This window comes from Prunus persica, chromosome G6 (assembly GCF_000346465.2).
Source record: "Prunus persica cultivar Lovell chromosome G6, Prunus_persica_NCBIv2, whole genome shotgun sequence".
NCBI lineage: Eukaryota > Viridiplantae > Streptophyta > Magnoliopsida > Rosales > Rosaceae > Prunus > Prunus persica.
In genome coordinates this window covers 16,682,217-16,753,794 of record NC_034014.1, presented here as the reverse complement: position 1 = coordinate 16,753,794, position 71,578 = coordinate 16,682,217, and the positions used below count along the sequence as shown (strand labels likewise).

General features: G+C 39.6%; 6 protein-coding genes and 1 long non-coding RNA gene across 8 annotated transcripts; 3 read left to right on the top strand and 4 right to left on the bottom strand.

The window, feature by feature from the left end:
* On the bottom strand, positions 25,233-26,243 carry LOC109949686. The gene is made up of 2 exons (XM_020565779.1): positions 25,934-26,243; positions 25,233-25,687 (listed from the first exon to the last, which is right to left on the bottom strand). Exons 1-2 carry the CDS (start codon positions 26,241-26,243, stop codon positions 25,233-25,235), a joined length of 765 nt encoding a protein of 254 aa, XP_020421368.1.
* LOC109949848 lies at positions 32,674-33,546 on the top strand. The gene is made up of 2 exons (XR_002272156.1): positions 32,674-32,952; positions 33,073-33,546. It is a non-coding gene; the product is annotated as an uncharacterized LOC109949848 (long non-coding RNA).
* Positions 34,620-41,196, bottom strand: LOC18775414 (ubiquitin carboxyl-terminal hydrolase 27). Of its 2 annotated transcripts, XM_007207632.2 has the most exons (11): positions 41,078-41,196; positions 40,624-40,944; positions 39,964-40,090; positions 39,680-39,780; positions 39,374-39,604; positions 38,908-38,976; positions 38,633-38,761; positions 37,770-37,907; positions 36,522-36,584; positions 35,944-36,264; positions 34,620-35,742 (listed from the first exon to the last, which is right to left on the bottom strand). In XM_007207632.2, the coding sequence occupies exons 2-11, from the start codon at positions 40,906-40,908 to the stop codon at positions 35,485-35,487; spliced, it is 1,722 nt and encodes a 573-aa protein (XP_007207694.1). In that variant the 5' UTR covers positions 40,909-40,944; positions 41,078-41,196; the 3' UTR covers positions 34,620-35,484. The 2 variants fall into 2 exon arrangements, with proteins under 2 accessions (XP_007207694.1, XP_020422384.1); XM_020566795.1 differs by lacking the exon at positions 39,374-39,604.
* LOC109949685 (protein FAR1-RELATED SEQUENCE 5-like) lies at positions 42,407-44,167 on the top strand. Its single transcript, XM_020565778.1, has 2 exons — positions 42,407-43,820; positions 43,914-44,167. The coding sequence occupies exons 1-2, from the start codon at positions 42,407-42,409 to the stop codon at positions 44,165-44,167; spliced, it is 1,668 nt and encodes a 555-aa protein (XP_020421367.1).
* On the top strand, positions 44,028-44,727 carry LOC109949954. The gene is made up of 2 exons (XM_020567050.1): positions 44,028-44,550; positions 44,634-44,727. The coding sequence occupies exons 1-2, from the start codon at positions 44,240-44,242 to the stop codon at positions 44,725-44,727; spliced, it is 405 nt and encodes a 134-aa protein (XP_020422639.1). The 5' UTR covers positions 44,028-44,239.
* Positions 49,855-50,577, bottom strand: LOC109949684. Its single transcript, XM_020565777.1, has one exon. It carries the CDS (start codon positions 50,575-50,577, stop codon positions 49,855-49,857), a length of 723 nt encoding a protein of 240 aa, XP_020421366.1.
* On the bottom strand, positions 53,421-55,988 carry LOC109949683. Its single transcript, XM_020565776.1, has 5 exons — positions 55,700-55,988; positions 55,204-55,613; positions 54,967-55,119; positions 53,783-54,873; positions 53,421-53,697 (listed from the first exon to the last, which is right to left on the bottom strand). The coding sequence occupies exons 1-5, from the start codon at positions 55,986-55,988 to the stop codon at positions 53,421-53,423; spliced, it is 2,220 nt and encodes a 739-aa protein (XP_020421365.1).

Below are 71,578 nucleotides of genomic sequence, written 5' to 3'. Positions count from 1 at the left end.
GAATCTCTGCCATCTTGCTTGAACCTTTAGATTCATAACTTTTAGATTCAGTGCTTGAAGAACTATAATTCCTCCTCAAACCAGCATGTATAGCAGCGGTTCTTGGTGAAAGTGGCTGAGCTAATTTTGCCAACAGATTTCTTGGTGTTGTAAATGGAAGAAGCACCAATTCATGACAATCAGTTACCACTCATTCTAGGTCGGCCATTCATGGCAACTGCCGGTGCTATTATTGATGTGACGAAGGGTACATTTACCATGAATGTGTTTGATGAGACAATAGCATTCAAAGTATTTGAAGCCTCCAAGTTTCCAAGTGATGAGCATGAAGTTTTCCATCTTGATGCAATTGATACTATGGTGAAAGAAGCACTGTGAATGAGTTATTTGGAGCCCATTGAAGCATGCATCACAAAGCATAAGGAAAAAAGAAGTGGACAGCTTAGAGGCTGTGATCTCTCCTTTACTTCTTGAGCTTGTTTGCAGCATGGATAGCTACATAGAAATTGGATAGAGGTTATGCAAACCAATTTGAATCATTACCCCCACCTACTAATAAGGTTTTACCTTCTATTGTGCAGGCACCATAGTTGGAATTAAAGCAATTGTCAAAACACCTTAAATATGCTTATTTAGGTGAAAATGAGACTCTACCTGTTATCATTGCCTCACATCTCGGACCAAATGATGAAAAGAAGCTTTTGAGAGTTCTAAAAGAGCACAAAACTACAATTGGGTGGAGCATTACAGATACCAAAGGCATAAGCCCAACACTGTGCATGCATAAGATATTATTGGAAGACAATGCAATGCCTAAGAGGGATGCCCAAAGACGTCTCAATCCGAACATGAAGGAGGTGGTAAGTAAAGCGGTAATGAAGCTTTTAAATGTTGGTATTATTCACCCTATTTCTGACAGTAAATGGGTGAGCCCAGTGCAAGTTGTCCCCAAGAAGTCAGGTATCATAGTGGTGAAGAATGAAGCAAACAAGCTTGTACCTGCACAGATGACCACAGGCTGGAGAGTTTGTATTGATTATAGGAAGCTCAACACAGCGACAAGCAAAGATCACTTTCCTCTTCCTTTCATTGATCAAATGCTTGAGAGATTAGCTGGCCATAGCCACTATTGCTTCCTTGATGGATATTCAGGCTACAACCAAATCACCATAGCCCCAGAGGATCAAGAGAAGACGACCTTCACATGTCCCTTTTGCACTTTCGCTTATAGGAGGATGCCTTTTGGTCTCTGTAACGCCCCAGCCACTTTTCAAAGGTGCATGATCAGCATTTTCTCCGACATGGTAGAAAGGTTCATTGAGGTATTCATGGATGACTTCTCTGTCTTTGGTGATTCTTTTGATCAATGCTTGCATAAATTATCCAAGGTGTTGGCTAGATGTGAACAGACTAACCTTGTGCTTAATTCGGAAAAATGTCATTTTATGGTTAATCAAGGCATAGTTCTTGGTCATGTCATCTCTAGTAAAGGAAACGAGGTAGATAAAGCTAAGATTGATTTGATTGCCTCCATGCCCTCACCTACTTCAGTCAAAGAAGTATGTTCTTTCCTTGGCCATGCAGGTTTCTATAGGCGTTTCATTAAGGATTTTTCTAAGATTGCAAGGCCTATGTGCAATCTCCTTGCCAAGGACATGGATTTTGTGTTTGATCAAGACTGTGAGAATGCTTTCAATGCTTTGAAGAAGATGCTCACAACTGCCTCAATCATTATACCACCGGATTGGAGCTTGCCTTTTGAATTGATGTGTGACGCCTCAGATTATGTTGTTAGAGCTGTTTTGGGACAGCGAGTTGATAAGAAGCCACATGCCATCTATATGCTAGTAAAACCCTCAACGATGCCCAACTCAACTATTCCACCACAGAGAAGGAGTTGTTAGCTGTCATATTTGCTTTAGAGAAGTTCAGATCATATTTGATTACTAACAAGGTTATTGTTTACACTGATCATGCAGCATTGAAATACTTGTTAGCTAAGAAGGATGCCAAACCACGACTCATAGATGGATTCTCTTGTTGCAAGAGTTTGACTTGGAGATAAAAGATAAGAAAGGAAGTGAGAATGTCGTGGCTGATCACTTGAGTAGATTCGTGCATGTATCTAACGAAGAGGAGGATTCATTGTCATTGCGTGAAAGTTTCCTGGATGAGCAACTCTTCTCCATTTGTGCTTTGAATTCTCTCAATCCATTGCCTTGGTTTGCTGATATTGTTAACTATTTGTGCACTAATGAACTCCCTATAGGGTTATCTACATTCCAACGTGACAAGCTTAGGAAGCAAGCAAGATACTACTTTTGGGATGATCCATATCTATTCAAGCATTGTCCAGACCAAGTAATTTGAAGATGCGTGCCTGAAGGTGATTTTAAGAGCATTCTGGAGTTTTGTCACTCCCACGCATGCAGAGGCCATTTTGGAGCAAAGAAGACTACCAGCAAAGTGCTACAATCAGGTTTCTTTTGGCCTACCCTTTTTAAGGATGCTTATGTTTTTTATGCTTCAGATGCCAACAGATGGGTAATTTACATGCTAGAAATCAGATGCCTTTCACCAATATCTTAATCATTGATATATTTGATGTTTGGGGAATTGATTTCATGGAGCCTTTTCCTACCTCTTATGGATTTGAATATATTTTAGTTGTTGTCGATTATGTTTCTAAATGGGTGGAAGCCATTGCCACTAGAACTAATGATGCTAAGGTTGTGATCGGTTTTCTCAAAGGAAATATTTTTACAAGGTTTGGCACACCTAGAGCAATCATTAGTGATGGTGGCTCCCACTTTGTTAACCAAGCTTTTGCAGCACTCTTGAAGAAATATGGAATCATGCATAAGGTGGCAACACCCTATCATTCTCAAACTAGTGGGCAGGTTGAGATAAGCAATAGGGAGATTAAGCACATACTTGAAAAGATAGTGAACACCACAAGGAAGGATTGGTCCATGCGTTTGGATGATGCATTGTGGGCTTATAGGATTGCTTATAAGACCCCTATAGGTATGTCTCTATATAGACTTTTTTTCGGTAAACCTTGTCACTTACCAGTCGAGCTTGAGCACAGGGTTTATTGGGCAATCAAGGCCTTCAATTTTGATATGAAAGCCGCTGGTGAGAAGAGGAGGCTTCAACTCAATGAGCTGGAGGAGTTGCGACAAGAAAATTCTTAAGAAGACATTTGAGAAAGGGCAGAAGGTTCTCTTATTCAATTCACACCTTAAGCTCTTCCCAGGTAAGCTTCGTTCTAGGTCGATTGACCCTTTTGTTATTACTAATGTGTTTGATCATGGCGCAGTGGAGATTCAAAACATTAAGGATGACGGTACCTTCAAGGTGAATAGACATTGGTTGAAACCTTACTTTGATGCCAATATTGAGTCTCAAGCACTCAAGGAGCCTTCACCATTCTCTTGAAGCTCACCAGAGTTTGGACGTCAGGCTGAAGACGTAAAACTTAGCGCTTCTTGGGAGGCAACCCAAGGTGATGAGGAGAAGATAGAATATGCGAGGAAGCTTGCTTGCGTCCTAATTGCTTCAAAGTGGATTTTTTCTGAACTCTAACCTTTGGTTATGTCTTTCCCTTTTCTTCTTTCCTTTCATTTATGAGGCATTTTCTTTTTCTTACACTCTAAACATTGAGGACAATGTTTCATTTAAGTTTGGGGGGGGGGGGGGAGGGAGGGATTTAGTTATGTTGTTTCAAATTGTCAAATTTTAAAATTTTGAGTGTCTAATGGCCAAAAATGTAGCATTTTGTGAGTTGCTTTGTCATCCTTTCAAACACCTGTGATAAGACTTGGATTTAATTCTAATTTGGTTTTGCAGAAATCAATCATCTTGTTTAAGGTCTTTGTGTGATTCTGAGTTAACTTTGTCTTGCATGCCATCCTTGCACTTATTGAGCACTTTGCCGAGTTAGTCCAATTTCTTGCTACTTGGAGATGTTATGCAATTCTACTTATCTCATGATCTTGGTTTCGTACTTTAGAACTTATTTGAATATCTCTTGAAACATTTTGTTGCCATACAATGCTTAGGAAGTGATTTAGGCCATGTTTGAACCGTTTGAGCCTTTCTAACCATCCCTCTACATGTATTCATCCCTAGTCAACCCATTTGAGCCTACGTTAAGCCTTTCTTTGTGTAAACCATTCCTACCATAATGAACCTCTGTTTTCTTATTCTTACTTATTCTATGAGCAATTAAAGCTATCTTCAAAATAGAGTTATAAAGAATGCAAGGTTTTTGGAGCAAAAGTGAATCAATAGTACCATAACCCAAGTGTTGAAAAAAAATAAGTTTGGGTGTATTGGTAACTAATCAAAAGAGGTAATGAAGTGTGACCAATGTAGTCACGGCCCTAGGGTGTTATAAAAGAGAAGATCATGCTGAAATTCTGTTGAAAATATGCTCATGTATGTGTTCCTTGCTTGTTACAAAGATCAATAATCTCTCATGCTCTTACTTATGCTTTAGTTGTGATCAAGATGTTGTTATATATCCATATCCCCACTTTCATTCAACCACTACCCTAAACTTCATTACAACCCTTGTAAAGCCCTTTTGATCATTGGTATTATATGGTATTACTGTGGAGAGCTGATTTGATAATGAGCTTATGGGGTTTGGAATTCTTGATTTTGCTCTAAGTGTGTGTGCATGTACTTATTTGAGTTGCAGGTGTTGTACTGATTCGACATTCACACACTACACTTAAGGATGTCATTGTGAGCTTTGGTTACCCTTGAATCATGTGTGGAACTTAGATTGTGATTGTTGTGTTTCTTTGGAACCATATACTTCGGTGATTCTTTGAGGATATTGTTTGGAAGGCTAGCCCCTTATTTCCTGTTTTTTAAATGGTATTTTTACTTTGTTTTGCTCGAGGACTAGCAAAATCTAAGTTTGGGGGTATTTGATAAGTTCGTAATTTCATACATTCGCATGCCTTCTTTACTTAGTGACTTTGCTTAGTTTCTCTTTATTTTGAGTCACTTACCTCTTTTTGTTTGTTTTGTAGGTTAAAACAGCAAGAGATCACATTTGATGCAATCAATGCTTGTTCAAGGCTGATTGGGATAAGAGGAATATGAGCTTAAAGACAAAACCAATTTGAGCCACACTCCTTGTCAGTCCAAGTTCGTAGGTCATCTTGCAGGCCTCATTTCAGCAATTTACACAAGTCAGATGAGGAGCCATCCTTGATAAGGTTGTTCCAATGGGTGTCTATTATAACATATCCAAATTTTAGCTCAACTGGATAAATCTGGAGCCCTCAGCACGTCAAAGACTGAACTAAGTAGTCATAGTTGGATGCCATCACATTTAATGTGGCTACATCCCTAGAGCCATGTGCTACACATTAGAGCAGCCACACATGGGAGACAAATCAGCTTGGGAACTCAAAAAGATGAACAAAAGTCAAGCTTTCCATAAAGAAACCAAGAATAGTCCACCAAAGTATGTATTGGGCAGCTGGAGCAGTTGGCATGTATGGGCAGCTGGAGTAGTTGGGCAGTTGGGTAGTTGAGGCAGTTGGGAGCAGCTAGGAGAGGTGTGCTTCACCAGCCAACAGGGAGGACGAAATTGCTCTCTATAAATAGAGAGCTACTCACTCATTCAAGGGAGATAGAGTCAGACACACACATTCACTTCATCCATTACTGTCATACACACATTCAAAGTCACCACAAAGAGAGAAGAGAGCTTGGAGCTGTCATGGGAACTACATTGCTGCCAGCTAGTTCTTCTCTTCTCTTTATTCTACCTATGTATTTCTTATTTTCTTTATTCATAGTTATGTCTAACTAATCCATTTAGTTAAGGCTTAGGATGAAGCCCTAGTCGTGAATATTCAATGTTATGAATGATTTTATAGTTAATTGATTTCCTTGTTTTTATTATCAAGTTGTTAATCTCCAGTTTATTATGTGCTTAATGTATATTTTCTTGGAGTAGCTAACTAGGATTTTATGCATCTAGCACAAGTTGGGAAGGGGTCTAGATTCACCAATTCTACTCTCCTTTCATAAGCAACACATGAATGGCCTAAGAATCATTCAAGGAGTTAATAACCATGGGTTGACTATGACAGATGCCATGTTCTAGGACTTGTGTGATTATCATATTCTCATGGGGCTTAATGACTCTTGTATGCTTTATTCTAAGTAGATACCATGCTTAGGTTGCATATTAGAGATCACGTGTTGTGTAGATACAATGCACAATTTCATGCCTTAGGAGAATCATGCATCCTGCACCTAGATACCATAGGTTTGTATGTGATAATCTTTTGTTGATGAAGCTTGAGTCAATTTCTATGCATTCATAACTTGGATAGGAAAACTAGTGGTGGATTCCAAGGCTCTAACACCTCTCAATCATTGTTTCACAACTTGTTGATTGCTACCAGTGTTTACTTTCGAGCACTTTCATTTCACTTTCTTCTTTTCATTTCAACAACAAAACCCCCCATTTTGAGTGCGTGTGTGGTATTAGGATTCTGTCCTAGACCTTGAGTAATTATCAAGAGGCATTGTTGAATTTGACCTTGCCTTTAGCTAATTAGTCAGTTTCTTTGTTCTATGTTTTTCTAGCATTCTAAGTAATTTAACTTGGAACCAAGTTACCCTTCTCCGTGGTTCCAAGTTAAATTACTTAGAATTCTAGAAAAACATAGAACAAAGAAACTAACTAACTAGCTAAAGGCAAGGTCGAATTCAACAATGCCCCTCGCTAATTACTCAAGGTCTAGGACAGAATCCTAGCACCACACACTCACTCGAAATGGAGGGTTTTGTTGTTGAAATGAAAAGAAGAAAGTGAAATGAAAGTGCTCGAAAGTAAACACTGGCAGTAATCAACAAGTTGTGAAACAATGATTGAGAGGTGTTAGAGCCTTGGAATCCACCACTAGTTTTCCTATCCAAAGTATGAATGCATAGAAATTGACTCAAGCTTCATCAACAATAGATTATCGCATACAAGCCTATGGTATCTAGGTGCAGGATGCATGATTCTCATAAGGCATGTAATTGTGCATGGTATCTACACAACACGTGATATCTAATATGCAACCTAAGCATGGTATCTACTTAGAATAAAGCATACAAGAGTCATTAAGCTCCATGAGAATATGATAATCACACAAGTCCTAGAACATGGTATCTGTCCTAGTCAACCCATGGTTATTAACCCCTTGAATGATTCTTAGGCCATTCATGTGTTGCTTATGAAAGGAGAGTAGAATTGGTGAATCTAAACCCCTTCCCAACTTGTGCTAGATGCATAAAATCCTAGTTAGTTACTCCAAGAAAACATACATTAAGCACATAATAAACTGGACGTTAACAACTTGATAATGAAAGCAAGGAAAAATATTAACTATAAAATCATTCATAACATTGAATATTCACGACTAGGGCTTCATCCTAAGCCCTAACTAAATGGATTAGTTAGACATAACTATGAATAAAGAAAATAAGAAATACATAGGTAGAATAAAGCGAAGAGAAGAACTAGCTGGCAGCAATGTAGTTCCCATGACAGCTCCAAGCTCTCTTCTCTCTTTGTGGTGAATCTGAATGTGTGTATGAGAGTAATAGATGAAGTGAATGTGTGTGTCTGACTCTATCTCCCTTGAATGAGTGAGCAGCTCTCTATTTATAGAGAGCAATTTCGTCCTCCCTTTTGGCTGGTGAAGCACACCTCTCCTAGCTGCTCCCAACTGCCTCAACTGCCCAACTGCCCAGCTGCTCCAGCTGCCCAATACATGCTTTGATGGACTATTCTTAGTTCCTTTATGGAAAGCTTGACTTTTGTTCATCTTTCTGAGTTTCCAATCTGATTTGTCTCCCATGTGTGGCTGCTCTAATGTGTAGCACATGGCTCTAGGGATGTAGCCACATTAAATGTGATGGCAGCCAACTATAACCTTTTTGTGAACTTGGTTCAGTCTTTGACGTGCTGAGGGCTCCAGATTTATCCAATTGAAATAAAATTTGGATATGTTATAATAGACACCCATTGGAATAACTTCTGTCGAGGATGTCTCCTTTTCTGACTTGTGTAATTTGCCGAAATGAGGCCTACAATATGACCTACGAAACTAGACTGACAAGGAGTGTGGCTCAAATTGGTTTTGTCTTTAAGCTCATATTCATCTTTTCCCAAACAGCCCTGAACAAGCATGGATTGCATCAAATGTGATCTCTTGCTGTCTTAACCTACAAAATAAACAAACAGAGGTAAGTGACTCAAAATAAAGAGAAACTAAGCAAAGTCACTAAGTAAAGAAGGCAAGCGAATGTATGAAATTACGAACTTATCATGCAACCTTATTTGCATTTTTCCATTTTTCATACTTCGATCTCTGAGTAGCACTTGCTCCATCTGCTGGTCTTGCTGGTTCATCTTCTCTGAAGGCCAAATCCATATCCATAATTCCTAGGACTATATCCACGTCCACTTTCCACTTTTTGTAGTTTGTCCCAATTAATGGAACAATTACGTGGTGACTGTGGGAGCAAATATTTTCGTCTCCAATCATAACACGCCACATGGAAAAGAAGATTATCCCTTAAATTAATTAATTGAACCAATTTGTTTTTCAATTAATTAATAGGGATAATATCTTAATAATAGGGTATTATCTTTATTTAATAAGGTAATATCATTAATTCAGATATTATGCTAATAAGGTGATATAGTAATTATCAAATTAGGAGATTTGGATCCCAATCAAATCCCTAATTGACTCAATCTCTACGAATTTGGGCAAATAATAAACTACTTCCTAATAAGACTTCTATTCTCTACGAAAACCTAGCCTTCAAGGCTCCTATAAATAGATGGCTTTGTTCATCATTCAAGGTATATCTAAATCTACTCCTAAAACCCGAGAAAAATACCTGAAGCTCTCTCCCTTTCCACTCTCCACTTTCCACTCTCCATATTTTCTCCACACGGCTCCAACCGCCCGGTTCACACCATACATATATCTCCGTACTCTTTTGTTGCTATTTACTCCGGTCTTTTTTACAAGAATCGAGGAAGAGAGAGAAGGAAGATCAAAGGGCGAAGGATCTAGAAACGAAATTTCTCCCTCGAGATTATTTGCACAAACATTTAGTGCTTTCATTGAGAGCACGAGTTATACTCAACTCGTGCTCAAGGAATCCATTGCTCCTATTTTTCAATCCAACGAAGCCTTCCAAACAACCATGGTTGGAAGCAAGCGCACTAGAAGTAAGACCGCCGCAATGGCTTAATTTGTGATGGCCCAAAGCCACTCTTCCCACGATCCCGCGATCGACATGGCGGCACCACCACCCCAAGGTGTCACCACCGCAAATCTGCAGCAAGACCTAGCTACCGTGTCTTCACTTAGCACCACGGTTGGAGCCGCATCACAACCGCACGGTACCTTGGGTGCAAGCATCATTGCACCGGCCTTTGCCGTCGTCGTACCATCTCACAGCCTCGTGGCTAGATCAAGCCACATTCATAGCGCCGCTACAGAGCATGGTGGAACCTCCTATCAGGGTGGGCACATGACCACTGCCGACTTAGGAACGATCTTGGAGTACCTTCAATCATTCCCTCCATTGCCTCCGCGCTCGATGTACGCTGCTGTGTACACCGCCAATGAAACCCTAGCCTGTGTGCAATTGGGCTCCACAAAATTCTCTCCTCCTAGTCCACGAAGTCAAGTAGACCTCAATTTGAGAGTTGACTTGCTAACTTAGAGAATGGATGACCAAAACGATTTGATGAGGCAGCTTCTTAACCAAATAAACTTGGCTCAAAACCTTGGCCTTAGACAATAGGGCAAAGAAAGAAGGATGGATGAACGCGTCGATGGGCAGTTCGATGGGTACCAAGCAGGTTGAGCAGACAAGGAGAGGGACAACAAGGCAGTCGGCTTGCCGACATATTGCAAGCATTTGCAAGCCACAGTCAAAGCAGACAAAGTCTCTCATCCAGATTGAATTCAAGGACCAATGTGTGCGAATGGCTGGGCCCATGACTTGGCATCCACGCCCTCCTCGGCCCACAAGGAAATGTTCATGAAAGGCTAGGCCCTCAGGGAGGTCAACCTAACAACCCACACAATGAGGATCGTGAAGAAAGGCGCTCTCCTGCCCGTTCACAGGGAAATGTTCACTAAAGGCTAGGTCCCTAGGGAGGTCAACCTGTCATGTCACATCCTAGGATCGGCTTCGCCATAGCACGATATTGTCCCCTTTGGGCCCCCCTCTCTGCCCTCAAGGGTTTGTTTCTTGGAACTCACGAGCAACTTCCCAATGGGTAACCCATCTTGGGATTGCTCTAGCCCCAACTCGCTTAACTTCGAAGTTCCCATGACTCTGAAGCCAGTGTTCTCCCAAAAGGCCTCGTGATAGATGGAGGTGGGCATGTACATATAAGGCACATCACCCCCTCTCCGTTGGCCGATGTGGGATGTTACAATCCACCCCTCTTAGGGGCCCAACGTCCTCGTCAGCACACTCGCACCACATGACAGAGTGGATTTGATACCAAATTGTCACATCCCGGGATCGACTCCACCTTAGCACGATATTGTACGCTTTGGACCCCTCTCTCTGCCCTCATGATTTTGTTTCTGGGAACTCACAAGCAACTTCTTAGTAGGTCACCCATCTTGGGATTGATCTAGCCCCAACTCGCTTAACTTCGGAGTTCCCATGACTCCGAAGCCAGTGAGCTCCCAAAAGGCCTCATGATAGATGGAGGTGGGCATGTACATATAAGGAACATCATCCTCTCTCTATTGGTCGATGTGGGATGTTCCATGACAACCCTCATAATGAGGATCGTGAAGAAAGGCACTCCACTGCCTACTCTTGAAGAACCAATTCTCGGAAATCCCTAGCAAGCACAGTCCACCAACATGCAGCTTAGGCAGCACAGCCAAGAAGGTCGACCCTTGTGAACCGAAGAGGAAGTCAATCAATGTTGCCCAAATCCCAAAAGTCACCAACGTGACCAACCAGCCATGTGTGCGGAAGGTGTTGAGAAGCTCGTAAGTAACTCACTTCAAGGCTTCAGTATTGGCGGAAATTTCTAAGATGCACTATGCACGGAGGTAGACCGAGCAAACTCCTCACCTTTGATAGCCAAAATCGAGCAGGCTACTTCCCCGAAATGATTATCAATGCCCTTTTTCACGTACTTCAAATGCAATTTCGATCCCGAAAGCCATCTGAAGCACTTCAAGAGCGTTATGATCCTCTACAAGGCCGAAGACGCACAAATGTGCAAGGTGTTTGCAATGACTTTGTGAGAAGTAACTCAAGACTGGTTCCACACCCTACCACATGGGTCGATCAGCAGCTTCAAGGAGCTGGCTTACGTCTTCACGAAAGAATACACTTCTTACTTGAAGATCAAGAAGAACCCTGACCACTTGTACAACCTGCACAATAAGCCCGATGAATCGCTTCGAGGTTACATCAACAGATTCGAAACAGAAAAAGCCAACATTGCAAGGTACAATGATCAAATCGCGTCCTCTTCTTTCAAGAAAGGTCTTCCAGCTGAACACGACGTATACCATGAGCTGACTATCACTCTCATCCAGACTTTGGCTAAGGTCTTTGCGGCCGTGGAACGCTACGGCATTTGGGAAGACGGTCGAATCACCGCGAAAAAGTCTACCAAGAAGGAAGATCAACCAACTAAGCGGGCAGGCCAAAGAAGCTGCAGGCTTAATAGCAGGAACAAAGACAAACGTAGGTCGCGCCCACAAGGAGACGTTATGGCAAAGGAGAACTACACCAAGTTCTCCATCCCTATACATCAAATCTTAGCCCAAGTGAAAGACAAACCTTAGGTAAGAAGACCGCCACCCTTGAAAGGAGATCCAGACAAGAGGAATACAAAAAAATATTGTGCCTTCCATGTGACGCACGGGCACAATACGGATAACTACTTTGCTTGAAAAATGAACCTTGAAAAACTAGTGAGAGAAGGTCACTACACGGAGTTCATTGCGAAGCAGGCCATCCAGCAGATTGAGGACCACGATATAGCCAAGGAGCCACCTAGAAGGTCATAAGGATTAACATAATCCTAACCGACTCCAAAGAGTCTAGGGGGACCAGGAAAGAAAAGAAGAGGAAGATCAAATAGGCTACTGTGATCTCCCAAGTCTCAACTAGCATCCTATTGGCAGAAGACGATCTCGTGATCGGCTTCCAAAAGAAAGGTCTAATAGGCCTCGATCTGCCACACAACGACGCCCTTGTCATTAGCATTCAAATTGCGTAGGCCGATTAGATCTTTCTTTTGGCAGTCATTCAACAGATGGGCTTAGAGACAAGGGCAGCACAGCCAATATCCTACAATTGGCAATCATTCAACAAATGGGCTTAGAGACAAAGATCAATAAATCAACCAGGTCACTAACGGGCTTCAATGAAGCAACAACGGTTACTGTTGGCACGGTGGATCTCGACGTCTACTCCCCACACCTATAATCAGTTGGCAAACATTCATGGTCATCGATGAAGTCTCACCCTACAATGGCATTCTGGGCAGACCATGGATTGGCAAGATCAATGCCATCACCTCCTTGTACATAAGAAAATCTGCTACCCAATCCCTGGGGGTGGTGTTGGCCAGATCAATAGCGATCAGGCAATGACGAGGAAATGCTCAGCTCAAGGGCTGAAGAGAAACAAGTAAACACAATTCCTCCCTGTGAATCAAACAGATCTAAACGGAGTAGAACAAGCAAAGGAGAAAGAAAATCTTGTTCCTCACGGCCAAGCAGACAAGAAAGGGAAAGGGATAGCTGCTCCCCAATAACAATCAAAGAATCAGGACCATCTGTCCGGAGGTCTTTCTTGAAGAAGGATGGAAGCTCGAAGAGGATGTCGAGCTAGTACCCCTTGATCTTGACAAGCCAGAGAGAAAAGCGCCAATCGACTCGTGCCTAAGCCAAGAGGAGAAGGCAAAGCTTGCAGCCTTCCTCCAAAACAACAAAGACGTATTCACACGGTCGCCATCCGACATGCCAGGAATTTATCATCTGATCATCTGTAATCGCCTACATGTCAACCCAACTATCAACCCAGAAGCACAGAAGAAACACAACTTCGCTCTAGCGAGTAGATCATCAAAGTCGAGATTGACAAGCTCCAAGCTATCCGTTTCCTAGAAGAAGTCTGCTCTAGCGTGCCTCAAAAACCTTGCCAAGGCATTCAGCCTGCTCTGAAAATACAACATGAAGTTGAACCCGAGCGAATGCGCATTTAGAGTCTCGTTTGGTCGATTCTTGGGATACTTAGTCACCCAAAGAGGAATTGAGGCACATCCGAACCAAATCAAGGCTATACACAACATGAAGTCACCTGCCACAACAAAGGAGATACAAAGTCTAACAGGTAGAGCAGCAACTCTCAACTGATTCCTCTCAAGATCTACCGACAAGTGCATGCCATTCTTCAAAGCCACGAAGAAATGACACAAAGACAAGTGGGATGACGAGTGCTAAGTAGATTTTGGAAACATAAAAACCTACCTCACTTCAACTCCCCTACTCTCAAAAATGATACCAGGCGAAGACTTGTACATCTTCCTGGCAGTATCAGACTTAGCTATCAGCTCAGCTCTCAATCGAGAAGAGCTGGGGGCACAACATCCAGTATTCTACACTTCAATAGTTCTTCTCTATGCAGAGACTCTATTCGAAAATGGAGAAAACTAAGGCTCCACTATCAAGCATACCGGATAATTGTCATGATAGAAATGGGCTAGCGAGCCCCGACGCTTTTCAGCTACTCATGAAATGGGCTATCGAACTCAGTCAATACGACCTCTTCTACTGGCCGAAGATTGCTATAAAAGCTAAGGCTTTTGTAGAGTTTATCCAATAGCTGAAGAAGAGAAGCTGGTCACGAAAAGCAGACGATACCTCCCCCAACCGATTCAAACCTTCCTAACGACATGTGGTAGTTGCATCATATCAGAAATGAGTGGGGGTAGGGGTCGTGATAATCACCCCAGACGGAACTTTGTTGGAACAAGTCACCACACTAGGCTTTTCTGCTTCAACAGTGAAGCAGAATATGAGGCATTGCTTGTCGGTCCAGTACCTCAACAAAGTCCAAGAACTTTTGGAAGAATTCCCTACTTTCACCATCCAACAAGTTCCACGGGCAGAGAACACTTATGCAGATGTGTTGGTGAGCCTAGGATCAGCGCTGGACACCCAGTTCAAAAGCACCATCCAGGTCGAACACCTTGACTGGCCAAGGATAAAAGAAATAGAGTCAATCGACTCAATGCAAATCGATAAAGGCCCCAGCTGGCAAGACCCTATCATCAACTACTTGGTAGATGGAAATCTACCAACAGATAAGTCCGAAGCTAGGAAGGTCCAGCAGAATTTTTGATGTAATTTGAGCCATTGGATCATAGTCCAAGTGATCTCTTATCTTGCCTAGAATCTAAATGTCAGATTATGACAAGTGGGATCATCTCATAGGATGATAGGATTAAAGGCTAGGATTTAATTCCCTTGTAAATCAGTTACAGAAGCAGCTCACTGCTTTCACTCATATACCAATATACAAAAACAGTGGAATATCATGAATAGAAATCTCTGAAGTTTTTCTACTTTCTGAGAGCAACGTTCTCTTCCTCACACTCACTCTGTGATTTTTTTCATTCTTCAAAAAACATCCAAAATGCTGAAAACATTGAATTCTAACATGGCCTCAGAGCCAGGTTAGATTGTTTGAGCTGGGCGTGAATATGTGAACAGGGAGTAGGAATTGATTTGAGCTGGGTATGAGCTTATTCTACGATTGTAGCTGAGATTTCTTGCATCCAATGTCTAATATGGCAGGATCGAGCACTACTAAGCTTCGTACACCAGTTTTCAATGGAGAAAACTATGAGTTCTGGAGCATTCGGATGAAAACAATACTGAAATCTCATGGATTGTGGGATCTAGTTGAACATGAATTTAATGCTTCAGATCCAAAAGAAGGAGAAGGGGATAGAAGACACTAAGGTTGCTGAGAAGTCCACGATGGCTGAGCTTCTGATGAAGGATGCTCGTGCACTTGGATTAATCCAAAGTGCTGTCTCAGATCAGCTCTTCCCCAAAATTGTGAATGAGGAGACCTCAAAGGGAGCTTGGGATATTCTGAAGCTGGAATTCAGAGGAGATAAACAGGTACGAAATGTAAAACTGCAAGGATTGTGTAGAGAATTTGAATATACTCGCATGAAAGACAGTGAATCTCTATCTGTATATCTTGCTAGATTGTTTGAGATTTTGAATCACATGAAGAGTTATGGTGAGGAACTATCTAGGGAGAGAGTTGTGCATAAATTACTGTTTAGTTTGCCAAAATCATATGATTCCATCTGCTCTGTGATTGAACACTCCAAGGATCTTGAGACTCTTGAAATTCAAGAAGTAGTTGCTTCTCTGAAGAGCTTTGAGCTCAGATTGGATCGACACAATGAGAACTCTATAGAAAGGGCCTTTACTAGTCTGAATATTGAAGAAAAGAATTCTAAGAGTGGAGCTTCTTCTGGAGATCAAAAACCTCAGAAGAATTGGAAATCTAACGATGGGAATAAAATGGCTTGTAAACACTGTGAGAAACTGCATTTTGGCAAATGTTGGTTTGAAGGAAAGCCTAAATGCAAAGGGTGTGGGAAATTTAGACATATGCTCAGAGAGTGTCATGGAAATAAAAATGTACAGAAATTGAACTATGCAAATCAAGTTGAAGAAACTGGAATCCTGTTTTATGCATGCAATGCTGTGACCGATGTGAAGGAAAATCATTCTTGGTACATTGACAGTGGCTGTAGTAACTACATGACAAGTGATGAGAGTCTGTCAGTCAATATACAAAGAAATTTGATCTCTAAAGTAAAGATGGGTACTGGAGAAATAGTTCCATTTGCAGGAAAAGGGACTCTTGTGATAAAAACCAAGTTGGGTAAGAAGCACATTCAAGAAGTAATGCTTGTACCTGGTCTTGAAGAAAATCTGCTTAGTGTTGGGCAAATGATGGAGCATGGGTACTATCTTGTGTTTGCAGAGAATATGGTGAATGTTTATGATGATCAGTCACTGAGAAATCTGATTGTAAGGGTTCAAATGACCAATAACAGATGCTTTCCACTTACAATGATGCCTGCAAGTGATTTGGCCTTAAAGGCAAGTGTTACACACTGCTTGCAGACATGGCATAAGAGATTGGGGCATTTAAACGAAAGAAGCATAAAACTGCTTGAGGATCAAGGCATGGTGTACATGGCTTACCTCATTTGGATCAAATTTCAGTAGTATGTGAAGGCTGCATGCTAGGAAAGCAACACAGAGATTCCTTCCCTTTGGAGTCCACTTGGAGAGATACAAGTCCTTTGGAATTGGTTCACACCGACATCTGTGGACCAATGAAGACTGAATCCATCTCTGGAAATAGGTATTTCTTGCTGTTTACTGACGATTGCACTAGAATGTCATGGGTGTATTTCATCAAAAACAAGTCAAGTGCACTCGAATGTTTTAAAAAGTTCAAGGCAATGACTAAGCTGCAAAGTGGATATAAGATAAAAGGCTTGAGGAGTGACAAGGGTGGAGAGTTTTTATCCAGTGAATTTAACAAGTTCTGTGATGAATTTGGAATTCAAAGGCAGCTAACTATAGCATACTCCCCTCAGCAAAATAGAGTTGCTGAGAGAAAGAACAGGACAGTAGTGGAAATGGCAAAATCTATGCTGCATGAGAAGGGTATGTCTTATGATTTTTGGGCAGAAGCTTTAAATACTGCAGTCTATCTACTAAATAGATGTCCCACCAAGTCTCTCAAGAAGGTAACACCATTTGGAGCTTATACTGGCAGAAAACCAGGAATTGCACACTTAAAGATATTTTGATCTCCTTGTCATGTGCTCATTCCTTCAGCATTAAGGCATAAACTTGAAGAAAATAGCCACAAGTGTATCTTCGTGGGTTATGGACTCTGTGAAAAGGGCTACAGGCTATTTGATCCAAGCACTAGAAAGATTATTCTGTCTAGAGATGTGCAGTTTGATGAGAATGGCTCATGGAAGTGGGAGAATGCAAGTGCAGGAGAAATAACAGTCCCTGTGCCTGCTGAAAATCAAAACTGTAATCCAAGTCAAAGCTTGGATACACAAATGCAAATGGATGAAGGAATCACACAACAAAATGAACCAAGTCAAAGCTTGGATACACCAATTGAAATGGATGAAAGTTTTCCTCTGCAAGATGAAGGAATAAGTAAAAGTTCTCAAGCTATTGATCATACACCAAAGAAATGGAGAAGTGTTAACGAAATCATGGCTCAGTGCAATATGTGCATTGTGGAACCTGACAGTTTTGAAGAAGCTGATCTTGATGAGTCATGGAGAAATGCAATGAAGGCTGAGCTGGAAATGATTAAGAAAAATAATACATGGAAGCTAGTGGACAGACCATTTGGCAAGCCAATTATTGGTGTCAAATGGGTCTACAAAACTAAACTAAATCTGGATGGATCTGTGCAGAAAAACAAGGCCAGACTTGTGGCAAAAGGCTACTCTCAGAAGCCTGGAATAGACTATAATGAGACGTTTGCTCCAGTAGCAAGATTGGATACTATTAGAACACTGATAGCACTTGCTGCACATAAGGAATGGAATTTATATCAACTGGATATAAAATCTGCTTTTCTGAATGGAGTGTTAAAGGAAGAGGTTTATGTGGAGCAGCTACAGGGTTTTGTGAAGGAAAATGAAGAAATCAGAGTGTATAAGTTGAACAAGGCCCTGTATGGACTAAAGCAAGCCCCAAGAGCCTGGTATGATGAGATAGACTTTTACTTCAACAGGGCAGGATTCAAGAAAAGTCCTAGTGAAGCAACACTTTATGTCAAAACTAGTGAAGATTCAGGTATTCTTATTGTTTCACTCTATGTGGATGATATTGTCTATACTGGAAGTTATCCAAAGTTGCTTGAAGAGTTCAAAAATGATATGATGCAACACTATGAAATGTCTGATCTTGGACTACTCTACCATTTTCTTGGGATGGGAGTATTACAAACAGATAAACATATCTTCCTTCATCAGAAGAAATATGCATTGAAAGTGATTGAAAAGTTTGGATTGAAAGATTGCAAGTCTGTGGTAACTCCACTAGTTGCAAGTGAAAGGCTGTGCAAGGAAGATGGTAGTGAGGCAGCAAATGAGAGTGAATATAGACAGATTGTAGGTAGCCTGCTCTATCTGACAGCTACAAGACCAGACATAATGTTTGCCTCTAGCTTGCTTGCTAGATTCATGCATAATCCTACTAGAAAACACATGGGAACAGCCAAGAGGGTATTGAGATACATTCAGGGCACACTTGACTTTGAAATTGAATTTATAAAAGGGAAGACAACTACCTTGATTGGGTATTGTGACAGTGACTAGGCAGGAAGTGAAGATGATAGAAGAAGTACTTCAGGATATGCATTCACACTAGGATCTGGTATGTTCTCATGGGCATCAATTAAACAAAACACAGTAGCCTTGTCCACTGCAGAGGCAGAATATGTTAGTGCTGCTGAAGCAACATCACAAGCTAAATGGCTAAGGTTCGTTCTTGAAGATTTTGAAGAAGAACAAGTGGAAGGTACACCAATTTTGTGTGATAACACCTCTGCCATAGCAATGGCAAAGAATCCAGTTTTCCTCCAGAAAACCAGACATATTAGCCGAAACTTTCATTTCATTCGAGAAGCTATTCAAGCAAAGGAGATTGAACTAACCTACTGCAAATCAGAAGATCAGATTGCAGACATACTAACCAAGGCTTTGTCCAAGGATCGTTTTGTGTATCTAAGAGACCTACTGTAATAACCCAAACCAAAATATCTAAAAATTAAGATTTCTTTATTCTAACCAAAAGACGATTTTGCCCTCGCATATTCTAATGGGGGAAAATTTGACTTTTTGATCGAGAAAGAATTTGGGAATTTCGCTTACGCCGTTGCGTAGAGCACGGCGAAACGAGTCCGTAGACACGGAGTAAACCCGAATTGGAGTTGTAAGTAAGAAGATACGATCAAATTACCGCGAAGGGCAAAACGGTAATTTGGAAAAAAGTCAGATTTTATCTCTTCCTTCTCCCTTCTCTCTCCTCATTTTTCTCTCCTCTCTCTCTCTTCGTCCCGCGTGCGACGCCGTCGCCTCCTCCCCATTTCAGTTCGAGCTTGTCGCCGCCACAGGGCACGACGACCTCCGCCGTTGGTGCCAATCGGTCCGTCTCGTCGCCGCCTCCCTTCCTCGACCCGTCGCCGGCCTTGGACCGCCGGGAATTGGCCGAAAACTGGCGATTTCCGCCGGTTTTTCATCCAAACTTCATCTCCTTTGTTCTCCCTCAATTCTCCACCAAATCAATCGAGTAAGGCACCAGGGGTCCGACCGAACCGCAGGAGGGACCTTCGAAGGGTCCAGCTAGCTCGGACCAACAGTGAGTGGACTTTTCTTTCTTAAACGGTTTTATGATTATATTTTCTATTTGATTTTGAATAAGTGTTATAGCATGAATTTTATTGTAAAATATCTTTATGTTTTTATAAAAAATTAGCCGAATAAACAGATTTGAGATTCTTGATACAGAAAATAGTAATTTAGCTCAGATTTACCCGAGTACAGAGGATATCAGATTTTATCAGAGATAGTTATTTTAGACCACCATGTACCCACCCTCTATTTGGTGATTACCCAGAGTTGGACCGATGTCTATGGACATCCAGTCCGATTTCAGTTTATGTCAGTGCACTTAACTTTGCCTCACGAGTTACGGGGACGCTCGAACCGTGAGTGCCAGGATTTGCGGCTCGGCAGACTTGGTGTCCCGAGACCTGCCAGGATTGCGGCTCGGCTGACTCTGTGTCCCCGATACCTGCCAGGATTGCGGATCAGGCTGACTACGGTCCCCTGCATCCTGCCAGAGCGACTCGAGCTGACTTGGTGTCATCGAGGAATCTGCCGGCAGATCAGGCTGATCATAGTCCCCTGATTTCGCCAGTTTGCGGCTCGGGTAGCCTGCGTGACGCCCGAGACCTGCCAGGGAATTGACGGTTATTACAGGGGTACAATTAGGTGGCAGTTTTAAAGGATGTTTTAAGCTTTGCAATGCAGTTATTGTTTCACTCATTTATATCAGTACCTTCGATACTCATACATGTGTTATACCGATATATCTTTGTTCAGTTATGTGAGCATTTATACAATTATATTTATTTATGTTTATCTGAATGTCTCGAGTTTGATTATGATCGAATCATAGCTTTTCTATCCCTATGTATTTCAAATGGGGGTTATTATGTTCTAAATTGTTTTTAAGAACCTTATTTTTGTCCACTCACAATTTTTAAACTTGTTTTTCGCCCCCAGGCCGTAAAAGTACGAAGGAAACCACTCGGGCCATCTTCCTAGCTTTCGCCCCACCACCAAAGTGTAGGACCTCGTTGTAAATTCCTTATAGTTCTGTAAATTTGTATAGAAATGCTCTGATATCTAGTTGAACATGAGAAAATGTAATTGAGATCTGTTGGTTGAGTTAGTCTGGCAGTTGGTGTGTTATCTTGAGACTGTTTGACAGGTGGAAGACTTTGGGTTTGATCAAAATACAGGGGAGACTCTGCCGAATTTTCGGCAGAAGTTTAAGGGAAGTTTTAAAAAGAATTTGAAAAATGAAGGGCAAACAGGTCATTTGTGCCCGACATCCGCCAGGTGTCGGACACGCACAGGATTCGGCTCGAATTCCAAAGCGGAAATTGGGTCGGGTCCTGTCACCTACTTGGTGTGAAATCAGCTAAAGGGTTAGAAGCGAGTGTTGATGTGTAACCCTTAAGCTGAATGCCTTGGAGCCAAAGTCACAAAGTCCTTTCTATTTCATTTTATAAGTCTTAATTTTTGATGTAATTTGAGCCATTGGATCATAGTCCAATTGGCCTCTTATCTTGCCTAGGATCTAAATGTCAGATTATGACAAGTGGGATCATCTCATAGGATGATAGGATCAAAGGCTAGGATTTAATTCCCTTGTAAATCAGTTAGAGAAGCAACTCACTGCTTTCACTCATATACCAATATACAAAAACAGTGGAATATCATGAATAGAAATCTCTGAAGTTTTTCTACTTTCTGAGAGCAACGTTCTCTTCCTCACACTCACTCTGTGATTTTTTCATTCTTCCCAAAACATCCAAAATGCTGAAAACATTGAATTCTAACAGTCCGTGCGTTCAGTGATATTTTCAAGAAGGATCTGGTATCTTGGAATGCAATGCTGTTTGCATTTGATTGCATGGGCAAGCTACCCAAGCTCTACAGGTTTTTAAAGAGATGGTAGAAAATGGAGTAAAACCAGATAATGTGACCTTCATTGGTCTGTTGATGACTTGCAGCCATAATGGGCTTATAGAGGAAAGTCGCGTGGTTTTTGAAACCATGGGGTCAGTTTATGGGATTTCCCCTGAAATGGGTCATGTGGCATGCATGGTGGATATGCTTGGCAGAGGCGGTTACTTGCAGAAGCGAAAGAGTTGATTGATAAGTACTCAGGAGTAGGTAGTGCTCAGATGAGCTCGTGCGAAGCTCTGTTTGGAGCTTATTTCGCACAGGGGAATGTAGGAGTTGGAAGAAATTTGGGCGAAAGTCTGAAGATATTAGAACCACATAAAGAGACGAGCTATGTGTTGCTTGTTAGAATATGCAGACCATTATCTTGCATATTAAATCAATCAAACATGTAATAGATTTCAAAGAAAATGCAGAGAGTTTTAGAGAATAGAGTAGTGAGTTTCTGTGAGAGAGAGAGAGAGAGAGAGAGAGAGCTTGGAGAAGAAGCTGGCTGTCAATTAGCTCAGCACCAAAATCATGCATATATCATTTCTGACAAAATCGTTAGAGAAAAGTATATTCTCTAACACATCACTCAATCTTAGCCATTTAATCATTACCCAATGAGATAATGACAAGTGGCTAAAGCTATTACATTCTCTGCTGTACACTTGGACTATGATCCAATGCAGCCTTCCTAACTAGAATAGAACCTTCATATCCTAATTTCATTTTAGCAGCCACACTTATACACCAACACTCCCTTCTAAGTGTTGTGCTGAAATAACACCTAGAGCTTTCCTCAAATACTCAAATCTATCTCTTGCTAAAGACTTGGTGAAAATGTCAGCAAGCTGCTCTTCAGTTTTGCAATATAGCAAGTCGATCTCACCATTTTGAAGAGCATCTCTTATGAAGTGAAACCTGCGGTTGATGTGTCTGGTTTTGTGATGATGAACAGGATTCTTTGATATAGCAATAGCTGAAGTGTTGTCACACAACAACTGAGTTGGTTCTACCTGTTCCTCTCCAAAATCAGATAACACAAACCTCAGCCACATAGCTTGTGCAGTAGCTTCTGCTGCACTCATGTACTCAGCCTCTGCTGTTGACAGAGCAACACTGCTTTGCTTGATTGAAGCCCAAGAAAATGCACCTGACCCCAAGTTGAATGCATAGCCTGATGTGCTCCTCATGTCATCTTCACTTCCACTCCAATCACTGTCACAGTAGCCTATTAGCACTGCTCCTTTTCCCTTATCATAAGCAATTCCATAGCTTATGGTGCCTTGAATATATCTCAGCACTCTCTTTGCTGTTCCCATGTGCTTCTTGGTTGGATTATGCATGAATCTAGCCAAGAGGCTTGCTGCAAACATGATATCTGGTCTGGTTGCAGTCAGGTAGAGCAAGCTCCCCACCATTTGCCTATACAAGGTCTCATCTGCTAGTTCACTTCCATCCACTTTTGACAACTTTTCATTCACTGCCAGTGGTGTTGCAACAGACTTGCAATCCTTAAGTCCAAACTTGTCAAGTAAGGTCTTTGCATACTTCTTCTAGTGTAGGAAGATGCAAGTATCAGTTTGTAGGACTCCAAGACCAAGGAAATGATGAAGCAGTCCTAGGTTAGTCATCTCATATTGTCTCATCATATCATCCTTGAATGCAGCCATCATTTCTTTTGAACTTCCTGTGTAGATAATATCATCTACATATAGGGACACAATGAGAATACCACTTGTAGACATCTTAGTGTACAATGTAGCTTCACTTGGACTTCTATAAAAACCAGTTTTGATGAAATAGGAATTTATCTCTTCATACCAAGCTCTTGGAGCTTGTTTCAAACCATATAAGGCCTTTTTCAGCTTATACACCTTATCTTCACTTCCTTGTATCACAAAACCAGATGGTTGATCTACATACACTTCTTCATTTAGCACTCCATTAAGAAATGTAGACTTTACATCCAGTTGAAACAGACTCCAGTTTCTCTGTGCAGCTACAGCCACCAAGGTTCTCACAGTATCAAGCCGAGCCACTGGTGCAAAGGTCTCATTGAAGTCTATTCCAGGCTTTTGAGAATATCCCTTTGCAACCAGCCGAGCCTTATTCTTCTGCACAGATCCATCTAGGTTCAGTTTAATCTTATAGATCCATTTGACTCCAATGATTGGTTTATCAAATGGTCTATCCACAAGCTCCTATGTATTGTTCTTCTCAATCATGGTGATTTCAGCTTCCATTGCTTTCTTCCAAGAGTCATCCTTTGCTGCCTCTTCAAAACTTTCTGGTTCTATAATGCACATGTTGCATTTTTCATAAATTTCTGCAATGCTCTTGTACTTGAGAGGAGTATGGTCAACATCCTGTGATCCTGTGACCCTTTCTAGGTCACTGGTTTCAGTGTTTAAGCTAGGCATCTCATTCACTTCCAATTGTTCTTCAAATTCATAAGAACTCCCTTCTGCTCCTTGTTCTTCTTCTCTGATTTCAGTGAGCTGAATGTTCACACTAGTTTCCTTCTTTGCATTCCAATCCCAACACTCATTCTCACTAAATATCACATCTCTTGAAACAATTACCTTTCCAGTTTCAATATTGTACAGCCTGTATCCTTTCTCACAGCTGCCATACCCCAGAAAAATACACCTCTTGCTTGCCAAATCTAGCTTCTGTCTTTGCTGTTTTGGTAATGAGCATAACACAATGAACCAAATACCTTTAGATGCTTAACTCCTAGTTTCCTCCCACCATAAGCCTCAACTGGTGTCTTTTTGCTCAAGGCTTTAGTTGGACACCTATTCAAAATATACACAGATATGTTGACTGCCTCAGCCCAGAAATCAAGTGGAATTTTCTTCTCCAACAGCAAACACTTGGCCATTTCTACTATAGTTCTATTCTTCCTCTCTGCCACACCATTTTGCTGTGGTGTGTATGGAGTTGTAAGTTGCCTTTCAATGCCTTCATTATCACAGAACCTGTCAAACTCCACTGAAGTGTATTCTCCCCCTCTGTCACTTCTCAATTTTTTCAGTTTGTAACCACTTTGCAATTCCACAGTGGCTTTGAACTTCTTAAACACACATAGAGCTTCTCACTTGTGCCTTAAGAAATAGACCCAACACATCCTTGTGCAATCGTCTATGAAAGTGAGAAAGAACCTATTTCCAGCTTTGGTAACTGTCTGCATAGGACCACAGATGTCACTGTGAACAAGTTCTAGTGGAGTTGATGCTCTAGAGATAGCTTCTCTTGGAAATGCTTCTCTACTCTGCTTGCCTAGAACACAACCCTCACACACCTCTTTAACTTCTTTAATTTCTAGCAGCCCTACTACCATATCTTGCTCTTTCAATAGTTTCAGACTACTCATATTGAGATGTCCAAATCTTCTATGCCAGAGGTCAGTGGAATGCTCTACACCTGCTCTATAAGCAAAGTGCATTTCAACCTGCAACTTCAAAGGAAAGCTTCTGTTTCCTTTCATCTGAACTTTTGCCACCAGATTTGTATGAGAGCTGTCATTGTAGATTTCCACCTTGTGATCTCCAAATACCAAATAGTAGCCATGTTCTATCATCTGTCCTACACTGAGTAAGTTCTCTTTCAGTCCAGGTACAAGCATTATTTCTTTGATATGTCTCTTGCCTGCTTTGGTTTCAACCACAAGAGTGCCTTTTCCAGTTACCTCTACAAGCTGTCCAGTTCCCATTTCAACCTTGGCAGTCACCTTTCTGTCAATATCCACCAGCAAATCCTCTTTTCCTGTCATGTGATTACTACACCCACTGTCCAAATACTAGCTCTCTTCATCCCTTGTTACACCAGCACCACTTGCATTGCTAGCATAGAACATTGTTGGTGCAGCTTCCACTTGAGTAGCATAGTTGACCTGCTGTGGTGTTTTCTTGCTGTAGCAGTCTTTTGCAATGTGGCCAAGCTTATCACAGTTATAACACTTTGGCTTGCCCTTGAATCGACATTCACCAAAATGTAGCTTACCACAGTGCTTGCAGGGAGTTTTAGTGCCTTCACTTGCCTTGTTATCCCACTTCTTGCCTTTGGATTTCCAATTCTTATTCTGCTTGCTGTTCTGTTCTCCAGTTTTAGTCTGTTTGGCATCTACACTAAGGCTAGCAAATGCCTTCTTTGTTCTGTTTTCAGAATGCCTATCTAAACGCAACTCAAAGCTCTTTAGTGAGGCTACAACCTCCTGCACCTCAATCTCATTCAGATCTCTAGAGTGTTCAATAACTGAACAGATAGAGTCATAGGTAGATGGCAGACTAATAAGCAGTTTTTAAACAATTCTCTCCTTAGGCAATTCCTCCCCATAACTTCTCATTTGATTTATTAAATCAAAAAGTTTAGTAACATAGACAGTTAAGGATTCATCATCCTTCATTCTTGTATATTCAAATTCTCTTCTAAGACCTTGCAATTTAACACTCCTTACCTACTTATCTCCATGGAATTCTTGCTGCAGAATACTCCAGGCACCTTTTGATGTCTCTTCATGAGAGATTCGTGGGAATATCTCTTCTGAAACTGCTCCTTGAATCAATCCAAGAGCCTTAGCATCCTTCATGAGTACCTCAGCAACCATGCCTTTCCCACTTGATTCTTCTGTCTCCTTTTTCTTATCATCAGATTCATCTGACTTCTTCAGATCCATACCATCAAGTCCTTTGATCACCAAATCCCACAGTCCATGAGATTTGAAGATGGTCTTCATCCTTATGCTCCAGAAATCGTAGTTCTCACCATTGAAAATTGGTGCTCTCAATTCACCACCACTTGACCCAGCCATGTTAGACTCAGATCTGCAGAACTCAAGCTCAGCTGCAACTTCAATAGCTTAGCACAGAAAAAACGCCCAGTATTACTTGATCAAACCTGGCTCTGAGGCCATGTTAGAATATGCAGACCATTATCTTGCATATTAAATCAATCAAACATGTAATAGATTTCAAAGAAAATGCAGAGCGTTTTAGAGAATAGAGTAGTGAGTTTCTGTGTGAGAGAGAGAGAGAGAGAGAGAGAGAGCTTGGAGAAGAAGCTGGCTGTCAATTAGCTCAGCACCAAAATCATGCATATGTCATTTCTGACAAAACCGTTAGAGAAAAGTATATTCTCTAACACATCACTCAATCTTAGCCATTTAATCATTACCCTATGAGATAATGACAAGTGGCTAAAGCTATTACATTCTCTGCTGTACACTTGGACTATGATCCAATGCAGCCTTCCTAACTAGAATAGAACCTTCCTATCCTAATTTCATTTTAGCAGCCACACTTATACACCAACATTGCTGTCTAATTTGTATTGTGCAAGTGGGCAATGGAAGGAAGCAGAAATGGTTAGGAAGATGATGGTTGATCAAGGGGTGAAGAAAATTCCTGGTTGTAGTTGGATAGAAGTGAGGAACAAGGTAACAGCTTTGGTAGCTGGGAAGCATTCTAATCCATATATGAATGAGCAATGTAATATATTACATTTCATTGATTTTGAAATGAGAAATCCATGCTTTGTTAACATTGATAATTGAAAGAATTCAAATGCTTTGTTAACATTGATAATTGAAAGAATTCAAATGCTTTGTTCACATTGATTTTTAAATGAGAAATCCATGCTTTGCTGTTGTCTACTATGGTCGTAAGTCTCCAAAGCACAGAGCAATGACACAATTATTATCCCGTCCAGAAGAGCATGACCTTCAGCAATAAGCACATATATACCACAAGAACAAGTGCTAGCATATAACGGGGAACCATTTGAATCACTAATAACATAACCCGCCGAACAGTTTCCATTGAAACGAACCGAGCCATGAAAGTTGATCTTCAGATAGCTAGGAGCAGCAGGATTCCATTTGATGGTTGGAGGTGGGGGCGACAGGTTTTTCAAAATGACGCTAGCTTCCCAGAAACTAGCTCCTATAGAAGCAGCCTTGTGTATCACTCTAACAGGATGAGGGTTTTCTTGGTTGAAAATCTTCGGATTCCTAGACTCCCAAACTTGCCAGCAAATGAGAAGCAACTTGCTTAGAAGAAGCTCACTGTCACCACCAATTTGAATATTTAGGACAGAGTTTTGTAACCAATGTACTAGGTCACTAGATGGAGGAGGAGTAGGACTGCACACAACTCCAAACAGCACGAACTAGAGGGTAATCTGCAAATAAATGATTTAGAGTTTGGCTTAATTAGGGCAATGATCCCTGAATTTGTACATGTGTTTCACTTTGGTATATTCTTTCTGTTATTAAATTCTATAGCCCTAATATTTTTACTCATGTTTCACTGTCGTCCTTACCGTTCTGTCAAAAAATTCGTTGACTTCAAGAGTCATTAGTAACTTCAATTCTCATCTTAAACAAAAAAACAAAAACAAAAAAGATTTATTAGGCTAACGGTCCTTAAATGTGTACCCAGTTTCATTTTGGTCCCTCAATATTTATTGACATTTTGGTTAGGGTGGCTGTGGGTAGGGATGACGTGGGGGCTAGGATGAAGCCCTAATTATGATTACTCTATGTTTTTAATTGTTTAAGTTATATGCATTCCTGATTTTATTGTTGAAGTCTTAATCATTGTTTTAATTGGTGATTGTTTCGAAATTCTCTTGCTTGATCACCATTAGTGTTTTAAATCTTTAGTCTATTTGATGCGCAATTATGTGATTGATCATTTTGCATGTTTGGAATGCTTCTTCGGATATAAGAGTTGTGAATTCATGATATATTGTGGTTTGTATGTAGAAATATTTGAACCTATCGTAACAAAGGGTAGAGTTCATAATTGGAAGAACTTGTGGCATATGCACTCGACCAAGGTCATGTGTGTGAAAACCGTGTAAATTTGTTAACTTGTTATTGAGAATTTGAGTAAAGAGTATTTTTTGTTTTGTTTTTTGGTCAAGAGTAAGAGTATTACTGGTGGATTCAAATGTGTTTAAGGGTGATAACCATTTTATTTTCACTTTTTTGAAAAACTAGTTTTCAAAATCATCCTTAGTTTTGAAAACAACTTGAAAGTGTTTTTAATTTTCAATTTTCGTTTTCATTTATTTTGTCCTCCTTTATCACTCATCAATTTTACATCACCACACATACAATGCACTCCAGTTGTCAAAACTTATTATTTGGGACCTCCCGACTTGGACCCAGCCACTCGACTCTTGCATTTGTGAGCTCACCTAGTCCGAGACTCGAGATCTCCTGCTTTTCAATTCACCAAAAAATAATCCTAATTCCAAAAAAGTCACCAAAAAATACTACTAACTCTTTGTAACATGCACTTTTATTCTATGACCTTAAAGTCATAATTTGATGCCCCATAAAATTTCATTTGCGAATTCCACGAACCGAAATTAATTACCAAAACAACTTTTAAACAGTTTTCGCTTTTTTGAAAACTCAAATTTGGTTACCAAACAAGTTTCTTATTTTTAGTTATTTTTTAAATTAAAATTGAAAATTAAAATGGTTAACAAACAAGAGTGATTCATCATATGTTGCTACATCGATCCTTAATTCTTGAAATTGCCTTCTTGGTATGCAAAAAATTTGTTTTGCTACAAATTTCACAACCATTCACTGCCATAAAACCGTTCCAAATTGCTTGTTTTCTTGTTTACCTATTTTTGTGACTTTTAGGTTATTAGGTCTCAAAATCATTCTTCAATCTAAGCTAGTTAGAATTAAGGGTCCATTTGGTATCTTACTAAAAAAAAACTCAAAATTCATTTTTTTTTAAAATATGATTTTTAAATACTGATTTTAGAATCTAAAAGCTTGTTTAGTATTGAATTCCAAATTATTTTTAAGATAAAAAAAAATTGAAATTAAAATCAGAAACCCTAACTTCCAAATTGAAATTAAAATAAGAAAACCTAATTTCAAAATTGAAATTAACAAAAGAAAAGGGGGGAGAGAGAGAGAGATGGGAGGGAGGGAGGGAGGGAGAGAGAGAGAAGAGAGAGAAAACTATAAACCTCACTTTTTTGTTTTCAATAATGGGGGTGTTTTTGAGTTATGTATTTTTTTGGGTTTGAGTTTTTAAAAATGGGCCTGCCAAATGGGTTTTTCTAGTTTTGGACTTAAAATTTGTTTTTGAGTTTATAAAATTGGATCCAAGTAGAATACCAAATGGGCCCTAAGTTATTTGAAAATCAACCTCTATGGGTATGACCTCATTCTTACTTTCTGAATTGCAATAGATTTGTACCTTGTGAGTTAGTAAAATGGAATTAATCTGTTTTACGTTGTTGTATATTTTCATGTTTTGCCATATCTGACCGGACCCTCTCAACTAGGACACATAGGACAAATGATCCAAATTAAAGGCCTATACGTCCTAGCCCAGCCACCAGGGTTCACAACGACCATCAGTAGGGATTAGCCTTTGGAAATCTCACATGTAGATTCGGCCAAACGAAGGTACCTGCCATACCACTTCCATTTAGGGACATGTGGCAGCCCCTCGGGTGACGCCAACGATCAAAGTAATGACCCAATGTGCTCCACCTCTTTCCTCTATAAATAGGGCTCTCGTCCCAAAGCACCGGGTAATAGTAATTCGGCTCTAGTACCCTTACTCTATCCAATTACGTCACACACTCCGTCCTTAAGATAACTTAAGCATTCGAGAGCCTTCGACCAATACCAAACCGGTGCCTAAGGTCTTTCATTCTACATTCTACATCTGCTGCAGGACGCAATCAACCGAAGGCAAGATCACTTCTAAGTTGAATCCATTTTCCAACATCAACATTTGACAACACTGGCTTTTCCTAGCTATGCGCATTATCTGAATTAAACTTTTACGGCTCTACGTGGAATGATCGCACTCCATATACATCCTAGACAGAGGAAATAGAAATGAAACAAAGGATCCAAAGGGAAGCTGATTTGACAAGCAGAAGGTTCTAGGCTAAAGTAACTAATATATTTAACATTAAAAGTTTAAAAGGGATAAAATGTTTACACATATTTAGGCTTTTCAAAAATAACTTTATATTCTATCCAATCAAAAAATGTTAACAGTTGGAGAGTACCATTTGTAAATTTGCTTGTGTTATTCTGAGCAGTAATATCTCTCAATCAATCTTAACGAAGCCTTGATTGGCATAACCTAACAGATCATGTTTAGTGTATGTTTCTGTTGAGGACAAGAAAGGCCCACCAAGTAGACATAACACCACTGCATCCCACGTGATTGTCGTACATGACATTGTTCATCTCCTTATCTGAAAACGATCTTAGTCCCACCATTGCTGGGTTTTCTCCCTTCATTAATTAATGCATGGTTTCTTCCATGATTAATATCAACTACCTACATTATACATGTACTAATGTATATAAGTATCTGTAATTCCACTTCTTTCTTTTTTTCTTATATCTATTTACATGAATCTATATACCAAGTTTTAAATAGTGTCAAGGAGTAGCTTGAGTTCATTCTTACAAACTAATCATTGGCACAAAATGGAAATATTATAGAATACGGCCACGTGATATAGCTTGTATACATATTATAATATGAGTGAAAGATATGGTTGATATTTCCCAATTATCGGGAATAATATCAATAAATATTTACTTAAATTATCACACATGGAAAAATTATAACACGTGACTGTACTACCGTACTATATATTATGCATAAAAAAAATGCCGCTCGATATTTGGAAGGAATTAAGTTAGGGATATGAAATATGAGGAGGAGGTAAAGAATGCTTGAAAAGCACGTCTTTATGTTTGTCCCCAGGCCCAGCACAGCCACTGTTAAATTTGCCTTCAACATATATTCAAGTCCAGCTTCAAGATTGTTTCACCGTACGTAGTTTTCAAAACCCCAAACAATAAAAAACTGAGCCACAAAAAAAAAGGATAGGATTATAATTGCTCAAAATAATTGTGTACTAGTGATAAAACTGGTTGGATTATTCCTCTTGCTCAAGGGAAATCGCTCTCGATAAACATTTCCTTTCATTTTGAAAGTTTACCTAACAGAACTTGTCATGGTCTGGTTATTAGGCTGGGAATTAGCTGTGCCGACATTCTTGCTTCCACTTCGTCCACCGCGGTTCAATATATGGCCTACAGATCTTGCTTGTTGTAAGGTGTTCCCTGGTCTCTATTTCTCAGAACAAGCAATGTCTAAACACATAACCAGAAAATGAAGCACAGGAAGCTGCAAAATTAAAGATAACTACCAACAGGGCTCAATAACACTCAACTGTTCACATGTATAACTGCTGTTTGTGTCGATCTATTTGGGTATTATATGATTGGAACTAAAAGAAAGAGGAAGTCAATGAAGTTTTATTCACCACAAATTAATCCAAGGCTACTGATCAAGGCCTCGTCGAAAAGTGCTAGTTAAAGTTAACTTTGGTCCTATGCCTTAAATAACCTAGGGTTCATCCGGATACAAGGATTCCAAATCTAAGAATTTGTACGCATGCCAAGATTTGAATAAGAATGACATGAAGAAAACAAATGGATTTCAAATGACTCCTTTGTATAGTAATTCCAAATTTTTTAAATGTATTACATCTAGTTATTTCAAATACATTGAATTTTATGTAATTGAGTTTTTCTTTCAAATACCTCCATCCAAATGAAAACTAAGATCTCCCGACGCATATATTACAGATGTGGGATTTAGGGTTATCACGAAATCCAATTATGCAGTATTTCTACATGTCCGTTTCAAGAGTTTACGCGCAATAAAAGGAAAAATAAACTATTGAGACGAATAGCTAGAAAAATACGGGTGATAAAAGGAAAACTTTTAAGAAAACCATCTAGAAAAGTACATTAGAAAAATAAATAAATAAAAAGTCTTTTTAAGACGCGCATAGTGCGAATGATTAAAAAATGCCTCTTGCACATGCGGAAGTGCGTGCGAAGAGGCTAATATCCCTTTAAAATAAAACTAAAACTGTGTTCATGAATCAATTTTATACATCTATTTTTGTATCCCTCTAAAATAATAAAATTCACCTGGGCTATATAGGCTATAGCCTAGGTTAGCCTCACCTTGGTTTCCAACAAAAGCGAGACCCCTTTTAAGTAGCTGGTTGCCAAATTGAAGCAGATGACAAAACTGCATTAATGAATTTTTGGTCATTAATAAGAGGGTTTTGTCGAAGCATCTTTTCCACACTAGACCAGCAGGAGACATTGATGTTGACTCTGTAAGACCTTCTTGCTCACGTAGAGAGTTGCTACAAATTTAGGTCGCAGTCCAATTGCAGCACATGTCTAAGTATCTAGGTAGCACAAGACTGTTCATCCATCTGTCTGTAAAGACCCTGACCATCAAGACACGCTCTATATATGCAGATAGAAGGACTTGAGATTTGATCAATATTATATGTTGCACTACTACTTGGACTAGCTCAAGCTATAACCAAGTCTAATTATTAAGATATGGCCGCCATACCGTTCAAGCACCTTCTCCTTGTGGCCTTCATCTTGCTTTGTTTCATCTCTATCACAGCTGAAGGTAAATTATTTATATATATTTCTTCTTGTTTTGACACATAATACAAATTGCACAAATTGAGTCCAATTACTTAGCACTAATTAAACTTGGTTTATGTCTTGTGTTTGTGATTCGTCGCAGGACGAAGCTTGGGAGTGGTTAGTAAGAGTGCTGATGATGGTCATCAGAAGAGCCATGATCTTCATGACCCCTTTAAACAGAAAGAAGAGGATCATGAAGGGTTGCTGCCAGATGAGAGCAATGATTTACTGGCTATGGATTACACTCCAGCAAGTAAAAAGCCTCCAATCCATAACTAAACAAGCTGCGCCTTGAGGCGATTTGACGCCGCCTCCCCATGACTCTCGCAAGCCTCAAAAACGCTTTTCAAAACCTTGGTATATAGCAGTTTTGTTCAAGCAGTACTAGCAAGTTAAGTTTTGCTTCCTAGCTAGCCCAAAACTCAGAAGAGTGTTAGCTTAGTCTCAATCTAGATATATATCTTCAATCCTCTACACAAAATATGAGAAAAACTGCTGAAAATACATGCTACCAGAAAATATTGTAAAGCTATAAAAACGATATTTATTATCTTATGGGATGGTGCTCTATACAGGTCTTCTGTTCACAAAACCTTTGCTTTCTCCCAATCCATGGGGAATATGATGCACCAGTAGTTCATTGGTGAAAAATGTCCTTTTATCCCTCCCCTCAAAGCATTTTTATATATGCATTCATGAGCACCACTAACTAAACGGAACTTTTTTCAAATCTGAAACAATATTAAATTCGAAGACGACAACTTGGAAAAGGCAAGTTTTCCAAACCTAACCAATATTTAAATCAAGCCTATCATTAGCAGCACTAAGCCATTCTTTCGAGATTAATTGTTTAATCAAGTTATATATATGTCTTACCAGCTGCTGCATAGAGGTGTGTTCAAGTGCATATTTCATTGCTGGTTGTTGATCAATGATCATTACATATATTTCACATCTTAGTTTGCCCTAAAAAAAAAAAAAAAAAGAGTGCAATAATAATGTTCGTCTTCATACTTCAGTGGTTGTTCATGTCAACTATTCAAGTGTTTCGAGGAGATGCGGAAAAAAAATCTTACGTGCTGTTGTTTATGTCGTGTGAAAGTGTTTTTGTGGTGGGATAGCATATAGTGACATGTATATTTAAAAATTAATATTAAGCAATAAATTTAAAAATGTTATATATTTGAACTGGATCACTGTGACAGGAATAATGTCATCGAATTTCTTCTCGATAAGAGAAAAGGCCATAGTCCAATGAGGATGTGTGTGAATAAACCTTTCTAAGAATTAATGACTGCATATTGGATTCGGGTCTTGTACTTGGAACTTTAGGCCAGAATTTGAAGACAAATATGTATGTTGAGAGTATCTCATTTTGGCAGATGGAAGCTGTGCAATTGTACTTAAAAGATTTTGGGCTTCTCTACCCATTGCCAATTAGTTTTGGGTTGAATACTAACATTCTGATATGGTATATAATAATCAATGACGAATCCATGAATTTTTCTTTCGAGGGCGAAATCAAATATTGATTAAGTTTTCAACTATTTATTTCACACAATCTGCTGATGCTAAAACTTAAAGCTTAATTCATTAGTACCAATAATTACATGTTGTATTTTTAAAGCTAAAACTAAATGCAGTATATCATTCATAATGAAATTAGTTTTCGATAAAAGCTTTTATACAACCACATTGCATAATATTAAGCACACCAATATGTCAAACAAATTCATTAACACCCAACTTGAATATGCAAGGTGTACTCTGTTGGATTTGCCCCTATCTCAGCCTCCTCTTTGGGGCATTTAGTCGAACACCTTGCAGACTTTGCCCGCATGCTCCAAAAACACAACAAACCAGCTGGGCAATTTCTTGGGTGGATCTCAAAAGGAGTGAGGGCAAGCGCCTGCACTCGCCTATTATAAAAATCCTAACATGTTTCTTCACCCTCCCTCACCACTTGCCTAACCCCAAGTAAGTGGGAAGCACAACTTAGAGAAAGGGCAATCCAAAAATTACTGCTGGCACTCGCAATAGCATTTCCGAACCAAAATATTTGGATACACAAGAAACTGCAACAGATTTGTGAGGATGCTACCAGCAGACGATACACCAATGAGGCATCATTAAAATTCACAAATATTATACTAAAATACAAGATGTCACATGTAAATGTGATTTTTCTCAACTCCATTATTGTTTTTCGTTTTTTAATTTTCGGTTTCTAGATAAGAATTCTACTGTTGAGGTTGAATTTGCGTGCGAAGTAGTGTACACATTCCAAGTTTTCCTTTTGTGAAAATTTCAAAATGGAGGTTGTGTAGTCAAACTAGCCTTGCTACGCGGACATTTCTAGGTCTCTCAAGTTGCAGAAGCCTATGGGCATCACCCTGGCTATCTTAAACCGCCTTTTTTCTTGAACTGCATTTCACGTATCAGCATTTGAGCTTTCTGGAGTAAACTGGAATCCTTGGAACACATTATAACCAATTTTCTGCAGGTGCATTCTTCAGCCTTCATTTTTTTCATAGAAGAGCAAGCTAGCTTCTGCAGCAAGAACAGCTTCCTTTGAGACACGACACACTTCTGAATCTGAAATAGAAAACCAGCACGGAGCAGCAGCCTCAAACTGATCATCAGATTCTTCCTCGCATAAATCAGCTCTCACGCTTCTGTAAACAGTGTAATGCCCACTTCCAGCTCTTCCAAAATGCTCAACAACAGCAACAAGATGGTACAAACAAGGATCTTCGCAACTCTTAGACCACTGCACTAAGTACACAAACATTAATATTCAACCTAAAAGTTTGTTATTCATCAAACACAACAAAATATATTATATATATTTTTGTAAGTGAAAAACAAATACAGGGTTTAGATGCAAAACTTGCTCTTTTATGAGGAAAAGCAAAAGCCGGATTACTCTAAAATCAAACCATATAAAAGGATAACAGCATACTTAAACTACCTGATCTCCTCCTGAGTGCATGGTTTTTGAAAACCCTGCAGTTTGGGGAAAGCTGGATTCTCCTGGTAAATCTTGTGCATTTGCAGCGAATCGAGATATATCTGAAGCTAATTCTTCTGATATTCCTCCTCTCGTTAATCCATAGACATTATTATGCTTTCTCTGATCATACTGCATAGTGAACTGATTGGAACGAGTGCTTGGGTTTCTACTTTGTCCCTGAGCTTGCCCTCTTCTCATGTTGTCTTCCCAACTGTTTATTTCTGACCCACTTGTTGTGAACTGTGAAAGGTCCAAAACCAATGGAAAAGAAATACAGCCCTACAATCACCAGTACAGCAGCCCACTACTATGACATCTTTCAAACCATATTCCCAAGCAAGGAATATTTGTTATCAGGTAACATAAGCAAGAAAGTAGAGGGGACAAAAAGGAAGGCAATGGCACATTGGCGTACATATATTTTAATCTGAGAACAGAAATTGGTGACATGTGTCCAATTATTTCAAATGCTGTATGCATTGGCGTACATACGTTCTCATGGATCAAATAAAGTACAGCAAGAAAGTTTAAAATACCTGAAGTTTTACAAGTTCTCCAAATACATTGATTGAAACACGTTTAAGATGAATGCACAGAATCTGCAAGGACACAAACAGACCAATGGATATTCTTAGAGATTGAAGTACATAACTACGGTCTTTAGAGGAAAAGGAAGATGTCAGGATACCTCAATAAAATACGGAATACAGAAAGTGAGAAAACAACTAGAGCGAAGTAGCCGAATTATGAAAGAAATTCCAAGAAACCTGTCTTTTTTGCAAACAGGGTTATGTTACTGATGTAAGTCATAGGTAACGAGATCAAATAAACTAGTTTGGGTTGTGCTGGTCAAGTTTTTAGCTTTCCGCTAATCTTCTCATTCATAGTTTCACATAACCATGTGGTTCAATTCCCAATTCAGGCTTAACTTTACCAACATAATTAAACCCATCCTACGCATTGTATCTTTTGTATAAGTTTGAAGCTTCTGTTGATATAAAAATAATCTACTTTCATCAGATATTTAAACATGATGACCCGTGATATTAAATTTTTGATGTTTAAACCTGATGACACGCAATATCAGAAAATTTCATAATTATCAATAAATATTCCAGTCTCTCTTTGATGTGGGGTCACAAAGTGAAATGAAAATTCCTTGTTTTTCTTTTACCTTGTTTTTCCTTTTTTATACAAGGCAAATGAAGACAATAAGGAAAAGAAAAAAATATAACGGAATGTTGGATCCTGTTACTAAACCTCAAGAACCAAACATGCCAAGTCAATCCACTTTGGGTTCATGCATATTTGACAGTTACATTTACAGTAGCTTCAGCAAAATGAACGATAATAAACACATTGACCTTATGTTAGTTAGATTGGGGTTCTTTTGTCTTATGGAAATATCTACATCTCTTCCTACAGAATTTTCCTTCCTTTTTCTTTTAACCATAATAAGCTGATTCCAACAGCTTTTTAGATACCCATGTCATGCCAAATTTCCTTATTCAATCTTTTAGATGATGCCTCAACCAAAAAAGATATATTGGATGAAGCAGCTGAGTTATTCTCATTATGGGTATTATACATTTTTTGTTTTGTGCACAGCAAGGATTCCACATAATAGATCAAATAAAACCAAGTCTTCAAGATGACTACCATGTCATGCCAAACAGTTCCCAATTCCCATTTATCTTTCTTGCAAACAAGAACTGTTCATCAGTGTTGACACCTGGAAAGTACCTCACAGCTTATGAAAATAATAAAACAACAAAAAAACAAACCTTTGGGCAACGAGCAACACTTATTTGCTTGAGAGTACATGAAAATTTATTTGACCACGGTAGCTTATCTAGATGAAAAAGTCTTCGACAGTCACAGGAATCTTGCTCAGTGCATCTCTTAATCTTTTCAATATCTGCCTGCAAAACAAGCACACACGAGCAACAATTAAGTATTTATAGCAGTCAATAGCTCTGAAAGAAAGGGATAAGAACCTCAAGAGCCAGACTAAGGCTAGCATAAAGTAAAATAGGATAAATTAAAAAAACAAAACTAGCATTGTCCCTAAAAGAGCAGTCTGGTCACACATCTAAGCATGAAAGATGTTACTTAAGTGTCCCGGGGATGCAAAGCATTTATGCAATGTAATAAATTGTGAAGAAATGTTTTTAGTTTTTTATAATGTAAGAAGTAGGGTGTTGGAATACTAAAATGTTACTTAAAAAATATCAAAAGAGGCTGTTACTAGTGTATTCTGGAAATTCTAAAAGCATGTTTAGGAACGAGTAAGAGTCAACTATAGTGTATTATATAAAAGGCACAGACCACTATGTCTGCATGCAGCAACCAACCTGGTTCAAAATAATTTGAGGTGCCACAAGTTTCTAACTATCCTATCAGGCTTCCCTCTATTAAACCTTTAGAAATCTAGGATCTGATGGTGTTTGAGTATCATCATTTCCTTACATAATGGGTAAGAAGACTTTCTTTCTTTTTTACAACAAAGACAAAAACAAAAGGAGAAGGAAAGGAAACAAAGATAAAGGAGTAACGAAAACCATAGTACTGCTGCATTCATCATATGGTAAATAAGGCTATTGAGTTGCATACATATTCTTATTGGGGATAAAGACTATAAAATTACCTCATTTACTCCTCTAGCAAATAAATACTTGACCGCAGCAATATGCCAACAATGGTTACAATGGTAATTCTCAACTCTTTCAGCAATAGTAAACTGCTTCAGGCAATCCTCCAGGTTACATCCAACCATCTAAATAGAAATAAATTAGATTAAGAAGAAAAAGAATTGTAAAAAGGTGACATTTAGTTTTAGAAGAGAACAATCATAAGAACAGAAGTTAAGTGATAGGCTCAAACATACACAATATCAAAGAGTGAAATCTTCAGTTCACATACAATTGTCTCACCACCATCAAGAACTGGCGAAAGAGGCAAACTATGAAAAGATTCCAAATTCAATGATATCTGCAAAATAAAAGAGGTGAGATCTGAAAGATACAAAATTTAATGATGCCTTAAATAAAAAGATAAATCATGGCTGAAGATTTGAACAGTGGCAAGTGAAAGTGGTATATTGTGAACAAATAACTTCATTTGTTAACATTTCGCACCTAAAACACAAGAAGACAGCCTACTAGGATGACCAAGACTGGAAGATGCAAAATTCGAAACAATTTAAGGAAACTTAGGCATGTGAAATTCGCTCAAGTTCAAAGGAGTGGATTTTGGAAACAGAAACAGTAGCACACCTACCAACGCCAGAGTTACAAATAATAAACTGTGCATATGTGCGAACATGAGACTAAGTATAACTCAAATAAGTGTTTCGTAATATGAAGTTCCTTTAAAAAGTCATGTGAACCTGCGATGAACAACTTTGACATGTTAGGATGCTACCCAGAATTCCATCAAATGGTCCAAGGTAGTGTTGTTGCCATCTTGCCTGTTCACTCTGGTTCTCCATTCTCTTTGGAGTAATAATCCTACAATTAGAAGCAAATACTTCTACTAAAGAACATTGATTTGGAAGATAACAATCTGAAAATTCTTCTCTTAAAGAGGACAGAAGATGAAGAAATGCTTCTGCTGCATCCTACGTGCAAAAGCATTATGTATTAGACATTCAATTTTAATTTGCTCAAATTGTGCATAGAAGGCAAAATAGCACCTGCTGGCTTGTTAGATCGAAATTCTGAATATAATGTGCCATTGCAAGCATGACTCTTCGTGGACTTAATACAACTCTTCCTCCACCAACTACACGTAAATCTACAGAAATACTATAAAATTAATATGGTACACCTCATAGAAAAGCCAGAAAGTTATTAAATTTTTAAGACATGATGATATATGACGTCATTTTATGTCTTACTCAACAAAGTAGTATACCAAAAGGCATTTACATTTCCACTCAAACAAAATTCAAGTGATTCTAATAATTTTGAAGCTAACCTTCTAATAAAGCAGCCAATGCTATTGCAAGAGGAAAGCCAGAAACCTCATCCTCAACTGCTGAGAACTCATATTCCTCTAAAACCTTTTGAAGAAAGGGTTGAAAGTATGAACAGCTAGCCAGAGCCTGAGAAATTTTCAAGGGAGAAAAAAGAACCAACAATAAATCACACAATCATTATAATCTACAGAACAGCATTCATTTTGAATTTGCTATGAGAAACACACACAGACGCGCATAATCTTCTCTTTTATGTTTTTAGACAGTATTTAACGTAATCAAAGGTATAAATCAAGAGTCTGACAACATAATCCCTGTGTGTGTGATCGATTTCCATCGACTCAAACACGTATCAGTCAACAAACACTTCGGCACACGCGCAAGAATGCATATAATGTTCTCTTTTATGTTTCTAGACATAATTTAACCTGATAGTGGGGCTGTGTGATCAATCAATCTCATATTATTTAACCTGATCAATGGTGTTAACGTAGAGTGTGTATGTGTATATAACCGATTTCCATTTCCAAGCAGTTTATAAGACAGCAAACGCAATCAAACTGAAGTATTTGTTTTCTGCTTTCCCTCCTTTGCTCTGTATTCTTAGAAGGCAACCATGCTACAAGAAAACCAAGGGAAACCACATACTCAAGTGTTACCTGTAAAATCACATTAAGAAAACAATTATTTCCAAGGTTTTGCAAGCCAGGTACCAAGCGCAGCTTCGGAGAACCATTGTCAGTCTTGGGCAGCCAGTCTAAGCTGCTTAGCCTGCTCAATTTCGAGTCTTTGAGAGCTAAAACAAAACCAGCAATACCCAGAAGACCAGCCACAGATATGTGAAACCCAGAAGATGAAATCAAGTTCGAACGAGAAAGAGCCTTAAACCCATGTTCGAATTGGCGAATCAAGGACTTCAAAGTTACCTCTTTTTCAAAGATCATTCTATCTCAATCTTTGGTACTCCGAATTTAGAGGACCTACACACAGAGAGTGCAGAGACAGTGAACTAAAGAGAGAGGAACAAGGGTATTGCAAAACTGGAAAGAAAACAGAGATTTCTCTGCAGAAACATCTTTCAGTTTCTATGTGTAGATAAACAGAATGGTTTACCGTGAAACCCTTTAACAATTTGAGGTTGCCAGAAACCCTCCTTCTTTGCCTTCAATATCAAAATGCTTTGCGTTTCTATAACTGGTGTCTGAACGTCCTCTACGAGGGGCCTGTTTGGAAGTGATTGGGTGCTTCACCATACAATAATATTCATTAAAAATTCAAGTATTATTATTTGGAAAAACACTTCGAAGTAGGCCAGTGAAAATGGCCCAAGCCTGATGGGCTGGCCCAAACTCGGCCCTATTTTTGGGAGCTTCTATAGTGAGTGGGAAGTTATAAGGGGTGTTTTTGAGGGGTATGTAAGAGCCGTTGGATTTCATCCAACGGTGAGTTTTTAAAAGAGGGTGCATGTAGAATCGGGTTGAAATCTAACCCGTTAGAAACCCAACTTCAGTTGTTCCCCTCTTTCCCTCTCTGTGAAAAACTGAAGAACACAATCCTTTCTTTTTGAATGTAAAGCAAACCCACAATTAGAAGGATCCAAATCTCCCAAACCTTATAGTCACTCCACTGTCATTAGCTCGTTGGGAGGCCTGCGATCTATGGTATCCTGGGTATTACGAAGAATGGCTCTTAGCTAGCTGTTGCCCTGTTTTGATTCTATGGCTCAAGTGAAAACCCCTTCTCTTTTTCATTCAGCTGACAAGATTCTAGATGAAAGCAAAGTAGCATATCTGTTTTTGTAGCTAGAAGCCGCAGCAGCAGTTGTTCCTCGATTTTAGTAGAGATGGAGTCTGAAATACCAAAGAGTCTTCTCTAATGTCCACCACATTCTTTCAAGCTGGCTGACTTCAGAGCTCCCGATTGATTTTGAGAGGTAAGTTCACTTGCTGGATTGATTTTATTGGGTTAGGTTTATTTTTTGTGAGGGTGGGAAATTCGTCATTTGTGGCATCAATAATGTGTCATTTCCTTATGAATATTCAATATACTTAGTTCATTGTTGTTGGTCGGGGTGGAAAATTATGAAATGTAGGTAAAAGAACCTAAACTTAGGCTTAATGACATTAGGAGTAAGCAGTTGGAGAGGATATTGGGTGAAGTTCTGTAATTGGTGGTTTGAATTACATTTGTGTTTTTAGTTGAACATGTTGGTTCTAATGTTATTTTGACCAGATTATTTCACAAGAGATGACGTAACTTTTATGAAATTTTGCTTGTGTTTTGTGTAATCGGAAGTTAGGCTATGCGTATTTTGTGTCAATTTGGGCAATGTTTTGTGTAAGTGGAATGCATTGATATGTTGTGATGCAGTAATGACTGATTAATGAATGAATAATTGCTATGCAGTAATATAGAAGTGGATCAATAATATACGTAGATAAAATGTCTGGGGGCTCAGAGAGTGATGAATGTGCAACAGCTAATGGGAGGGTTTATATTCCTGAAGTAAGAAATGAGGAAACACCAGCAGTTGGGATGAAGTTTGACTCGCTTGACCTCGTTTACAATTTCTATAATAGATATGCATTCTTGGCTGGTTTTGGTATTCGACTTCATTCTAGCTTTTGGGGGAAAAACAAGAAAGAGATTTTGAAGAAAGAATTTGTATGTTGCAAACAAGGTGCATACAGGAAGGATGAAACTCGGGAGAGAAAAAGACAACGGGGAATAAGTAGATGCAATTGCAAAGCAAAGATTGTGGTTGTGAAGACAAATGGGAGCAAGAAGTATACCATTTCTCTTTTTGCAGAGGGACACAATCATAAGATGACACCCTCAGAAAGAATGCATTTATTGAGATCACACCATCATATTTCAGATTCTACAAAAGTACTCACAAAACAGTTGGGTTCAGTTAATATTCCCATTCATCAGAAGGTAAGTATTTTCGAGGTGCAATCCGGAGGAATGGATAAAATCGGTTTTATCAAAAAAGATATCTACAATCTTGAATGTAGTGTGAATGGGAAGCTGAGGAACCACGATGTTGAACTAGTGACCGAGTATTTTATGGCTGAACAGAAAAAAAATGAGGCTTTTTATTTCAAGATTGAGGGAGATGGGCACGACAGGTTTAGTCGATGTTTTTGGGCAGATGCAACTTCTAGACGGGCGTATGGGTTTTATGGAGATGTTGTTGTATTTGATACCACATTCAACACGAATCGATACGACTTGACATTTGCACCAATGTTGGGAGTTAATAACCATGGTCAGACAATTGTGTTAGCATGCGCATTTTTGAGCAAGGAAACGACTGAGTCGTTTGTTTGGATGTTTGAGGAGTTTAAGAAAGCCATGCCAGGTGGGGAACCTAAAACGATCATTACAGATCAAGATGCGGCAATGGCCATAGCGATTTCAATAGCCTTCCCGAGTACATTTCATCGACTTTGCATATGGCACATCACATCAAAGTTCTCTGTTAAGTTACCACGTGACGCTTATAAGGAGTATTGGCCTGAATTTCAGAAAGCCATATGGGATACTGACAATAAGGATGAGTTTGATGCAAAATGGAATATTGTGGTTACAAAGGCTGGTTTGACTGACCATCTATGGCTAAGTTCAATGTTTGATTTAAGGGAATCTTGGGTTCCAGCCTACGCACGACAATTTTTTGCCGCTGGAATGTCAAGCAGCCAAAGAGCGGAAGGTTCTCATGGTTTTTTCAAGCAATACATATCAAGGAGAAATTCGTTGATGGATTTCATAATACGATTTGAGAGGGCACTTTCTCATCAACGTGAAAAAGAGTTAGTTGTTGATCACGTAGATGCATTTGAAGTGGCTCAATGTCTTCTACCGATGCCAATGAACAAACAAATGGCTACCTTGTACACAAGGACAATGTTTCAAAAGTTTGAGCAAGAACTAATACAAAGTACAGCATGTTTCCTAGAGCTCAAAACAGAGGATGCTTGTAAAGTTGTGTTCAACGTGAGCGAAAGGAAAAATTGGGAAACAAGAGTGGCAGAAGTCGTATATGTGAAAGATTCTGACCACGCATCGTGTAGCTGCAAAAGATTTGAATTTGTTGGAATTATTTGCAAGCACATCCTAGCATTGTTCAGAAGGGACCAGATTGAATATATGCCCGATAAATATATTTTGAAGAGGTGGAAGAAAACTGCGAAATCTTGATTGGTGTCAGATGCAAATGGCAACGAAATTAAAGACTGTGCAGATCCTGGCCTTCTAATAAAGCGGAGTACAATGTCTCGACTTGCTTCAGATGTGGTTGAGGATGCATTAATGAGTGAAGAAGGATGTGAGCTACTGTCAGAGACTCTGAAAAGTTTGCAGGTGAAGTTGAAGTTGCTGAAGGATGGACCAAGTAATAACGAAGTTGGAGGGTCCAGCTCTCAAACACAATATATGAAAGACCCTAAGAGAGTGAGGTGCAAAGGAAGGTCGAAAGGAGTAACGGGAGCAAAGGAAAAGGCAATGAAGCGAGGGATTAGACACTGTCAGGAGTGTGGACACATTGGTCATGATAGAAGACAATGCCCAGCCTTGAACACACCGTAAGATGCTAACACTATTTGTAATAACATCTAAAATATGAAAAGGTAAAATTTTTATGTGCTTGTGTTTGATGTTTATGCAGGACATCACCGTCGAACAATGACGAATCAACTCCAATACATCGTAGTGACCCATTATTCGACGATTTTGACAGGATGCACGGACCAACTGAATGATTTATATTTGTATATGACGAAATGTGGTTGTTATGAAGATTAATGATCAAGTGAAGTTTTATAGATTCAGTTTTTGAATGTTATTGTGTTTTTGTTCATGTCCACCGATGAGCTCTTACTATGTCCACTGGTAATTGAAATGAAAATTGCTTGGTTTCATTCTTCCATGAAATTTGGAGACATGTTAATTTTACGTCTTCTCCCTATTTATAAATTTTCATAGACAATTGATCAAGTATGAAATTTGTAGTTATGTGAAGAAGCAATGACTTTTACCATGTAAAATGGGCAGTTTAGGGTGAAATTTGTTTTAATAGAGATTCATTTTTCAAATCCTCACGGTAATGCAGCAATTACAGCAGCCAGCTGTTGTTTCCATTACCAGTAATCATTTCCAGCAGTAGCCACTTTCTTCGACTGGTTATTAGGGGCACGATTTTGTACACTTTTGTAAGTGAAGGATACTTGAAGTACTTTGTTGGAACAGAGCAAATAGAAAGCAGCGGGTAAAAAAAAAACATAACATTCAAAAACTGCATTTCGATACTTAGGTGAAAAATATTAAAGGGTACACTAACTTACATAAATACTCATAATTCCACACACAAAAGAACATTTGATTGCAAAACATATTATGTGCTTCCTCATAGCAATACCACGATCTCCCCAACCAACTGAACAACGGTAGCCACAATCACTGGGTCGTACTCGTCAGCTTCTTCTTAGCAGGTCTCACATGCTTATGGCCACTCATATCCCTAGTGATATACACAAAATAAATCTTCAGCAATATTTGGAATTTTATTATATATAAATAAACCATAAACCATTCAGTAAACAATGTATAGCACATGTTATGTTACTTATGACTCACGTGTCAGTTTTTTTTGAACACATTAGTACTCCAGCTCTTTAATGTAAATGGACATGATAAGGAGCATTTACTGATTCCCGGCTTTTTGTGATATTGACTGCTTCTTGAATAATATTTCCATATTTGCAAAATATAATGTTAGACATTATAACACATCATGACTTGCAATACATAGTCCCAATAATTATATATGAAGCAAATGAAACTGATATTTGTGTTATTTTAAGTTAGATAATGACATTAAGGGAGTATATGTGCAATACCACGGTCACCCTCAACCAACTGAACAGCGGTAGCCGCAATCACTTAGTCGTATCGGTCGGCTTCTTCCGAGCAGCTTTGACGTGCTTATGCTCATTCATGTCACCCCCATCGTCTAGTATCTCTCTCACAGCATCAGGGGACACATAGTTCCAATCATAACTTGTATGAGTAGTTGCCGCAAATGCTCGAAATTTGTCGAATCCTTCGTTGAATGCCAACTCCAGTTCAGTATGGTGTTGTTCGCATCGCATATGGTTCATCAAACAACCTTTCATTTCATCATTCATTACTGTATCCAACTCCTCAGCTTTCAGCTTCTTGCTATGACTCAGCTTCAAGTACTTGTTCTTTTGGGATAACGCTTTGTTCACCCTAATGTTAAGATCAGCCAAAATTGCCTCGTCTTCAACACATTTCTCGTGCCATGAATTGATCAGTCTGGAATTATAATCCAGCTTGCCACTGACTGCATGTATTGCCTCTAATGGATCATCGGAGTCCCCCTCACTCCCAAATGATGTTGAAAAAGGAAGGGGTCGGCGAGTACAATGTGGAAATAGAACCTGCGACTCCAATTTGTCATGTTCGATTGTGTTGTTGGCGCCTGAAGAGGTTGACATGCTTGAATAATCCTCTTTGTTTTGGGAGGATGAGGATTGCATATGCAATTTCGTTTGAGAAAGGGAACATAGGTTTATAGACCAACATACCACAGCTTGTGTGTAGTCAATATATGTACTTTTTGGCGGGAATTTTTTAAAAATAGGCGTCAGCTTTTGCTTTTCAAGCATGTCAACCTTACACTCTCCTTACACCACTGATAGTGGTTGAAAGAAAGTCAATGGAAGTGACATCTACTTAGGTAACTCAACCAAACTAGTTAGGATTAAACTTAGATTGTATCAGACCAAAAAATAATTTCTACTTTGTCAACCAAATATTTTTTGGCGGGAACCCTTTTCTTGGTATTACTATCACCCCTTTCATATAAAATCTCCTTCCACACAAAACTCACTCCTCCACCGAATCTGTCTCCATCTACCGATACTCTCTCAAGCAAACAAACTCATTCCCCCCAAAGAATGAGCATAAGCACAACCAAGTTTGATGTGAGCATAATAAACACCCCTCCAAACAAAGACCGGCTTCGACACGCAAGTGAGTCACCAGACAAGCAATGTGACATTGCTAGACAGAATGACCATTTTGTTGGAAGTTTTGAGTCAGAAAGAGTTGTTGCTTTTTGGAAGGAGAGGCATCTTCAACTTGGTGATGAAATCCAAAGGGCAAGGGCACGTTTGGAATTTGTGGAAGGCCAAATTGAAGATGACAAAAGGCAGGCCAATCTGGATAGGGCGAAGTTGCAGCGCATGAAGCGTAGACACAAACGACTTCGGAGTGTAGCTGTTCAAAAATACAAGAACTCATCTAATGCAGTGGAGTCAAAGAAGCGTGTGATGCAAGCTGGATTCGACTACTTCCGATCCTATGCAAAACTCGTCGTACCCGGGTTTGATTGGTCATCTATTACCGTTTCCGACGTCACCAAATATACTTAGCAAGGGAAGTAACCATTTTGGTTCTCGTGTTTGAGCAGAGGCAAATAAGTGGAATTGAAATTTTCGTTACACTCTGCTTCAAAGCTATTTTGATGCTAACTACTATGGAAGATTTAAACCTTAATATTTTGATGTCTTTAATTACGAAAACAGAAGATGCAAAGAGCCCATCTACTTCAGTCATATGTTGCTGCCATGTCCATTTGTTTTTGATCACGTATCAGATTTGGACATGGTTGCATCATATGCAATGTTGCCTTTATTTATTATATGTTAGGACAAGGTTTATGGAAAAGCTTTTGTGAGTGCGTTTGTGACAAGGTTATGGAATTATTATGTACACTTTATATATTGTTTTTTGTACTGGTTCATTTCCTACTATTTCTTGCTTTCTTTATATTTTATGTTTGTGGAATCCCTCTCAAAGTTAACATATACTGTGAAAAAAATATTATGCAACTGATTATATAATCACTCATATAGACTAGGACAAATATTCACTAAGGGTTTTAAAATTGCTTCACTTGTGTGAGGTTATTGAGAAAAAGTATGGCATTATTTATGTGATTGTACATGATTGAAAATATATTACTGATTCCCAATGCGGCGTCATATGGACAACTTATTGAATACCTGTGACGTGTTAATAACTCTAGGTGCAGTTGCATGTGGACAACTTATTGAATACCTCTGACGTGTTGAAAACTCTAGGTGCAGTTGCATGTGGACAACTTATTGAATACGAACTGACGTCTTCAAAGCTCTAGACGTAGTTGCAATGATGGCTTCAAAGTATGTGCAATTATTTTTTATGCACATTATTATAACAAAACATATTATTGTATATAGTGAAACTAAATATTGTATTATTAGAAATTATATTTCGAATATTATCCGAAATATACGTGTTAACGTGAATTTGGGTTAAGAGGAAAGTGAGTTATGTATAAATAATTTTCATTTTCTCATTTTCTGGGCATTTTTTGGATTTTCGTACAATTTATTACCTATGTCCACAGATTGTTGCACTAAAAAAGCCAAAATAATAGCAAGAGGACACCTGGCGCGATCTCAGCCCGTCACTGATGACTACTTGCACAAGTGTACGTCAGTCAACATGGCCACACCCTCCCATTTTACCCTAAATTATTATTTTATTACTTTTCCTTACAAAAATCAGAACTAATTACACACAAAATAAAAAAATTATCCGAAAATTGCTACGAACTCATTGACACTCCATCTCCGTTGCTGAATTCTCCGATTCATTGTTACGCATTTGTAAAATTAATTCCCAACATTAACGGGAGATGCTTGTTGAAGTAGGTTATTCAAGTTGAAGTTAACAAACATCAATACTTAGGGTTAAGAGGAAAGTGAGTTATGTAACACAATTTGGATTATTTCATTGCGAGACGAATGATTTATAGGTTGTCCTAGTTTTAGGACGTCAAAAGGAGGCCGGAGTAATTTTGGGCCATTTTTAGGATTTTCCTACTATTTATTACCTAGTTTCAAAGATTTTTTAACAAAAGAATCCAAAATTAACAAGAATATGACACCTGGCGCGATCTCAGCCCGTCACTTTTGACTACTTGCACAAGTGTACGTTACCGAACATGGCCACATCCTCCCATTTTACCCTAAATTATTATTTTATTACCTTTTTTCTTGGAAAATTCATAACTAAATACACAAAAATTAGAAAAACGATCCGAAAATTTCTACGAACTTATTGCGATTTCATCTTCCTATTGCATTCCCTGTTTAATGGTTATGCTACATTAGTATTTTATTATTATTTATCCACAATTATTATAATTATTATGATATTACTTTTTAGGCTGTCCATTTGTTAATTATATTTAGTCCAACTTGTTGAAAACAATTTTATTTTCCGTGCGAATAGGCCATTTGTAGTGCTCATCGGTTTCTCTGTTCTTCAATTTGTTAATTTTTTTATTTTTTAGGTTGAAGGGATGTTTTGAAACATAATATGGAAATATACAAGTCATCCATTGTACTCCTTCCACACAAAACAATAGTCTACGTCATTCACTGTTCAACCCCCTAGGTTAAGAAACGTGTAACCAAATCCTTTTGGATATGCTAAGTGGGAAAATGTCATTCCCAAGCACTGGTGAAAAGACACCTATTTACTCCATGCATGACTTTTCGTTTACCAAATATGAAGATTGGGGTCGGTGAGCAAAATATCTGTGTCAGTAAAATGTCATTCCTAGCCGTCTATGATGTAAGTAATCATTCCGCTATATAATAAATATTATACATTTATATATAAAACGGTTTATGACAAAATACCAACATTTGAACAACATTTAAACTGAGCTAGGTATAACGTAGCCAGCCAACCTAGAAGTGAAGAGAAGCAAGTCCACAATGCATCAAAACCGTAAATTCGTACTAAAACTAATGCAAAAATACGTGATTCCCTCGCACAACATACTCACGCAGGATTTTGCACCAAAAAATACTCTCACGGTGCCATTTGCATCGGTTGCAACAAGTCCACAACGCAGGATTTATCTTGTCTTCACTAGGCCAGCCTGGAATAACAAAATACCATTCATTGTTGTTACAAGCGCTGCACCAATTGAACTGAATCTTCCCATAGTCAAACATATCTACGATATGTCTTGCAACAAATGCTCCGCGACATCTTCCTGTCAAAGCATCCCTGGTTCCTTTCATATCAATGTTGTTACGTTGATTCAAAGAACACAAGAATTGTAATGCATCCTCTTTTGACTGACCAATTCCGGACATACCAAGTAGTCCAACTACATATGCCGCTTCCATATGGCCTGCCGTGGCTGCAATGCGCATCCCATACAACGCTTCCACCTTACCGTGCCTGAAAAAACCTTGGAATGCTTCTCTAAATATGGACTCAGGGTTATCGCAAGCCCTGCATTGTTGCAAGAAATGCTGGACCGCAGGTCTGGCACGGTACCAGATAGGATGGTATGGGTACTTTGCCATTGAAATGGTGTTCCACACTTGTGGACTGTTTGCCAAAGTTCGGAACAATCGGCACACAGATGCCATACGGAAGAGATCTTCCGATGATTCGGTTGCCACGTATAACATGACTTGAAACCAAGCGGACTCCGGGATGAAGGCTTCGGGCATATCGAAATGGACATGCTTCCTTCTCTTTCCTCCGACTGTAGTGAAGTGTTTCGAATTCATCTTCAAAGTTTTTGGAATGGAACGATTTGAGGAGTGGCAGAGGGGATAAATGATAATATTTGGGGTACACGTTTTGTTTTAGCCTCTGTTTATAGTGTTTTGAAAAGGTGTTTCCAGTTGGGGTTTTTCCAAGTTGACCCTTTTGAAAGAAACTGAACCCCAGTGAATTAAAACTTAAGACAAAAGAAGGGAAAACGTCATAACGGTGCATACAGAGTCAGACAGTCAAAAAGTTAATTAAATGGCTATTTGCATAGCCATTTTTGGGTTTATCCCACTATCAAATTCATTGATACAAATGTGATGGATTACTGACTAGTGACAGAAGGTCCCATCATGTACTTTTTCATTTTCCCACACCCAACTACCCCTAGTAATGTTATTAAAATGGAACCAATAATGACGGATTCTTATCCAACTAGTTGCCTTAATGAAATATAAATAAATTAATAAAATTGAAGCAGTGTCCCGTCATTATTCAGAAAATATATTTGGTAGTGAAGTAGTTTATATTGCTTTTCGGGCTAAAAGATCTCACAATGCTGACGGTACAGGTGTCGACATCGTGACCAACCCACCAAATGATCCCAAAAAAATTAAATATAACTTGATTTGGGCAGAGATGAGAGAGAGCTGAGTGACAAGTTTAGGGTTATGAGTGAAGGGGTATGAATGACAACTATGAGTGAGAAGGTATGAGTCCGAAGAGGTTTCAGTGAGAAGATCTGAGTGAGAAGAGGTACAACTGAGAAGATTCAACATGTCTTCGTCTTCATCTCCCTCTCAAACAAAGAGGTGTCAGTATTGTGGAGCTACAATGGTGCTTCGGGTTTCAAAATCTGACAAAAATCGAGGGAAGCCATTCTGGAAGTGTCTAACCTCCTATGTAAGTTTTAATTTAAAGAATATGTATGTGGGTGAAAAAAAACCTATGTCTAACTCTGACAGAATTATATTCCATATATGATGCCTGCGATTAGGGAGCCACCAGTTGCAATGGATTCGAATGGGTTGATGTAACCTCCGCTGAAGCAGAACATCAAGATGACACGTATGATGCTAGAGTGCTGAACATGCTGAAGTCCATTAAGGACTTGGTATTAGTTTTATTAGTTGTATCAATTGTCATTTTATTTGTTCTTTTAATGATCATTTAACTGCACAGTTTAAAAGATTGTGAAAGTTCTCCCGCACAAGACATGTTGCACGCACCACCAATGAGACCCTAAACCCATTTGTAATATTTGGTAACTGCATGTATTTCGCATGTTATTGAATGTTTATTGAATGTTTATTGATACTTTGATGCATGTATATGGAATATCATTGCCCCAAAATTGGATGTTTATTGGGGCCACAAGTATCACTCAAGTAAGAATGAAGGGGGGAAACGGACCTTATTCTTTCTTTTAGTAGGAAGAACAACTGTTAAGTTTAATATCCTATTCAATACGACTTCCCTATGGTTGGTGTACTTGGGGACTGAAGTATATTGCATCATTATTGTGGGCAAGGGCATGTCTATTGTGTGTGTTAAGGGAGTATTGTGTGTATATTGCATGTCTATTGTGTGTATATTGCATGTCTACTGTGTGTATATTGCATATCTATTCTCTGTATATGGCAGGCCAAGTTTGTGTATATTGTTTGTCTGTTGTGTGTGTATTGCTTGTCGGTGCGTTTGTGAATTGTTGTTCATTTTGTGTATATTGTCTTTGTTTCTACTTTTATGCTACTGAGCTGCGGAAAACCTTTCGCATGTTTAGACACCTATTATGATGCAACACATTGCGATTAATGGTGGCTTGCATCAACAATGACATATCACTTTGCAATGATGTAATACACTTAAAAAGCCATCTTCAAATCCCAATTCACATATGCAGTCTTAAAATTCCAATTCAATGCAGTTTGGTTAACAAACATGTAAATGTCATGAAGGAGTTAGCGGTAGAATTCGATAAGGACCCGTACGTCTCTATTGTGTATTTACATTAGTTTGAGAATGGACATTCCCAAAACCTTCTCATGTACCATTTGTCATCTTCAACCAATATCATGGGAAGTAAGCATCTCCCCTTGTTATCTCCGCAGCCAATTTCAACCGAAAAAAGGCATGTTGTGCGAGGTGCAAATAGCTAACGGAAGCTCAGCGCTGAAAAGCTCAATGTACTTTAACACAAACATGCCACAATCGCCTCTGAAGCAAAACAAGAACTCGATCAATTCAACTAATGACATTCTAACGTAATTGACAATTGAAAGTAATAAAATTAAATTGCAAGTTGTGCTTACTCATTAGACTGTTGTGGAACATCCACACGCTCTATTGGCCACGGACACCACCAATCTCGGCTGCAATTGTTTGCATAAACACCTTCTTCATAAAAGTCGATGGTGTTGAGAAGATTTGGAAGCGTAATTGATAGCGGGCCGAGTTCTTCCTTTACGATGTCATCTGGAATTAGTGAAACCTTTGAATCGTACACTTTGATTTCACATAATACCAGATCAATCATTACAGCCACCCAATGCTTGTACTTCGTCAACATAAATGGGGTATACACCTTATAGACGGTCTGCCAATCCAACCCACACGGAGGAACCTTCCCATTTACAACGTTTAGTAAATTTTTTCTGATTTTCCACCCAAGCTACTGTTTTTTTCTTTTATTATCCGCAAAGCAAGTACGAATGTGATTCTGTGAAATACAAAACAATCAATGGTTAAACACCTCCACTAGTGTGTGTATGGAAAATGTGTAATTATTAACGGCACTTGGTCAAGGCCGATGACATACCATAAAAAAAACATCGGTCGTTGTCCAGTCCGCTACTTCTACCGAATCTGTCTCCAATTGTTGTTGTCGCTTCCGGATGAGATACAACCCCAAATCAATGTGCTGCAACATGTTTTTCTTGTCAATCTCATAATGTATGTACATTAAAACAAATGCATAATCAATTACACTTACGTCTCCTTTCAGCCAACCATCAGCTTTCACGAGGGAAGCGAAGAATTCAATCTCAGCTTCCACGTTGCCAAATTGCATCACCAAACTATGAATATAAAACAGTTTTAGAACACTGTATATAAAAAATTATATACAGTCATGCTTCTATCTTATAATTGCAAGGGACTTACTTTGGGTCCTGGCGCCATTCCCAACAAAGTTTCAGCAATTTCACCAGATCATCATGCGGAATCGCCTTCATTGGGTCTAACATCTTCAGTCCGGTTGTCTGTGCCCCAGTTTTTGGAACCAATTCACTGCCTTCAACGATCTTCCACAAAGGAATGATCCTCTTCCTTTTCCGTAATTGGACCCCTTGTGCCAGAGCTTTACCTTTATCATTCAACCACACGTTCAACTGAGATAGCACAGCTGTAGGTTCATCCAAATCAATGTCCCCGACAGTAAACTCGAGCAGTGTCCCCTCCGTGCTCTCGCCAATGTCACCCCCAAGCAACATAACTTCATTATCTTCTTTCTCACATTGGTTTCTTTGCACTTCCTTTTCCTCAGTTGTTTGTGTTTTCACTTCCTTGCCCTCCTTTTTTTTCCTTTGCAGTTTCTCTCCCTTACTGCTTTTTCTGTTCACTTCCTCTCCCTCACTGCTCTGTCTTTGGGCTTCCTCTCCTTTGCTACCTTTTACTTGCACTTGCTCTCCTTCACTTCTTTTCCTTTGCCCTTCCTCTACCTCACTTGGTTTTCCTTGCACTTCACCCCCTTCAATCCCCTCCTCTTCCTTTTCCTCTCCGTCAATCCCCTCCTCTTCCTTATGTGCTCCCTCATTTCTATTATTTGGCCCTTCACCCCCTTCAATCCCTTCATCTTCCTTTTCCTCTCCCTCATTTCTGTTACTTGGCCCTTCATCCCATTGAATGTCATCCATTTCCCCATATCCCTTAAATAGATGTGAGACGACACAACGATTCGTCCTCTGTTTCAGTAAAGCTAGGTCCCTCCTTACTTCCTGCTCAAACTGAGGACCTAAACATTGGTCCAACAGTTTTTCCATCCGTATGACTTTTAAGTGAAGGACGTCTTTTTCCCGCTTTACTTGAAACAACTCGGACCTCAACAAGCTTACCACCTTGTTCAACTCATCAAGATCACCACATGAAGAAGGAATTGACTCTGCCGAGACAACAGCAGGGCGATCCTGTGGCCAACTCCAATATGGCTGTCTCATTTCCTCTTCACTCGGACATAGCGCCCGCAACTGAACTGACTGTTTCAGAATACAGAGAAGAGTCATATTAAATCATTCTACTTCATAATTTCATTCAATCTTATCAATAGTTCCAAGGGCTGCAAACCAAACCTCTTTGCTCTGGAAAAAATAATTGTTCAACTTTCTCATCTCTGGAACAGACGTAGTAGTTCTCCATCGCAAAATACGCGGGACAGCGGTCGGATCAATAACCTTGCAGTAATTCAGGTCCGCCATTCTAGGAATTAATTCATATACCCAAATCTACACAATTCACAGGACAAAAGTCATTATTTATGTTTTAAAGAAAAACAAAACATAACTGACATGAACATTATTACCATGTACCTGGAAAGCATACGTGAAACCTTTAAAACTCCAGCCACTCCTTTGCGCTTCACCATGCTTATCCTTCTTGCCCTTCTCATTTCTCCGGCTTGTTCCCGTTACCTTACTTTTCCCCTTCCCTCTTCCCTCTTCATTTTCCAAGCTTTTCACATACTTTGTTGGTGCAGAAAATAGACTGTCTTGGGTTTTGTCAAAGGACACCGAACCCCACGGATACCTGTTGAACGCATCCAAGTCCTCTACAAGGGTCAGGTAATTTAGATTGATGTTCAAATGTTTGTCCCTTCCCAAAACCACTAACTCAGCAAAGTAAACAAGAGCTAGCTTGTAGATGTCATCTTCCTCTGTGCACCTCACAAATGCTTCTTCTAAAGCATTGCATGTAATTCCTTCGTCTATAAATATCTTTTCTGAAGTATGATTTCATCACTCTCTCCACTGGAAACTTCAGGCACTTCCCCAAAACGAAGCCCTGTGATCAAACAGAAATCCTGACGAGTGAACTGAGCAACTTCACACCCTAATAAGAAACTCAGTCCATCCAAGTCTTTCACACCCTGCCCCGCTACTCTACGCAACACAACCCCATGCACAATCTGCCCGCTAAACTGAATCTTATCTATATGCAGAAGATGGCCAAAGCATGATGTCTTGAATTGTTCTAATTGTTCCGCACTCAACTTCGCTCGAATTGCAGCTAGAGATGAATTTGCATGTGAGCAGTTGTTCACCCGTGACGAATATACCTCTGCCTCTGGCCATACCAGCTCCACGTTGGATCCCATTTCCTCAAATACAATGTGAAATAACGTGAACATATATACTACCACGTATTTGCACAATCACAACTAGTCAACCAGGCACATTACAACTTTTACAAAGTACATGAGCATAGGGATTACTCATCACAGGCTTTAACATCATCAAAGCAATATGACAATTTTTGTGCAAATACCTGTTATGCAATGATTATGTGAATTACAAACAATTTCACGTGTTTTATTTATGCATCCATACTCATGTGAGTGCAATGTAGGCAAGTTCTGCACTTCACACACATGACAATTATTGTCATCTCATACACAACCCAAAATAAATAAATAAGAAATATAGTGGAAGGAAGCAAAGCAAAGCATGTACTCTGCTATCTGCTTGCTAAGCAATTGCCACATCCTTCTTTCTTTCTACCTTTTTCTTCAGTCACCCACAATCGTCATAGATCAACCTTCATTTCAAATGCTTTGCACTTTTATTCATGAGTTTATTATTATCTGTTCTCATTTCTCATAGGCAAATTTAGTAACAAATGAAATAATATTTATTTCACAAAATATATAAATTCTAGTGCCAGAGAGGTACTCTTCACTCTGCACTGCTTCAAATGTGGAAGGTTTTGAGCGCCTCCTCCAATTTAACACCATTATCTTATTCATATCATTACTAACATGTTATTGACATGTTATTGAGATGTTATTGACATGTGATTGACTTTATTTTCATTCGTTTTTTAACATATACCCAAGCAAAAATTAACATGCAATTGAAGCACAAATAAGAGATGCCAAATCCAACAACATTGATGGTACAAATTGGGGAAAACCATTACTCTAACCCTAAACTCAAATTCCTTACATTACTCATCAAATGCTTTGCAGTTCTATTCATGAGTTTATTATTATCTGTTCAAATGTTTCTCAGGCAAATTTAGTAACAAAGGAAATCATATTTACTTCATAAAATATATATATATATATTCTAGCGCCTCTTCTTAATCTGCACTATGCACTGCTTCAAATGTGGAAGGTTTTGAGGGCCTCCTCCAATTCAACACCATTATCTTATTCATATCATTATTGACATGTTATTCACTTGTTATTGACTTGATTTTCATTCTTTTTTAAACATATACCTAAGCAAAAATTAATATGCAACTGAAGCACAACGAAGAGATGCCAAATCCAACAAAATTTATGGTACAAATTGGGGAAAACCATTACTCTAACCCTAAACTCAAATTCCATAAATTACTCACCAAATGCTGGTTATTGCAAGGTGTCTGTGTGGGGTCTTTTTGTTTCTTTGCTCCACAAATGGAACCTACCACTTCCAACGAATACAACTTCTCCCCTTCCCCTTCCACTGCTTCGCCCCTTCACTGATTTGGAATCCACACCTTTGCCCCTTCTACTCCAAATAAATACTTTTTCGGGGTCTGGAGAACGGAGTGGCGAATCGTTGCCTTCAACTGTCGTTAGCCGTTGCCTTCATTGGGTATCTCAGACCTCTGTGTTTTAGAGAGATGAGTTCTTTCTGTTCAAACTTCGAACTTGCCTCTTCTTCTTCTTTTTCGGACGTGTTTCCCTCTTCTTCTTCTTTTTGGACGTGCTGGATATTCAATTCGGGTTTGGGTTCCTTACCTACCCAATTGTGAAACTTTATCTCAATTCTCCCCAGCCCTTGGATTAATCTGATGGCTATAAAGTGAACCCCTTATAACTTACCCCTTATAACTTTCCACTCATTATAGTCTTGGCGCCTATTTTTTGGGGTATGGGCTGGCCTGTTGTAAAAAGGATAGGGTATAGACTACAATTTGTAAGCCCATAAACTGCCCCGTCCGCCAGATATTTGAGTTAGTAAATAATATCTTTATAAACTAATTTTACTCACCACCTCTCTAATATGAGTGATTATGGAATAGTGCGGTAGAGGAAAATAAACTATGTCGTCCACCTATGTTATAACATGTATACAAGATGTATCACGTGGCTATATTACCATATTATTCTATAATTTCTCATCTAATAGAGGTGGGCCAACCAATATTAGAGACTTGGTCAGCAAGGTGATTAGTAAATGTGGTACAAATAGAAGCACTCATAATTATGTTTGTATTTAATTAAAAGATTTGAAAGAAAATAATGATAATTTAATATTAATATTAATTAGCATTGGCTTTGATTTTGTTCCTAGAGAAAAGTAAGGGATCATGTTTTCAGAAATTGTGGGAAGAAAGTTGTTGGGCTTTTCAAATTGGAGTTTATTTTATCCTCAGTCCCAAAGCTAGCTAATAAATAGCATTACAAGGCTGGAGATAGGGGAGTTTGACCAATCAATGAAAACTCTCAAAACAGGTTGGCAGTTCCTGTTTTGGTGAAGCTGACTATTAAATGAAGAATCCTTCACAAAAGAGATCCCTCACGTCTAGCCTACAAAAGCACGATTATAGAAGAAAAGAACTAGGGGGAGGGAGGATCAGCCGGCAGGCCGGTGAGATACAAAAAAATAAAATAAAAGGAGAATCGGCACGACTTGGGGAAGAGTGGAGCACAACCGTGCTCAAAGCAATCAAAGATGCATTTTGCATCTGCAACAAAACTCATCTCTTGAAGTCCTCCATGCTTGCGTATAGAACCAGCAAATCAAACAAATGGATGGCAATTCATGTTGGGTAGCAACTCGCAAATCAATAACGCTCTGCCGAGCAAATCTCAATGCTCTGTAGAGCAAACCTCAACACTTTGTCAAGCAAACCTCAATGCTTTGCCGAGCAAACCTCAACGCTCTGCCGAGAAAACCTCAACGCTCTGCTGAGCAAACTTAGAAGATAAATCCATTTTGGGAGGAAACCCCATAAATTTCCATTTCATGATAAATCCATCTTGGGTACAAAACCCACAAACAAAATGTTGGGAGAAAAACCCATGAATCAAATATTGGGTATTTAACCCGCAAGAATGAAGCTTAGGTATTTACCCATTGCCAACAACAGTTAATTGATGACATTCATCACTACCAAATATTATGGATGCTCTTGTGCATTTTTATGTTCTTGTTCCCAGCAAACAAGAGAAAATCTATTGAGGTGAGGCCTTACCAATTCCATTTGCTGATTCATTAAAATAAAAATTGATCAGATAACAAATGCTCTATGCAAATAAGGAGAAGGTGAGAGTGTTTTGTACAAGGTCAGGTTTTCCAAAACAAAGCTCAAGATATCAAGTTCTAATCATTACTCCTGCAAACAATAATATTTATAAATAAAAAAAAAAGGGAAGTCAGCCGCTTTGCTATAAGGTTTGGTATTGCTAAATTCATATTTGCTCCATTAAGTCATACATATGAGACCAGGAGGAAAAATGGAGGTTTAGCAAAAGAAACAAAATAATGAGCAATTGAGTCTTCTTCATTATGTGCAGACAACTTTGAAAGCCAACCCAAACTAGAGAACAAAACCAGAAGGACAACTCATGGCATAATCCCAAATTGATGAGTCTACGAGCCCTTTCTCAAAGCAAGAGTGCCCAACTCCTAACACTCCTATGAAACATTATTGCTGCAAGCAAATAAAAGAAACTCTCTTGGCAACAAAGTAAGAGGGTAATCTTTGGTCATTTTGCGGTCAAGACCACATGGAGTAAAAAATGGCCTGCAAACTAAATGAGGTAAAGATAAAATTACAGCCAAGAAGAGAAAGGTCTCTGTGCTTTGGTTTTTACCATTCATCACACAGAAGATCAAGAGGAATCTTAGGCTTGCATCACAAACAAGCTCACAAGACAACTTTCTCTTTGTGTTGTTTTACTATTTAATGGAAATCCAAAGATCGGCACTTGTTACCAAGCCATAAAGGCTCAAGCAGCATGAAAGCCAAATTCAATAACTAAGGAAATAAGAAATCAGTATGTGGGAGCGATTTCGTCCCACGAGAATATTCGATCGCTTGATTCCCCTTTCTTCTTCGTCACCTCTTTCTCCCTGCAAAATAGATTGGAATAAGAGGACCATACCCAGGGGGTATTGGTCAAAGGCCCTCCAATGCCTAAGTTAGTTCGAGAGTTTGTAGGAACACAATAGCTAACTAAAAGGGTACGGAGTTGTGTGTATGGTATGAACCAGGTGGTCGGAGCCATATGTGGTGGCCAGAGCCTTGTGTAAAAGAGAGAAAGAGTGTGGCGGCTAGGGTTTGTGAGAGAGAATTTCTGCAGAGTTTAAGATAGGAATCTAGACGTACCTTAACCCTCGTGCGTAGTCATATATTTATAGGGGCCTTAGAGGGTAGGGTTTCAGAGGAATAATTCCGCATATGGAAATGAATTATTCCTCCCCGATTTGGCGAGATTGGATTAATTAGGGATTTGATTTAAATCAAATCCCTAATTATGGTAGGAATAAAATCAATCTCAATTAAATTAGGTAACTCGCAATTAAATTGGGTAACTCCCAATTAAATTGATTAACTCCCAATTAGGTCAAATAATCCCCAAATGGAAGGAAATATTTGATCTAAGGTTTTGCTATAATTTTGCTCCCACAAATGCCCCCCAGCGTCTTTATGGCACGTGATGGCATGGAGGAGGTGTGAATTAACTGTTGGGCTGTCTAGCTGTAACTGGGCTTCCTTCTTGGATTTGGGCTCCCAACTGGAGTAGGTTTTTGACTGTTCTTGGTGTTAGGTACCTAGTAAGAATGGGCTTGTGATTCTTTCTTGACCTAGGATGCCCAACCTGTATAAATGCAGGGCTTCTCTTCACTCTTCTTCACATTGCAAACTTAACTTCTCTACTTTCTAGCTTCATAGAGATCTTTGAGAATTTGTACTGCTTGTCGAAGAGAGGAGTTGCCATGCATCCCAAGGTAAGTCGAGCACGTATATTTTTTCTTCGTCTTCTCTTTTTTCGCGGCAAGGACCAGCTGGGTGAGACCAGGCTGGTTGTGACTGGTGGCTACTGAGGGAGTACTGGGAGGAAGTTGGTGGTCTGCCTCCTGCTCAGGATGTTGAGATATGGAAGCAAAATAGTCCAGATTCTGATGATCTGCCGGCTGGGCAGAAGGAGTGTTCTGCCAGACTCCCATTTAAAAAGGAAGGCTGATGTCAAGTCTTTAAGAAATGAAGCTACGACTTCGCTGGTGAAAGATGCGTCCCTGTTGTGGAACAAGCCAATGACCCCTTATGCTGAGAAGACTCAAGTAAGAGCTGCTCCCCCTCCATCAACAAGGTTTAAACATCTTGTTGGTGTAGATAACAAGAAGATTGGCAGTATATGCAATATTCGGGATGTTCCACTCAAGCCTTCTACAAACAAGCTTAGAGATCGTGACATGCTCCATGAAGTGGTCCGCTCGTGAACTAGTTCACGTGTTGAGAGGCAAGGAGATGTTGGTATTCGTCTTCAAAATTAGAGTCGTCTGCATTAGTAAAGGGATGGAGATCGAACTGAGAGGCCAGCTCAACTGCCCAACCATTTTTATCTAGCTGTTAAGTCACGAGCAGTCAAGCGTGGAGTTGTTTCATCGTCGTTGACTCCTTTAGAGGTGAGGATGGCGGCGGCCAAGAAAACAAGAGAGTCATCTGCCTAGGCGAAGGGCTCTTTTGCAATGTCAGCGGTTGATCCCAAGGTGGATAAGTCTAGTCCTGCAGGGGATGTAGGCGTGTCTGATCTGCTGAAGATGAACTTTCTATCAAGCCCATTTGCTTATGTCAAACTGGTTAATCATATCCATCGAGCTGGGGGTCTCGATACTTTTTCAAGTCTCTTCTTGGAAAAACAAAGGAAAACAACAGTTCATTTGCTTCAAAAAGGAGCGATTTTTGCTACTGAGACTATCCGAAACTCATCTGCTGTTGTCTCCTCTTCTGCTTAGCTCAGTGAGTTTGGTGAAGAAGAATGCTGAACTGGCCAACAAGCTTTCTGCCGAGTAGACCAGTTATGAGAAAAAGACGTTTGATTTGAGGGCGATGATATCTGAGCTAAAAAGCTCCCTTGCCGAGAAGGATTTTGAGCTTAGCTCTTCTGCTGCTGACTTGGTTAGTCGAAAAGATGCCTACTTCCGTCTTGAGTGCAAGAATGCTGACATCTCTCTCAACTATGACAAACTTATGGCTAGACTTCGCGTCCACCACAAGTCTGCTGAAAAATCCAAGTCTGAAGCCATCATAGATGCGTACAAGTTTGGCTACTTGTACTGCGTAGATGGGACAACTCCCTTCTATGCAATTGAAGACGGAGACATCGAGACGCTCTGCCTTGACTTGTTCCCTGTGCAAGGTGAGCAAGTAAATGCTGCGAACATAGAAGGAACTGAAAAGCAGGCGGCCGAAGAGGCAGTAGCTAAAGAGGATGGAACAGAGGAGGACGCGGTCAATGAGATGGTGGCAAAAGTTGCGAAGCAGGCAGGTGGAGCTGTTGAAGGCGTGGCTGATCAAATGGATGCTGAAGAGGCTGCAAATCAGGAGTCTCCTGCCTGCGTCTCAAAGTAGACAAAGACTTCTTTATTTCTTTCCAACTTTTGTAGTCTACTTCTATGTTTAGAGTAATTGGTCTTGTTTGACCATCTTCTTTTTGTTGAACTTGGCCGGTTGGTCAGCTTGTTATGGAAATTTCAGTTATTTTTTCAACATCTATGTGCATATTGACTTGTGAACTGCTTGAGTAACCAGCCAATATCTTGATCATGTGTCTCCCTTAGGAAATTTATAAGTGCCAGGGTCCCTCTTGAGAGACTCTGGGCATCTTCTGCATATCTCGTAGGATGCTTTCCCTTAGGAAATTGACAAGTGCCAGGGTCCCCTTTTGAGGAACTCCGGGTGTCTTCTGCATGTCCCGTAGGATGCTTTACCTTAGGAAATTGACAAGTGCCCCTGGTCCCCCTTAAGGGACTCTAGGCATCAACTGCATGTCCCTTAGGTTGCTTTCCCTTAGGAAGTCGAGATGTGCCAAGGTCCCCATTAAGGGACTCCGGGCATGTTTTGCATCTCCCGTAGGATGCTTTGATCGTCGCCCTGCATCTCCCGAAGGACGCTGCTTATGGGAAACTGTAAGACTCTTCTGCCCATCTTAGGAAACAGATAAGAACCTGGATACCCCCCCAGGAAGCATGGAGACCTCCCTTAGAAAATTCCTAGTGCACCCTGCGTCTCCCTAAGGACTCTTCTTGGCGGGACTGCGTCTCCCGTAGGACACTTCTGGTCGTCACCCTGCGTCTCCCTTAAGACGCTCCTTATAGGCAATTGTATGACTATCTTGCCCCCTTAGGAAATGGATAGGAACTTGGAAACCCCCCTTAGGAAGCATGAAGATCTCTCTCAGTAAATTCCTAGCACACCCTGAGTCTTCTTGAGGGCGCTTCTTTACTAGTTACGTCTCCCGTAGGACGCTTTTGGTCGTCACCCTGCATCTCTCTTAGGATGCTCCTTATGGGCAACAGTATTTTGTTGTGGCACATTTTGGAATTTGCAGTAGTTGCTTCTCTTCTTCAAAAATGTGCGGGGCTCAGTCATCTGTTGGGGACTGAGTAGGTAAGAGAAAGCGTCATGGATAATATCTTCGAGCTCTATTACGTCCTTTTCGTTTCTAGACCTTTTCTCCTTCGATACAACTCGGAATTGGGTGTGCCACATGTCTATCTTCGAGCTCTATGCAATGGTACCACCCAAATCACCAAATTCATTCCCAGTTAAAAAGTCAACTTAAAACCTGATAAAACATTCTAGGGGTATAATGGTCTTTTACTAGAATAAATTAATAATTAACTATTAATTTTAGGATCGGATCGTACCTCGAAATTTACATACCCGTCACTCGAAAAGGTGAGGGTACTAGGCCCACATCCACTACTCGGGTTCCCAAGTATTCTCCTCTAGAACTTTGCTCACCAATCGCATCTCAATATCCTCAAAGCAAATATCCACCTTATGCTTCTGCCAAAATTATGTCATTCTAAGCCTTGCCAACATCATCCCATATATGAATATCACCAAAATGAAAATTTAAATGCCGGGACTCTAGTACCTCTCCCGACATTTGTTCGCTGTTAAGGACTCTAGTCCTCTGATCCAATCCTGATGATAACCTGACCCTAAATCAATCTTAGAGAATACCTTGGCACCCCTCAACTGATCAAACAAATTATTTATACGAGGCAACGAATATCTGTTCTGCACAGTGACCTTGTTCAACTGCCTGTAATCATTACATAATCTCATGGTGCCAACCTTCTTCTTTACCAACAAAACTGGAGCGCCCCAAGGTGAAAAACTGGGTTGAACCAGCTCTTATAACTGTCTTCAATTTCCTCAACTCAGCTGGTGCCATTCTACACAGTGCCTGATATATCGGATTTGTTCTTGGAACAAGCTCACTAGTAAACTCGATCTCCTAGTGAGGAGGTAACCCAGGAAGATCCTCAAGAAACACATCTGAAATTCCCGTACCCCTGGAATATCCTCCAACCTCAATCCATTACCTCGGGTGTTAATGACCTGAGCTAAGTATCCTGAATACCCCTTTCTGAGCAACCATCTTGCTGTCATGGCTGAAATGAGGCAAAGTGGAAGAACTCTACACTTACCATAAAAGGTCACCTCAGGTCGTTCAGGACTACGGAATATGACCTCCTTTCGAAAACAATCCACTGTGGCACGGTGCTTGGCCAACCAATCCATGCCCATAATAACATCCAATTCTACCATATCTAGAGGAATCAAATCTGTCTATAGGAATACGGCCCCCACTAACACCATGCTGTCTCTATACACTGTACCTACCATAAAGACATCTCATGTAGGTACAGAGATCGCCAGCTCATTCCATAGAGCTGAGAGTCTCACACCTATAATCACCTCTGGTGACGCTTGTACCTCCTGCTGAGACATGTTATACACTCTGCCTTTAGCTTTGGAACGTCCACCACGTCCCCTCTGTTGGGTGCCACCCCTGCTAGCTATAATAGTCTGGACCCTACCTCTGGACGAGGCCCCAACAAACTGTGATGAGCCTTGAGCACCACTCTGTACATCCGTCCCCTGGGTCAACCTAGTGGTAATGGCTCTGTCCTGGAGGAGTTTCAGGCACTCCCTCTAAAAATGCCCTGACTGTCCGCAATGATACCCCCCTGTTGACAAGGCCCGGAGTGATACATGCCACTCACGATGCACTGGGGCGACTCCTCCTGCTAGAGACTGGCTGTAGCTGCCTCCCAGCACCTCTAGCTGTACCACCTCCACAGTGGTTCCTAGAACTACCACTCTATTTAAAGCCTTCGCTGAAACTGACTCCAGCTCGAAAACACCAATTTGGAACCTCATGCATTTAGAATCAAAGGGGCTAGGCAACTAATTGGCATGAGGAAAATTTTAGATTATGCAATCAAAGCGTAATCTAATCAGGGAAAAGTGTTGGCTCACACTATAAACACCCATCTCATGCAATATTGTATATATCCCTTTGCCTCCAAATGTTTCACATTGCTTAAAGCTATTGAATACTTCAACATCCAAGTCTCTCTGGAGTCAAAAGAAGTCACAATTCCGTTAACAGCCAAATCAAAAGCTCTAACTAAGCAAACAGAAAAAAAGAAGTCTCCTTCATCCTTTGATGGCTAAGATAATGCTTAATCTTCCTCTGAAAGCTAAACGCTTCCATTTGTGATTTTCCTACCTTAATCACCTCAAACAACAAGTTTCCTATTTCAGGGCACCACAATCAATGTGACCTCCTATTGGTTCAACATGAACAACACGCATTCACATCTATATCTATGAGCCAATCATACTCTTAGTCAAACATTAATTCCTTGAAAACATTCAAACCAACTTTAATCTACCACCTAGGTGTACCCCCTTTTATTTCCAAAAATTCCTTGATTTTTCGTCAATTCCCTCGCATCACCATTGGTGACACGCCCTCGCAGGTCTCGGTGACATAAGGTCAACATGAGCCGCCTTTCTCGCAGGATTCAAGGAATCCGCATTTCTCGCTCCCGCAGTCCGGATATCCCTAAGACTTGTGGGGCAACTATCAAACATGCTAACCTAACTGAAGGCAACCATTATACTAGGGTACTTAGGGTGGTTTTAAGAAAATATGATTTTCCCGAAAAAATTAGAATTTACAAACTACCTCTTAGTTAACCTAAAATCCTACTGCCATCAAATCCAACAAACTATCTCCATCCTTATTTCCAAATTATGTAAAACATTCTCAACTCGGCAGCATATAATAAAGTATTGAACTCATGTATTCCTATTTACACATAATTTACCAAACATTAATCCAATCATTGAAGTAAGTTCAACCTACCACCTAGGTATACCTATTTATTTCCGTCAATCTCCCTTAACTACTATCTATTCCTCATGTCACCGTGGTGACGCACCCTCGCAGGACTCAGAAAACACTCGGTTTGCCTGATCCGCCCTCCTCGCAAGACTCAAGGGACACTAGGCCCACTTGAGCTGCAATCCTTGCTCCCACAGTTCGAATATCCCTAAGCCTCGTGGGGCAAAAGTCAAGCATGTTGACTTAACCGAAGACAATACTTAATATACTTGGTTACCTAAGGTGATTAAAGAAAATATAACTTCCTTGAAGGTTTGGGATAAAATAAAACTAACTCCTCAAATCTTAAATCTCTGTTGCCATCCTATCTGATTTCTAAAGTTCTTATTTTCACTATTATTTAAGTATTCTTGACTCGGTAGCAAATAAATAAAATACTTAATCTTAGCAACATATGCTAGAAAGCCCTCGATCTATTGAATACTTATTCAAGATCAAATAATAAATTTTGCATAAAATCATTTATGAAAGCAAAGGTCCGCTCACTAACCTTGCAACCCTGAATAGTCAACTCTCTTTGTCAGCTTTACCGACTCGAACACTTCCCTTCTGACAATACCCCATCTTTGCCCCTAAACCATTTGCTAATCCTAATAAATTAAATGGTCAAACGACCTAAGACAACACTCCCCTTTACCATGGTATACTTTTAACTATGCTTACTACAACACCCCAAACTAGATGCAATCTCTAACACTATCTAAGCTCTCGAATCCAACATACCCACAACTCCAGTTTTACTTTCCCCAATCCTCGACATAAAAATTTATGTCTCCAGTTATAGTTCCTCTCGAACCGTTTATTCTCAACCTGTATATTATGTTTTTCATATGAAAACCTCAACAAATTTTTCAAACACTTACTGATATCTTTTACTCAGCCAAGCCAACAAAACAAGACCACATGAAAGAACGTCAATAATTCACTAAAACAAGGACGCACACAAGGTGCCAAGTCTATAGGAATTTAACCTAATGCTCTGATACCAATTGAAACGACCCGACCCAAATTTCACTTTAGAATCCGAGTCGAACACTGTGCGTGTCTGACACCTGACAGGTGTCGGGCACAAATAACCAAAAAGCCCTTCTAAACCAAATCCAAAGAATTCCAAGCTCGACTTCTACCGAAAATTCGGCAGATTTTCAATCTCTTGTTTACCATCCAAAACTCAGAAATTTCTCATAACCAACACAACTAGCAGCAAGAACAGCTCGAGAGGTTGAAAAACCATACCTGGATCGAAGCAATTGGTGGTCTGAATCGCCCAAACGAGCGATGGAGTTTTGGGTAAAAACTGGCCAATTTCTTACTTTTTTCGGCGATCCAACGGCAGTTGGCAGCGGCTGAGATGTGAGGCTGGTAGAGGACAATGTGCTGGTTCTTTTGGTACCCATGCGGTCACTTGGGGTGGCCGGAGGAGGAGATGGCAACCTAAATACTGTTCGGATGAATACTAACAAAGGGAAGGGGCTACTGTTCTCCAATGGGAGAGGGAAGGAGAAGGAGAAGAAAAAAAAGAAGAAAAAAGGAAAATTTTAAAACAGCCCGATTACTGTAGCAACGGTATTGTAAACGTCCTTTTCGTTTCTAGACCGTTTCTCCTTCGTTACAACTCGGAATCGGGCGTGCCGCATGTCTATGAACTCGTATCATTAAGCTCTATGCAATGGTACCACCCAAATCCCCAAATTCCTTCCCGGTTAAAAAGTCAACTAAAACCTAATAAAACATTTTAGGGGTGTAATGATCTTTTACTAGAATAAATTAATAATTAACTATTAATGTTAGGATCGGGTCATTACACTGTCTTTATGCAGTGATGAAGGTCTTTCTTTGCGCAAGGTCGCCTGGTTGAAACTTTTTTTCGGTGGAGTCGTAGCACATGGTAGGCCAGAAGTAGCCTATGTTTAGAGCCTTCTGGGCGAGTGACCTACCCCAGAGTGGTTGCCACACTCGCTATCATGAATTTTGTAGAGATCTCAAGTATTTGAGGGAACTTTATGCAAGTGAGATGAGGGTCGAAGTATGATCTGCGGATGAGCTTGTCGCCTTGCATGTAGTATCTTACTGCCTTCTGCTAGACCTTTCTATCTTCGGACTTGTCTGTTGGTAGATTTCCATTCATCAAGTGTCGTTCGGCTCCATTTCTTCAATGCTTGTTCTATCAAGGTGTTCGACAGGGATGGAGCATCTGAACTAGGTATCCAGCGCTGATTCTAGGCTTGCCCGTGTGTCTGCGTGCGCGTTCTCTGCTAAGGGCACTTGTTGGATGACGAAGGTAAGGAACACCTTCAACAGCTCTTGGACTTTGTCAAGGTACAAGATCATCCTGGGGTGCTTCACCATGTATCCACTTGAGGCTTGATTCGTGATCAGCTGGGAATCTGAGTAGATGGCCAGCTTCTTGATTGATAGCTCCTTCGCAAGCACATGCCAACGAGCAATGCCTTCTATTCTGCCTTGTTGTTTGAGGCCGGGAAGCCAAGCGTGATAGCTTGCTCTAATAGGGTTCCATCCAGGGTGATGATGACGACACCTGCTCCAGGTCCTTTTTGGTTCGACGCTCCATCTACGAGCAACTGCCACATGTCTCTAGGTTGGCAAGGTTTAGCGAAGGTGAAGTGAGGTAAGTCTTTAGATTCTGAAAAGCTACTCCGCATTCCTCATCCCACTTGTTTCTTTGTCCTTTCTTCAAAGCTTTGAAGAATGGTCTGCACTTGTCGGTAGATCTCGAGAGTAATCGGTTGTGGGCCGCTACTCTGCCCGTCAGACTTTGTATTTCGTTCACTATGGAAAGTAGGCCTGTGTTTCGGCCGGATCGGATCGGAAATGACCATTCCAATTCCAATCTAAAACCTTTTGGAATCCAATATTTACTTCTGATTCCAAAGTTTTGAACTCTTTAGAACTTAAAAAATTTAATGACCTTAACTCACAAATAAATATTTAGAGATTTATATGCCATACTAGGCATTTAAAAAAATCTCAATTTAATTTAGAAGCCGAGCTACGACTTTGAAGAAGTAACCCAACAACACCTGTAGATAAAGTTGCTGAGGGTGAAGCTATTTATAAAAGAAAAAAAAACTGAAGTTTTTCTTTTTGTTGATGTGGGACTGGTGCAACTACCTAGTACCACAACCCGGTCTCTTCTCTGGCTTGAATCTCAGTGTTGGCTTCTGGAGCAGGAAGTCCCCTGCGATCACGTGGGCAAGATTTCTTCACAACATCTGCATTAGTTTTCCCAACATCTCTCAATCTAAGATTGACTCAAATACAAGAGCTCTCCCTTGGCACATCTTTAGAGTCAATCCACATAATCCAAAGAAAACTATATACTTTTGGCTGGGTATGTCGTTTTTTGCATAATTGAAGAGGAGGCTTCGAGAATCCATTATCACTCCAAATCAATTGAATTTTCCAGGAAACTTATCTCACAAATTATTTCAACTTTTTTCAAGGATGATTGATAATGTTTGGTCAGTCATTTTTATCTCAATAAATTCATAATTAATAAAAATAAATAAAATAAAATAAAATAAAATAAAATAAAAGGGAAAACAAACATCTGTGCAGGTGCAACAAAATGGTACTGAATGCTTGTTCTCTTTTAGTTTTAATACTTAAGATTTAGAGAGGATTGAGGTCTACGCCTTAATTTTCCTTTTGTTACGAAAATATATAATGGAAGATGAAAAATTGAGTTTTGTTATTTGGTTGACAAATAGTATAATTCAATTGAGTGGTCAAATGATATCGAATTCAATTGATTTTTTTTATTTTTTTTGTCGAGATGATATTTTATCTACAAAATAGACGATTTAGGTTAGTGAAATATAATACAGAGTGGGCCCTACAAGAGTCTCCCTTATTTGAATGTATATATATACAACAATCTACACTATTTGTTCATTCTTAATCAAAGTAGTTTGTGCTTACATGTTATATGTGTAAAGAGTGTTAAATTTGCATCCAATTTGTTAGCCTTGCTCTGGACAACTGTGGAATACTATAATTGTCAAGCTCAATGAATATATTTATCTTGTATGTGGTGTTTCATGTATAAAATAATTTTATAACTAAATGTTTAAATGAAGATAGTTTAAAATTTAAAAATGGAATAGTATGATACTCCCTACAGTTATCACATATGTAGTACATTTGGATACAACAAGCACCCATATGCATTTTTGTTATATTCAAGAAAGTACATTTGCCAAAAATATATAGTCTTAAAGATATATACTACTATGTTTAACAAATTTTTTTTTTGCAGAGCCTATGTTAATGTATATGAATATTTGTATGTGGAGTATTAAAATATAACAAATAAGAAATGAAACATATATAAGACCTATACATTAAAAATAATGTAATTATAATTAGAAACTCAGAATTTTTCGGAAAAAATTAGAAAAATGGAATCGGAATGGGTTCGGAGAACTTCAGAATTTTTTTGGATCAGAATTTCAGAATTTTTGGCATTTATCGAAAATATCAGATTCAGCATTTTTAGATATTGGATTTATCAGAGTCGGATTTTTTTGAGAATGGCTTTGATTTGGCACGGGTGTGCCTCGATACCTCGTTGCGTGACTAGGTATCCCAGGAATCAGCCGAACGATACACCAAAAGTGCATTTACTTGGATTCAACTTCGTGCGATACTGACGGAGCAGGCTGAATGCCTCAGCGAGGTTTTTGATGTGATCTACATGTTTTGGGGCTTTGACCAGCATGTCGTCCACATAGACTTCTATAGTTTTGCCAATCTTCTCCTTAAAGATCTTATTCACGAGCCTCTGGTAGGTTGCTCTGGCGTTCTTCAGCCCAAAGGGCATGACCTTGTAGCAGTAGGTCCCTCTCTCGATGATGAAAGAGATCTTCGCCTTATCATCCTCATGCATCAGGATTTGATTATAGCCAGAGTAGGCATCCATGAAGCTGAGCAGCTGATTGCCAGAAGTGGAATCCACGAGTTAATCAATTCTCGACAATGGGAAGTTGTCTTTAGGGCATGCTTTATTGAGGTCGGTGTAATCGACGCAGACTCTCCATTTGCCCTTTTCTTGTTTCGCCACCAGAACAACGTTGGCCAGCCACTCTAAGTAGGAGACCTCTTCAATGATCTAGGAGCTTGTCGATCTCGGCTTCAATGATCGTGACCCGCTCGGGAACGAAGTTGAGTCGCTTCTGCTCCATTGGCTTATTGTTAGGGTTGACGTGGAGTTGATGGCAAATGATGTTCAGGTT

What these genes read in the sequence shown, in the direction of transcription:
- LOC109949686 (XM_020565779.1), bottom strand. Translation starts at nt 26,243, where the DNA reads ATGGCTGGGTCAAGTGGTGGTGAATTGAGAGCACCAATTTTCAATGGT. An exon ending in TCATGAAGAGACATCAAAAG is followed by an intron (nt 25,688 to 25,933) that starts GTGCCTGGAGTA and finishes CTATCTGTTCAG; the next exon opens with TTATTGAACACTCTAGAGAT.
- LOC18775414 (XM_007207632.2), bottom strand. Translation starts at nt 40,908, where the DNA reads ATGATCTTTGAAAAAGAGGTAACTTTGAAGTCCTTGATTCGCCAATTC. An exon ending in GTCAAAGTTGTTCATCGCAG is followed by an intron (nt 38,977 to 39,373) that starts GTTCACATGACT and finishes TTTATTTTGCAG; the next exon opens with ATATCATTGAATTTGGAATC. An exon ending in GAGAACTTGTAAAACTTCAG is followed by an intron (nt 36,265 to 36,521) that starts GTATTTTAAACT and finishes TGGTGATTGTAG; the next exon opens with GGCTGTATTTCTTTTCCATT.
- LOC109949685 (XM_020565778.1), top strand. Translation starts at nt 42,407, where the DNA reads ATGTCTGGGGGCTCAGAGAGTGATGAATGTGCAACAGCTAATGGGAGG. An exon ending in TGCATTTGAAGTGGCTCAAT is followed by an intron (nt 43,821 to 43,913) that starts GTCTTCTACCGA and finishes TACAAAGTACAG; the next exon opens with CATGTTTCCTAGAGCTCAAA.
- LOC109949954 (XM_020567050.1), top strand. Translation starts at nt 44,240, where the DNA reads ATGTCTCGACTTGCTTCAGATGTGGTTGAGGATGCATTAATGAGTGAA. An exon ending in TGCCCAGCCTTGAACACACC is followed by an intron (nt 44,551 to 44,633) that starts GTAAGATGCTAA and finishes ATGTTTATGCAG; the next exon opens with GACATCACCGTCGAACAATG.
- LOC109949684 (XM_020565777.1), bottom strand. Translation starts at nt 50,577, where the DNA reads ATGCCCGAAGCCTTCATCCCGGAGTCCGCTTGGTTTCAAGTCATGTTA.
- LOC109949683 (XM_020565776.1), bottom strand. Translation starts at nt 55,988, where the DNA reads ATGGGATCCAACGTGGAGCTGGTATGGCCAGAGGCAGAGGTATATTCG. An exon ending in GTTTCACGTATGCTTTCCAG is followed by an intron (nt 55,120 to 55,203) that starts GTACATGGTAAT and finishes TGAATTGTGTAG; the next exon opens with ATTTGGGTATATGAATTAAT. An exon ending in GAATGGCGCCAGGACCCAAA is followed by an intron (nt 53,698 to 53,782) that starts GTAAGTCCCTTG and finishes TTATATTCATAG; the next exon opens with TTTGGTGATGCAATTTGGCA.